Source organism: Nicotiana sylvestris, chromosome 10 (genome assembly GCF_000393655.2).
Source record: "Nicotiana sylvestris chromosome 10, ASM39365v2, whole genome shotgun sequence".
Classification (NCBI taxonomy): Eukaryota; Viridiplantae; Streptophyta; class Magnoliopsida; order Solanales; family Solanaceae; genus Nicotiana; species Nicotiana sylvestris.
Window position 1 is genome coordinate 6,561,174 of NC_091066.1, and position 72,089 is coordinate 6,633,262.

Sequence of the window (72,089 nt, forward strand, 5' to 3'; positions counted from 1 at the left end):
ATCATCACAAATGCTACCTCGCCCATAATGCCATGAGGCCTAAACTGAATCGTAATACGTGTGTAAAGAATCACGTAACACTTACAACCCGTCATATTATGAGAGAGAAATATATATCATAAACCAAGTGTTACATCTCGCATTTTCGTACGTTAAAAGTTTCGTCTTCAGTTAATTGACATAGACTCGGGGATGAGATCATCATGACGTTAAGGTATTTATGCTATTTATAACAAGCGATAAAGAAGTGTCATGAAGGATAAAGGGTACATGAATTAAAGAAAACGAGTTTTATTGAAAGTGGCCAATTTGGGATAAAATACGGGTCAAGCAAAAATACCCGATAATTATTGAGTAATACCATGCAAGATACAATATGACCACGGTAGTATAATGTATAAAGTATATATGAAGTAAGTAGAATTTTAAGTAATTTTTGGCAATTTTTAAATTATACGGGTAATTGGTTAATTACCGAATAATGAAACATTACCCAGTTAACTTATAAGTGGATAAAAATTAACAAAATTACACCCCAAATGAAACGTGGAAGCCAACCACTTTCCAAACAATGACTCATGGTCACGTTTGGAGTAGGTGGCTACCTAAGGATTAATTAACATTTAATAAGTAGCTTACTACTTCCTTTTTGACAAGAGAACAAAAGATGTTCTTAATTAAAAAGTAAGAAACGTTAGTTCTTTGTTCTTAGTTATCTCATTTTAGGATCAGAACACACCATGAATCATTGATTGATATATTAATCTTAGATCAAAAGAAACATTTGAAGCAGAAGCAAAATTTCGTTTCAAAAAAGCTTCATAGATCAGAAGCAATTTTCGTTCAAAAATTCAAAGAAGCACAAGCTTAGTTTCGTTCAAAGTATTTCAGCATAATTCCATCAAAATTTTGCGGTTACAAAAGAGTACGGTGCAATCTTCAAGAATATTATACGGAGTTTTCCTTACTCCAGGTATGTTTAGGTCATCCCTTCTTTCTTTTGGCATGGTCCAAATTATACAGAAGAAACAAGCAAACACACAGTTTCCATAAATTACTCTATTCATAGAAATAGTAGGGGTGTCTATATTCTTGATTTCCCTATGAGAATTATTATTATCTTCTGTTCATGGGTCTCAGAATAATACGCAGTTAAAAAAGTTTATCCGGAAGGGATATTGAGATTATTATGTGTTTTTCATGCATTTCACCCATTTATACATGTGTATTGACCCATGACCAGATGGTGTTATATACGCGTATATATGTAAATATATGTATATGGGATATGAGAAAAGGTTACGACGTTATATATGCACCACCACCTAATCAATTGGTATATGTTGATCATGTTGCCCATAGTGGCCGAAACTATATGATGGGATGCCCTCGGTGGCTTGATGATATTATGTACACTCATACCTATGCATGGCATGACATTTTTATGCACGTGCATACCATTATGAATGTTTCAGAATTTACAAAGTTATTCAGATTTAAAGACGTGTTTCTTTATTCCATGTTTCATCTATGTCTTTTACGTACTAATTTTTATGCCTTACATACTCAGTACATTTTTCATACTGACTCCCTATTTCATGGGGCTTGTATTTCATGCCCACAGGTTTAGGTAGGTAAGCTGACGGTCCCCCTTTTTAGGATCCCTGATCAGCAAGAGTTGGCGTGCTCCTCTTGATCTGGAGCTGCTTTTGCTTTTGGTACGATACGTTTTTATATATACATGGGTATGATATGGCTCAGTCCCGTCTTTGTACAGTTATTTTTCTATTAAAGATCTGTAGATAGTATGTCTAGTTGGGTTGTATGTGGCCTTGTCGGCTTTCAGTTTTGGATGTATAGTTGTCTATAGCAGCCTTGCTGGCTCGCCCATTGTAATTTGCATGTATATGTACATATGCCTTATTGGTAGGTTTCCTTCATGTATATTATTTTCATAATTCAGTAGATGTTATTCAGGTTCATGTCTTAGATGATTGCTTCGGGGTGTTTGATAGGTAGGACTCAAGCACCCGTCGCGGCCCATCGGTTTGGGTCGTGACGAAAGTGGTATCAGAGTAGTTCTGTCCTAGGATTGTCTACAGATCATGTCTAGTGGAGTCTTGGTTATGAGTGTGTTGTGCACCACACTTATAGACAGGAGGCTACATGACATATATGATGTTATCCTCTCTTTCTATATCAAATCATGCGATATAAGAATTCATGTTCCTAACGATATGTTATATTTCAGCGATGCCTCCAACGAGTACGGCCGCCCAGAAGGGAAAGTCCGTGATTGGTGAGACTACTAGTCAAGCGCCACGAGTTACCAAGTCTCGGGGAGAGTCTCATGGTGAAGTTCCATCTCAGACTTCACATATTTGCCATTTCCAGAAGAGCTCCGAGGGGCACCAGCTCCAGTGCCCGTCCTTGTACATTCAGCAACTCATCCAGATACACTGGGTCAGGAGATGAGAGATGTTATTCAGCTATTAACCCGATTAGTAGCCGTGCAGGCTCGACGCCAGGAAATAAGTATTGGTCATGCAAATAGGTTTGTCAGTGCGAGGGTTCTGACTTCATTAATTTAGACCCTCCGGTATTCACTGGGGCAGATCCGAATAAGGACCCTCAGGTATTTATTGACAGAGTGCAAAGGACATTACAGGTAATGAAGGCCACTGCGACTGAGTTAGTTGAGCTGGCTTGCTATAGACTCCGAGATGTTGCAGTTAATTAGTACGAGTCTTGGGAATTGTCTAGAGGCGAGGATGCCTCTCCAACAATATGGAAGGAGTTTACAGAAGCTTTTATTCGTCATTATCGCCACCAGAGCTTAGGCGGGCCAGAGTTGATAGGTTCTTGACCCTTCGACAAGGTAACATGAGTGTTCGGGAGTACATTCTTCAGTTTGATTCATTGTCTAGGTATGCTCCCACTATTATATCTAATATGGAGGATCGAATTCACCGGTTCGTGATGGGATTAGAGCCTCACTTGCTTAACGATTGTATGTCGGTCTCACTTCAGCCAGACATGGATATTTCTCGTATTTAGGCATACACTCAGGGTGTAGAGGAGCGTAAACAGAAACAGAGGGCCGATCATGGGCATGATAGATCCCAGAATAAGAGAGTGAGGTCTTCGCATCCTTCAGCTAGCGCACCCCCTCAGTTTGGTGGTAAGAGATTTTATCATTCCACATATTCAAGATCTGGTCAGAATTTCAGGGCCTCAGATTCTCAGTATAGGGGTGAGCCAAATTAGATGAGGCCACCTTTGCCACGATTTGCTCAATGTGGTAAGTAGCATATCGGGCAGTGCCATATGGGATTAGGTGTTTGTTATACTTGTGGTTATCCGGGCCTCGTTATGAGGGATTGTTCGATGAGAGATGATGCAAGCATAGCTCAGCCAGCGGGATCTGTAGCTGGTTTGTCATCATCAGTACGCCTCATGGTCAAGGTCCACAAGCACCAATGAGTCGTGGTTGAGGCAGAGGTGGAGCATCTAGCTCGAGCAGTCCTCAGAACCATATTTATGCGTTGGCAGGACGATAGGACCAGGAGTCATCACCTGATATTGTTACATGTATATTATCAGTCTCCTCATATGATGTATATGCACTGATTGACTCAGGTTCCACCTTATCATACGTTACCCCGTTGGTTGCTAGTAAGTTTGAAATAAAACATGAATTGGTTAAACCTTTTGAGGTGTCTACACATGTTGGAGACTCAGTGATAGCTAAGCAAGTATATATGGGTTGTATAATAATAGTTCATGGTCGATCTACTGTAGTAGACTTAATCTAGTTAGATATGGTAGAATTTGATGTTATAATGGGCATGGATTGGTTGGATTCTTATCATGCCAACGTTGATTGTAGAGAAAAGATAGTCCGATTTCAATTTCTAGGGGAGCCTGTTTTAGAGTGGGAAGGTAATACGGCGTCGCCGAGAGGTAGATTTATTTCCTATCTCAAGGTAAGGAAGATGATCGGAAAGGCTATATTTATCACTTAGTTCGAGTTCAGGATATGGAAGTGGAGTCACCAACCATTCGGTCCATTCCTGTGGTTAATGAATTTCCCGATGAGCTCCCAGGTCTCCGCCAGAGCGAGAAATTGAGTTTGCTATTAACCTACTACCAGATACTCACCCAATATCTATTCCTCCCTATAGAATAGCCCCCACAGAGCTAAAAGAGTTGAACGAACAACTAAACGACTTGCTTGAAAAAGGCTTTATCAGACTAAGTACATCACCGTGAGGAGCACCTATGTTATTTGTAAGGAAGAAAGATGGTTCCTTACGGACGTGTATTGATTATAGACAGTTGAATAAGGTGACGATCAAAAATAAGTACCCGCTCCCGAGGATTGATGATTTATTTGATCAATTGCAAGGTGCCAAGTGTTTTTCAAAGATAGACTTGAGGTCCGAGTACCATCAGGTAAGGGTTAAGGATGAAGATATTCCAAAGACAACATTCAGGACCAGAAACGGGCACTTTGAGTTTTGTGTTATGTCATCAGTTTGAACAATGCCCAGCTGTATTCATGGATTTGATGAACCGTGTGTTCGGGCCCTTTTTAGATCTGTTCGTAATTGTATTTATCGATGATATATCGGTGTATTCTTGTTCAGAGGCTAAGCATGCAGTTCATCTGCGTACTGTGCTCAGAGTTCTACAAAAAGGGAAGTTGTATGCCAAATTCTCTAAGTGTGAATTCTGTAGCTTTCCTTGGGCATTTCGTTTCGAGTGAAGGCATCCGGGTGGAAACACAAAAAATTGAGGCAATAAAGACTTGGCCTAGACCCACGACACCGACGGAGGTTCATAGCTTTCTTGGTTTGGCAGGTTATTATAGGAGATTTGTAGAGGGATTTTCTTCTCTTTCATCACCTTTGACAAAGTTGACTCAGAAGGGAGCAAAGTTTCAATGGACTGATGCTTGTGAACGGAGTTTCCAGACATTAAAGGACAAATTAACGTCAACACTAGTTCTAACGCTTCCAGAAGGGACCGATGGTTACGTTATCTATTGTGACACTTCAAGCTTTAGGTTGGGTTGTCTGCTAATGCAGTATGGTAAGGTTGTGTCTTATGTTTCTAGGCAACTAAGAAAGCACGAGAAGAACTACCCGACCCACGATTTAGAGTTAGCTACGGTGATTCATGCACTAAAGATGTGGAGGCACTACTTGTATGTCATTCATGTTGATATCTATACGGATCATAAGAGCCTCCAGTACATCTTCAAGCAAAAGGAATTGAATCTACGTCAAAGAAGATGGTTGGAGCTATATAAAGACTATGACGTTGATATTTTATACCATCCAGGGAAGGCGAACGTAGTATCCGACGCCCTCAGCTGTAGATCTATGGGTAGCCTATCATATTTACAGCCAAAAAAGAGGGGAATAGCCCATGAGGTTCATCAGCTAGCTAGTCTTGGAGTTTAGTTACTAGACTCAGGTGATATTGGAATTGCTGTTCAGGATACGACAACATCCTCTTTAGTAACTGAAGTAAAGCAACGCTAGTACGAGGATCCTGTGTTAGTTCATTATAGGGATACCACCCTTCAAAAGGAGAAAAATCCGTTTGAAATTATAGAAGATGGGGTTCTCAGATATCGAGGAAGATTATGTGTGCCTAATATTGCAGGGCTACGTCGGCAGGTTATGGGAGAAACTCACTATTCTCGTTGTTCTATCCATCCAGGAGCAACAAAGATGTATCATGAAATCAGGGAAGTGTATTGGTGGGACGGAATGAAAAAGGATATAGCAGAATTTGTTGCTCAGTGTCCTAACTATCAGCAGGTCAAGATTGAGCATCAAAAACCCGGTGGGTTATTGCAAGCTATGGAGATTCCGACTTGGAAATGGGAAGTAATCAATATGGACTTCATCGTAGGTTTACCTCGTACCCAGCGTAAGTTCGACTTGATATGGGTGATTGTTGATAGGCTTACAAAGTCAGCCCATTTTTTGCCCGTTAGGACTACATATTCCTCAAAGGATTATGCAAGGCTTTATATAAGGAGATAATACGACTGCATGGTGTCCCCATATCTATTATCTTGGATTAAGGAGCTCAATTTACAGCTAACTTCTGGAGGTCCTTCCAAAAAGGATTGGCGACTCAAGTAAGTCTTAGTACAACATTTCATCCCCAGACAGACGGATAGGCTGAGTGTATTATTCAGACATTGGAGGATATGTTACGAGCTTGTGTAATAGACTTCAAAGGTAGCTGGGATGATCATCTTCCGCTTATTGAGTTCGCGTATAATAATTACTACCATTCCAGCATTCAGATGGCTCCATACGAAGCTCTTTACGGATGAAAGTGTAGGTCGCCTATAGGGTGTTCGATGTTGGAGAATCTGAATTACATGGGCCAGACCTGGTTCAGCGAGCCATAGAAAAAGTAAAGTTGATCGGGGATCAGCTATTGACAGCTTAGAGTCGTCAGAAGTCATATTCTGATGTGCGGCGATGAGATTTAGAGTTCGGGGTTGATGATTGGGTATTCTTAAAGGTGTCACCTATGAAGGGTGTGATGAGATTTGGCAAAAAAGGGCAAACTTAGCCCACAACATGTTGGGCCTTATAGGATCATTCGGAGATTGGGCCAAGTATCTTATGAGTTAGAATTACCCTCAGAATTGGAGTTTGTCCATTTGGTTTTTCACGTATCTATGTTACAGAAGCACATTGCCAATCCTACCTGAGTGGTGCCCACGGATGATGTACAAATTACAAAGGACTTGTCATACGAGGAAATTCCAGTTGCCATCTTAGACCGACAAATCTGCAAGCTACGGAATAAGGAGGTAGCCTCTGTGAAAGTACTTTGGAGGAACAACAATGTGAAAGAAATAACTTGGGAAGCCGAGGAAGACATAAAGTCTAGATATCCCTACTTATTTCCTCCTCTAGAGAAGGGTCCGACTGAGACATCATAACCATAAGGTACATGTATAAATTCTTGTGTTGGTTATTGTCATTGGTCGTGTGAGGCCATTGCCGTTTTTCATTATTATGGTCCTGTGTGGTGTTGGATTATTAAGCTTTTACAGTGAGAGTTGGTAGTAGTGTTGTTACAAAGGCGAACCTGCCAAAGTTATATAAATCACGGGGAGTTGAACATTCGAGGACGAATGTTTTTAAGGGGGGAGGATGTTACATCTCACGTTTTCGTACGTTAAAAATTTCGTCTTCAGTTAATTGACATAGACTCGGGGATGAGATCATCTTTACGTTACGTATTTATGCTATTTATAACAAGCGATAAAGAAGTGTCAAGAAGGATAAAGGGTGCACGAATTAAAGAAAATGAGTTTCATTGAAAGTGGCCAATTTGGGATAAAATACGGGTCAAGCGAAAATACCCGATAATTATTGAGTAGTACCATGCAAGGTACCATATGACCACGGTAGTATAATGTATAAAGCATATATAAAGTATATTAAAAATAAGTAGAATTTTAAATAATTTATGGCAATTTTTTAATTATGCGGGTAATTGGTTAATTACCGAATAACGAAACATTACCTAGTTAACTAATAAGTGGATAAAAATTAATAAAATTACACCCCAAACGAAACGTGGCAGCCAACCACTTTCCAAACAATGACTCATGGTCACGTTTGGAGTAGGTGGCTACCTAAGGGTTAATTGACATTTAATAAGTAGCTTACTACTTCCTTTTTGACAAAAGAACAAAAGATGTTCTTAATTAAAAAGTGAGAAATGTTAGTTCTTAGTTTTCTCATTTTAGGATCAGAACACACCATGAATCATTGATTGATATATTAATCTTAGATCAAAAGACACATTTGAAGCAGAAGCAAAATTTCATTTAAAAAAAGCTTCATAGATCAGAAGCAATTTTCGTTCAAAAATTTAAAGAAGCAGAAGCTTAGTTTCGTTCAAAGTATTTCAGCATAATTCCATCAAAGTTTTGCGGTTACAAAAGAGTACGGTGCAATATTCAAGAATATTATATGGAGTTTTCCTTACTCCAGGTATGTTTTGGCCATCCCTTCTTTCTTTTGGCATGGTCCAAATTATACAGAAGAAACGAGCAAACACACAATTTCCATAAATTACTCTATTCATAGAAATAGTAGGGGTGTCTATATTCTTGATTTTCCCATGAGAATTATTATTATCTTCTGTTCATGGGTCTCAGAATAATACGCAGTTGAAAAAGTTTATCCGGAAGGAATATTGAGATTATTACGCATTTTTCATGCATTTCACCCATTTATACATATGCATTGACCCCTGACCAGATGGCGTTATATACGCGTATATATGTAAATATATGTATGTCGCGCCCCCTTTTTTTCCTTCTTGACGGGGAAGTCTGGGTTTCGACATTCATGGGGGAAATAACTCGTTTCCTTTTGAGAATTGGGTATTTGAAGAGTCGCTACCTAATGGATTATGGTGCGTTAGGGCACTTTGATCAATTAACTCATGGACTAGTTTGCATTACTAGAGATTTAGGGTAATGACTCAAAATAACCTTGAGGGGAAGGTGTTAGGCACCCCTCGCGGTCCACAACAGTGGGTCCCGTCCGAACTTAAACTATGTGAATTAGTCATTTTAGCAAATAAACAGTTTTAACATGTTCTTGCAAGTAAAGGCATGTTTTGACATCCTAAGTACATGTATGGTTCAAGTAATGAAAACAAGGGAAAAGGTTTGAACATATGTAAAGAGAAGTAAATTCATCTAAAACATATAGGAATTGGGAAAAGAGGGGTCCTAGGTTGGTTAGCTTATAGGATCATACCCACACAATGCCCGGTAAACACTCTTCAACGAGGAGCTACACGTGACATTAGCGCGTAGTCATCATATCGTTACTACCCAATTCCCTCCGCTTAGTCATAACCTAAAGTGTTCTAGCAACCTTTAAAGATATCCTATGAGTGCACTACCCATCCCTTTTTTATGGCCCTGGAGGTAGTCGTGACCTCTAATTTAGGTAGTTTCTAGACCATCCTAAGGTACTTAAAGGAAAAAAATCTAGGCGTCAATCAAAACAGTTAGGGATGCATTTAAAGAGGGAACAAATAAAGGCTCATATTTACCTCCATAAATATAACAAGTAAGTGGACGTCTCAAACAACAGTTTCAGGCACTTAAAAACCTTAGAACATGATATCTAGGTGAGCAGAAAGTATACAACATTGAATTAGGACCAGAGTGTCAAAGAATTGGATCCTACCGATTTTAGACCTGTTGATTATGAGCAATCACTGGTAACAGAACACAGTTTTGTAGTTTATAGAATTTTAATCGCCCTATAGGCTTGCCTAAGTGCGTAACAGTGATGTCCTAAGAGCATGATATCTATATTGATTAGGAATGCAGTAAAACAGTAAAACGATTTTTAAACGGCAATTTGGGATCCTATGGACACGTTTTCTAGCGGTATTAATTGAGGCAGCGTTTGAAAAACTTTTTAAGAAGCGACAGATTTATTTAATTAAACCACTTCAAAATATATAACCACGAATTGAATTGACTTTCTAACTAAACTGTTTAAGTCCTATAGGCATGATTTTTAGTTAAGCAAGGCAAAACAAATAACAGTCATTTAACCAAAGCGAAACCCCTATAGGCATGACTTCTATAGAGCTGATTTTTAACCCTATAGGCATGATCTCTATTATTAAAGCCATTTTAGATCCTATAGGCGTGGTTTCTAATTGTGTGGAAGTAAAGCAAACATAACAAACACGTTGAATCAGCATGGACCCTATAGGCATGGTATCTACCCAATTTACCCAATATATATAACTACCATCCCTTTTTCACTAATCACCCCACTATTTATTTACAATAATTATTACAGACCAATGAATTGAATAAAAATTAAAGAACAGAAATTAATCTATAGGGAGCCTGAAGTAGGCCCAAATGATTTCCATGCCTCCAATAGCCTAAAATGCCCAATGTTCATAGCCAATTCTATGTCTTGGTGTGTCAGAGTTCCCTAAGGACCTTAAGGATCCCGGGAAGTGCTCACACCTAGACCTTTCTCAAATAACAACTGATTTAAGTGCAGTGTGGAAATGCCAGCCCTGACATGCCAGAGTTCAGAGAGATCTTAAGGGTCTCAAGGCAATACACATATCAGTGGGACAAAACCTAGTATTTTAAGAGTAAGTGGAAGTGCATAGTAGTTTGAAAAAGTTTAATAGAAAGGTCTTAGGACTTAAAAAAACTTCTGAAAACCAATTAGTGCTAAAACAGTTTGAGGGGAAGTGTGAAGAAAACAATTCGCCATCAGAACACAAATCATAGAACAAGTTTTAGGAACCACTTTCACACAAGGGGATATGTCACGACCCCAAAACCGACCCGATCGTGATGACACCTATCGTAAAACTAGGCCAGCCGCCACAACTCCCGAATCAACCATTTTTCAATAAAAGTTATTTTTTTACCATTTATAAACAATAGTTCTCATAATGAAAATTTTTAAAGAAAAGTGCGGAATAATTACACAAGCCCGACATCGAGGTGTCACTAGTCATGAGCATCTACCAAGGTCTGAATACAACAAGAGTCTAAAAATGTAGTAAATACAGTAATGAAAAATGAGGGAGGAAAGTAGTGCTGCGAACGTCGTGCAGCCACCTAGCTAACTCCGACGACTCCGCCTCCGAGCAATCAACACCCGCTACCGGGTTCCAAAATACTTGAATCTGTACACGAGGTGCAGGGACTAATGTGAGTACTCAAACCCAGTAAGTAATAAGAGTAAATAAAGACTGAGCAGTAGGAAACGATGAATCCACATTTATGATAAACTCAATAAGCACAACAGGCTTTCAAATAGAATATGAGTCAATCGTCTCATTTAAAATCCATCTTTTGGTAAAAATCATTTAAAAATGCTTTACAATAGTTTCAGTAAGGGTTCAATACCATATATAATAAAAGAGATAAAAATCATAATCGGCCCCTCGGGCAAACCATAGTTCGTATACAGCCCCTCGGGCAAAACAGAAATCATAAACACCTCATATCATAAAAGTCTTAGTGGAAATAACAAAGCCAAAATCAATGATTAAATACCGAATATCTCATAAAAACTCCAGCTTAAATGAAAGTTGTTTGAAAGCATTTGTTCAACATTTTCAACAGAGGCTCAGTATAAAGAGGAGTGGAAACATCAATTTCATAAAAAAGCCCCTCGGGCAAAGCATAACTCATATATGTATACAGCCCCTCGGGCAAGCCTCTCAGTCATTTGAGACTCAACTCTCATCAATCAGCATTCAGACTCAGCACTCACACTCTATAAGTACCATATAGTAACATCTGCGGTGTGCAGCCCGATCCATATATCGCTGCGGCGTGCAGCCCGATCCATATATATATTCGACTGCGCTCACTAGGTGTATGTAGATTCCGGTGGGGCTCCTACAACCCAAGCGCTACGTGCAGCCCAATCCATATACATATACACACACACACACGCACACACACACACACACACACACACACACACACACACACACATATATATATATATATATATATATATATATATATATATATATATATATATATATATATATATATATATATATATATATAGGCGTGCAGCCCGATCCATAAATATATAATCCTCACAACCAGGCCCTCGGCCTCTCTCAATCATTAACCTTACCATCAGACCCTCGGTCTATCTCAGTAAATACCCTCACAATCAGACCCTCGGTCTATCTCAGTCAATACCCTCACAATCAGACCCTCGATCTATCTCAGTAATCAACCTCACAATCACTCGGACCATCAATAAAATAGGGAACTCAACCCAAATAGTTTTCACATTTTTTAAGAATTAAAGTGATAAAACCAGGTTTAAACAATATACAGGTAAATCATGATTGAGGATATGCTTTCAAACATGGCATACAGCCCAAAATAAAGACTGAGGTCGGCACAAGGCCCTAAACATGGCATACAGCCCAAAATATAATATCAATATCTAAAATATGGAATATCATAATATTTAAAATCAAATATGCGACTTAAGAGTCGTACGGGATGGACCAAGTCACAATCCCCAATGGTGCACGACTCCACGCTTGTCATCTAGCGTGTGCATCACCTCAAGTAGCACAACGACGTGAAATTCGGGGGTTTTAAACCCTCAAGACAACATTTACAATCATTACTTACCTCGATCCGGTCCAAACTCTAGCCCGCGATGCCTTTGCCCTCACGAATCAACCTCCGGATGCTCCAAATCCAGCCACAACCAGTACATAATTGTTAAAATATACTAAGGGAACAAAGCCCACTCAAAAATATCCAATTTACATCAAAAATCCCGAAAGTGCTCAAACTCGCCCCCAGGGCCCATGTCTCGGAATCCGATAAAAGTCACATCAATAGAATCCTCTTCCTCTCACGAGTCTATACATACAAGAACATCAAAATCGGACCTCAATTGCCCCTTCAAATTCCCAATTTACACTCTCCAAATCCAAGCCTTAATTCCCCAATCTTTTAGGCTTTAATTTCCACATTTTTCATGATTAAACAAGTAAGAATCAACATAGGATCGAGTATTGAGTTCAAAAATCTTACCTCCAAGTATTTCCCTTCGATTCCCTCTTCAATCTTTCTCAAAAGCTCCAAAAATTGCTCAACAATGGAGAAAATAGACCAAAAATCGCGAACTCACTTTTTAAACATTCTGCCTCAAGCCTGAAATCCTTCATCGCAATCACGGAGCTTCCTTCGCGATCACGAAGCACAATCTACCAGGCCCTCAAATTTACTCTACGCAAACGTGGTGAGGTCCTCGCGAACGCGATGCTCAAAACTTTAAACCTACACGAACGAGGATAGATCCACGCGAACGAGATGCACCACTTGCCCAACTCATGCGATCGCGACTCACACTACACGATCACGAAGAACAACCTGACCTGCCCTCATCACAGCCCTACGTGATCGTGAGACTCCCTACGCGATCGTGAAGGAGAAATCTCTGCAACAGCTGAAACTCAAAACCTACAACTCCAAACAACAAGGAATGGTTCGATTGACCACCCGAAACTCACCCGAGGCCCTCGGAACCTCAACCAAACATGAAAACATATCCCATAACATCATTCAAACATGTTCCAACCTTCGGAACTCTCAAAACAACATCAAAACACCAAATCACATTGGATTCAAGCCTAAGAATTTCAAGAACTTCCAAATTCCGCTTTTGATCAGAAACCCAACTAAACCACATCCGAACGACCTGAAATTTTGCACACACGTCATAAATGACATAACGGAGCTATTGCAACTTCCGGAATTCCATTCCGACCCCTATATCAAAATCTCATCTATCAACCGGAAAACGCCAAAATCTTAATTTCGCCAATTCTAGCCTAAACCTTCCACAGACTTCCAAAATGCATTTCGATCATGCTCCTAAGTCCCAAATCACCTAGCAGAGCTAACCAAATCATAAAAACTCCGATCCGAGATCATATACCGACAAGTCAAATATTGGTCAAACTTTTTCAAATTTCAAGCTTCAAATTGAGAACTGTTCTTCCAATTTTATTCTGATTACCCTGAAAATCAAAACCAACGACTTACATAAGTCATGATACATCACACGGAGCAAGTCATGCCCGAGAACTGGCCAGCAAAGTGTAAAAGCTCAAAATGACCGGTTGGGACATTACATCCTCCCCCACTTAAACATACGTTCGTCCTCGAACGTGCCCAGAGTTGTTCCAAAAGCCTATCAATCGCTGAATTACCTTACCATGAACATACCCGGGGGAAATCCCACGTCACCCTATCTCATATAGGTCCGATAACACAATGTAACTGAAATTTCACCATTCAACCTAGCTTATAAACCCTAGGACCACATTTCCAATTCTGAAATCATCCACAAGATCAAAATCTCACATTTATTCCCCGAATAGGCCCGAATAAGCTGTAATAACCCATAACTGCAACCTTAGTGCAATTACATGATATAACACATAACTCAAACGCTTGTAGCGATAACTTCTAGTCACAACAGCTGCGCACAACAACCGAATATCGATAGAAACCTCTTATCAACTAAAGTCTCATTCCAACACTTTCATATACTACCAATGATAAATGAAACACACAGTAAGCCATAACTGTTTTCTCAGATCAACCATTTATTAAGCCACTTCTCCTTTAGCAAGGACCATAGCAAATTTCCGCGTCGAACCTCGATGTTATCCTTTCAACATGCTAATATCAAATCCGTTTGCAGTCATTAAAGATCCCGACGATCTCATCTAATCCAACATAACTACGCTGGTGACATTGACACATCAATACAGACTAAAGCCATGACTTGTACAATCCATGCACCAATAAGCCACAATCCGAACTTACTCAAATCATGAAAATGACTCAAATGAAAGAGATGTGCCGCAAGCTCACTAGTACCACCACAATACAAGGCTGAGAATCCGCCACACATTGTAGAAACAAAACACACGAATCTAACCCACAGGATCATACTTCCACATAGCTTCACTCCAATGCGCGACCTCGTCCAAACACAGGTCCACATGAGACACCTTAAGTTACTATGCTCAAAATCGACAACCGTGAGCAATATGATGTCTAAAACCAAAGCAATCATCATAATCACCGCGAGGCAATTACATTACACCACACAACTCGAAATGACATAACCGATACGCCATCCACCGAGCAATACCCAGTGCTCTTCCCGCTCGAATTCCACTTAAAGGCCCTAATAACACCGCACTACATGAGCCTATAACCAACAAATCCTAACGTCTCGCATTCCAGAAAGATAATTCATAAATCCCCCTAATTACTAATGGCTCAATAACAACCGAATCAACATATCCCTCACCAATAGCAACCCGAAGTCAACAAAGCTGTCTCGATACAGAACACACATCCATACAGGTCTACCAATGAGCCACACCTCAACTCTAGTTACCCATAACAGATCCTCCGAAGCTTCACAATGACTGATTCATAGCATATACTGTCATCTGACTAACTTACCCACATCTTTGCCGTCCATAACCACGAGCTAACCTATATATGAGAACTTCCAATCTCCAAGTCTATAAAACACACGAATTACCATATCTGATCCCAATTTCGCCGCTCGCATATATAACACACCTCTAATACTCAATCATCTCATGAGAGGTACACCTATAATTCTTCTGAGCCACCAAGCAAGCTCGAATATCATCCGTCGATTAGACAATATAGTGCCGCAATACCAATAAAGCATCCGTAACTTAAACACATCGCCCTTTCTGAAATGTTACACCCTCATCAAACCACACCAATCAGTGATCTCATTTATCTAGTCACCTGAAGCTGCCTATGCTATCTAAGAATTTGTGACCTTCCTTTCAAATCTGAACCGTGTCCTTACACATGCAAATCTCAATCCTACACAACATACCACATAAACCGTACCATCCTAGGATAACCACGAGAACTTCATATCCCTTATGAGCCACAAGCAACTATGTACTCCACTTGCCAAAAACTTCCCATTGATCCCATCAAAATCACTATACATCCTACGCTCCTCATGCCAATAGGAAAAATATACCCCTTTAACTGTGGTGGAAACCATCTAAAACTCTCCGAATTCCTTTTGCACAACTCTAAATCGGTAGGGCTGAGTCCTTCTAACTCAATCGAGCTACACAGGTCACTAAAACACAAAAGAATTGCCGCGAAAACACCTATAGAAACTCATTACCTTGTAAGCATCCAAGAACTAATCATATCCTTACTATACCGACTCGGCCTACTACCAAGCTATCCCATTTATTCGAGTTCCATTCTAATTTACCTTCAACTTGATACTCCTTCTTGCTATAACATCACCATTCCTCAACCCAGACTCACCACATGAGACCCAAGCACAAAACCACACCGTCTAAGACTCATAAGCCGCTGAATACTCTCTTAAATATTCCCAAAAGCACCACATTCAAAATACTTTACTCTGAAGAGACTTCCTGCAAATCTAAATCCGTTAACTTTACCTTCCTGATACTGATATATAGAATCCCATAATTGATATATAAATGCCACGAATCTTGACATCTTCCAATGAAAACTCAGTTTCTAGCCACACATACAACTTGAAAATACCCTTGATCAGCTGAGCAAAACTCTGGCACAAATTTCTACCCTAGCTTTGCTGCAAAGTTCCGATGCACATAAGAATGCCTTGTTGAAGGTGCTGAGTGAGGCATATATACCAAGCAACATCACCAGAGGAGAAATGACAAACATGGTAGGGAAGGTATTGGAAAGTCACAAGATCACTTTTTATGAAGATGGGCTGCCACCAGAAGGGTTGAGTCACAACAAAGCATTGCACATAACCGTGCAATGCAAAGATTATTTTATCACTAGGATCCTGATTGATGGAGGGTCCAGTCTCAATATTTGTCCGTTGGTAGCACTCAGAACATTGGGAAAGGGGCTGCATGAGATCAAGGATGGGGCCATCAACGTCAAAGCTTTCAACGGTTCCCAAAGGTCCACTATTGGGTAAATTAGTTTGTGCTTGCAAATGGGACCTACTTGGTTTGATGTCGATTTCCAAGTAATAGATGTGACGACATCTTACAACTTGCTGTTGGGACGATCGTAGATTCATGCTGCTGGGGCTGTAGCGTCAACACTACATCAGGCAGTGACGTTTGAGGGGAATCACCAAGAGGTGATCATTCACGGCGACGGTAGCAATCCCATATATAGTCGCCAAACCATACCAACGATCGGAGGAAGAAGAAAGATAGGCGGGGAAACCTATCACCACATTGAGCGAGTCAACGCCGTTGACAAAGACAAATGGCGGGACAACAAAATTGAAAGCATATTGAACTGGAGAGGATATGAACCTGGCAAGGGACTTTGCAAGAACCTCCAAGGAATAGCCAAGCCTATCAAACTAAAGAAACATGGCACCACTTTCGGTCTAGGATACGAGTATACATGGGAGGAATTCAACAACTGGTCACTACCATGGCGTGGTCCATACTACCTACTGGAGCATCCAATACCACATTTGGAGCAGACTTTCTAGCCGGTCGATGTTATCTATGGGTCGAAAGAAGAGGAAGCACTGGCAGTAGTGAGGAATTTATGCCTAGAAGATGATAACATAGATTGTTGTGTCATCTTCGAGGAGGAGGGGAAGGAGGGCCCTTCCATACAGGCCGTAAGCCGAGGAGCATGCCTCAACATTTGGACCATCAGAACCACCAGAACCTGGAAAGCGTCGGGGTAGCAAGGCTAAACAAAGCATCATGCACTATCTTTTATTTTTACTAGTTGATTTTCCTTTCGCATTTTGAATTTTCGCAATAAGATCTTCCAATGTTCAAAATAGTTTATGAAATTTATCAAAGCATTTCGGTGTCCTTACAAATCTTACTCTTATTATTTTCTCTCATTACATTATTTATACAGCATTACTATTACCTATCTTGATGAACCAATGACTGTGACGTGCAACGAGATAATGCAACAAACGGACATAGATTCAGAGGAAGATGATATACCAGAAGAGATTGTTAAAGAAGTCGAGAATTTCGAAAATAGGCCTAAGTCCAACCTGGACGAAAAAGAAGTTGTCAACCTGGGAGATGCAAAAAACGTCAAAGAAACACGAATCAGCGTCCACTTATCACCATCAGAAAAAAGGAATACACAGAATTTCTAAGAGAATATGAGGACATCTTTGTGTGGTCGTATGATGACATGACTGGTCTAAGTACGTCTATTGTGGCTCACAAACTGCCAACTGATCCAACATGTCCACCGGTAAAGAAGAAGCTCAGAAAATTCAAACCTGATATGAGTTTGAAGATCAAGGAAGAAGTCACCAAGCAGGTCAAATCCAAAGTTCTTAGGGTAGTGGAATACCCAACGTGGTTATCCAACATTGTGCCAGTACCAAAGAAGGACGGAAAGGTCAGAGTTTGTGTCGACTACCGGGATCTCAACCGGGCCAGTCCGAAAGACGACTTCCCATTGTCGAACATACACATCCTGATCGATAATTGCGCCAAGCATGAGTTGAAATCATTTGTAGATTGTTTCACTAGATATCATCAGATCTGGATGGACGAAGAAGATGCTGATAAAACGGCTTTCATTTGCCGTGGGGAATATACTGCTACAAAATGATGCCATTCGAGTTAAATTGCAAATCCTACTCAGAAATGCACACTTCGGAGGTTGTCCAACAATTTCTTTTACAACGGAGGAATCCTGTATAGGAGGACTCTTGATTTAGGATTGCTAAGATGTGTCGACGCAAAAGAAGCATCTAAACTACTAGAAGAAATCCATGTTGGGACCTGCGGTCCACATATGAACCGACTTTGTCTTAGCCAATAAGATACTCCGGGCTGGTTACTTCTGGATGACTATGGCAACGGACTGCATCCAGTATGTCCAAAAATGCCACCACTGCCAGATACATACAGACATGATCAAGGTGCCCCCAAATGAGCTTACTACAACAAGCTCACCATGGCCGTTCACCACATGGGGAATGGATGTTATTGGACCAATCGAACCCGCCGCATCAAACGGGCACAGGTTTATCCTAGTAGCAATTGATTATTTCACCAAATGGGTTAAAGTAGCATCTTACAGGGCAGTGACTAAGAAAGTCATGGCGGATTTTGTCTGTGACCGTATCGTGTGTCGGTTCGGAATTCTAGAGTCAATCATTACTATAATGGCTCCAACCTCAACACTGATTTGATGAAATCCATGTGTGAAACCTTCAAGATCAAACAAAAGAATCTACAGCCTACAGACCTCAGATGAATGGAGCCGTAGAGGCCGCCAGCAATAATATCAAGAAGATACTATGGAAAATTATAGAGAAGCATAAGCAGTGGCACGAGAAGCTATCATTTGATTTATTGGGATACCGCACCACAGTCCGCACATCAACTGGGGCAACCCCCTACATGTTGGTATATGGTACGAAAGCAGTCATTCCCGCTGAAGTAAAAATTCCCTCCCTAAGGATCATACAGGAAGCTGAGCTCGATAATGCAGAATAGGTGAAGAGTCATTGCGAACAGCTAGCTCTTATAGACGGAAAGAGAATGAATGCAGTTTGCCATGGTTAGCTTTATCAGAACAGAATGTCCAGAGCCTTCAACAAAAGAGTCAAGCCAAGACAATTCATACCAGGGCAGCTAGTATTAAAGAAGATTTTCCCGCATCAAGATGAAGCCAAAGGGAAATTCTCTCCCAACTGGCAGGGTCCGTACATAGTTCACCGGGTTCTAATAGGAGGAGCCCTCATACTTGCAAAAATGGACAGGGAAGTTTGGCCAAAGCCGATCAATTTAGACGCAGTCAAGCGATACTATGTATAACCTTTATGCTTTCTTTTTATGATGTAATATGAACTATGCCTGACCTAATTCCTGTTTAAGAGGGGGTACATAGGCGGCCCTATGTCATGACCCAAACTGGAGGGCCATGACTAGCAACCGACCATACTTGCCGAGCACCAACATACATTTTATCTAACCTTCTTTATTATCTTTTAGGTTGACGAGATCAATATAAATGGTAGACATGGATCATGGACAACCAACAATAAAATATGATGGCATGAACATACATAACATGGTATGACCAGACAATCAAGAAACTACATATAAGGTACGAGCTACCACGCTACCATGAAAGACTATACAACAAAAACCAGCCGACAAGGCATACCAAACTATACATGAGTCGACACCTGTCTATGAGCCTCTAAATGAATATAAGTGCTACAACATAGCCGGAACAGGGCCCCGACATACCCATAATGTCAATAACAAAAATGCATACCAAGACCACGACAAGTCCGAAGAAGGGATCTCGCCAATCAATGCTGAACTGGACAACCTACTATGGTGGGGGAGCTGCACCTGCCTGTCTATCAGGGCCTGCAGCATGACATGTAGCGTCCACAATCAAAAGGACGTCAGTACGAATAAAGTACTGAGTATGTAAGGCAGGGAATCATAAATATGAACAGTAATGTAAGTAGGGATAGAGAATATACAACCTGTAACATCTTAGTACCTTTGAGGGCTACTTACATGAAATGCATGATACATATGTATAAATACATAAACCTTTAAAGCATTCGCCTCTGTGGGCATCATCATCATCATATCGTACCCGGCCATAATAGGCTCGGTAGAATCGTACCCGGCCACGTGGAGCTCGGTAAAACCCAACTGATCAGTGGTTGCACAATAGGTGCCGTACCCGGCCAACTATAGCGTGGCTCGGTAGAGTAAAATAGATACATATATATAATGCATGCTCGACTCATGGAATCACATTCTAAACCTTTCGGAGTGACGTAAGGTCGGTATCCTCTGTACACGTTATTAGGACTAACTCTTCACTATGAACCTTATAAGAATCAGGAAGTACCAATAACATTGATAACATAAGAATAAGAGAAGCAACATTAACATCAATCGTTCCATAAGAGGGAAAACAATGTAAGTACTGCTAGCTTCTAAGAGTAGAGTATCTTTGGAAGCTCGTTCATTACATTATGTACAATCGGAGTCGTGCAAAAGAAGGAAAGGGATAGCCTCACATACCTTGTATATACTGCCCCAATCTCAAGCTATGCAATTGTCAAAACTCCTTAGTCTACAATAAGAGAAACGATACTATCGTTATCATTTAAGCGTCATAACTATTATGTATCGACCACAACCTATTTTACGATGAAACGGACAGCACCTCCCCTATATATATGACCTCACACCATTCAAAACAGTCACCAAACAGCCCAAACAACATCAATAATAAACATATTGAGCCTCCCAAAATAGTCCACACACAGCCTAATCACTCCATACATACGACGACCACCGTAGTCGTGTCAAACAACCTGGAAATGTTACGAATAACTATCAGCCCATAACCCTACATATATATGGTGTTTCTCCACACCCTTCCTCCTCCAAAACTCCACAAGATAGTAGTAAAATACGCAGCCCAACAACAACGCAAAACAGTCCACAAAACAATAACATTACTACCAAGCCTTTCGATATATATCTCACAAGTTCTAGCTTCAATGGCTTAGCCGCAACTTGGATAATCTTAAATACATATAGAGTAAGAGGTTCCTTACCTTTATACAGAAAGAACAACTCCAATTTGACCTTAAATTTCCATGAAATATCCCTCCAATGCTGCCACAACAACAAAAAAGCGAAACTAGCGATCAATTAGTGTTTTTCGGCACTAGAATCACTTTAGAAGGCTTGAAATCACCTAGGATTGATATTAAGAACATGAGGGAGTATTTACAGAACATAAACCCTTTAAAACAACCTCCCACACGAGGACTTTTACTTTTGTCCTCTCCTTTTGGCAAGTAGGTGATGCACCTACTTGTCACCTACCAATCTGCGCAGACTTGCAAAAATACAAATATCTCTATACTTTGAGATCGTATTGACAAACGGTTTAATGCATTAAAAACTAGACTCATAGATCTTTAATTTGGTGGGTATCTCACCCCGTAATTCCTTGTAAATTGGGAGAAAAGCTTAGAAACATTTGACCTAATGTTTAAGTAAAATTATGAACCTAAGTTGCGACAATGTTTGTCGACTTTTGTTTTATAACTCGTTTGACTTCAAGACTTATGATACGGATATTATATGATTCAAATACCTTAATACATGACCTCTTGTGTGTATTAAGAACCTCTAGGTTTACCTGAAAATACGAGTTACAACATCCTTGATTCGTTTAACTTCTAATACTTGTTAATCACCCTACACCCTTGTATCACTTAAGACCAATAGGATTAACTTCTTATCATCTCAAAGGTTATTCCTTCTTGGATTTATGTTAACTAATATATGGCATGAACTAACGCATGTGGATATGGGTTGTAACACCCTTCCCCCTTAGAAACATTCGTCCTCGAATGTAAGGGTTCATGTGGAGTTTAAATCATCGTGGATTCCGGCCAAGTTTCTCCCATAAATAGAGGAAAAACTTGCAAGAAGTTAACTCAACGTATGGCCTTACAAGAGTATGCAAAGCATTATGGACATGTACATTATCTGCATATCACCATTTTGTATTAAGGAAGAGTATTCTCAAGTTATTGCTTACCTCATAGAGCCATTTCACCTTCCAATGTATCATGTGTTCCACCAACATCCTTGTTATCTTCATTCTGGATAGGTATGGGTATTTAGACTTCATCTCCTCTTCTGCTTCCTATGTCATTTCTTCCATATTCTTGTAACTCCACAATACTTTGACGGAAGCTAAATCTTTTGTTCTCAACTTGCGGACTTGTCGATCTAATATCGCCACTGGCACTTCTTCATATGATAGGTCCTCTGTAACTTGTACATCTTTGATAGGGACGACTCGAGAAGGGTCTCCAATACATTTCCTCAACATAGATACATGGAATACCGGGTGGACAAATTCCAATTCGGATGGCAATTCTAACTCATAAGCAACCTGTCCAATCCGTCGAAGAATTTTATACGGCCCGATATACCTTGGACTCAGCTTACCTTTCTTCCCAAAACGCATAATACCCTTCATTGGTGAGATCCTCAGGAAAACCCAATCACCAACCTCAAACTCTAGATCACGACGTCGGACATCAGAATAAGATTTTTGCCTGCTTTGTGCCGTCCTCAATCGCTCCTGTATCACTTTCACCTTCTCAATAGCTTGGTGAATCAAATCTGGCCCATATAATTCTGTTTCACCGACTTCGAACCATCCAACTGGTGATCTACATCTCCTCCCGTATAGTGCCTCGTATGGGGCCATTTTAATACTGGAATGGTAGCTATTGTTATAGGCGAATTCTATGAGTGGAAGATGATCATCCCAATTCCCCTTAAAATCTAGAACACATGCTCGTAGCATATCTTCCAGTGTCTGAATGGTACGTTCAGCCTGTCCGTCAGTCTGCGGATGAAATGCAGTGCTGAGATTTACTTGTGTGCCTAAACCCTTCTGGAAAGACCTCCAAAAGTTAGCCGTAAATTGAGCTCCTCGGTCTGATATAATAGATATGGGCACACCATGAAGCCTAACAATCTCCTTGATATACAACTTCGCATAATCTTCAGCCGTGTAAGTTGTCTTCACTGGCAGAAAATGGGCACATTTTGTAAGTCGATCAATTATCACCCAGATGGAGTCAAACTTATGATAAGAGCGAGGTAATCCAATAATGAAGTCCATATTAATCACCTCCCACTTCCAGGTCGGAATCTCTATATTTTGAAGCAATCCACCGGGTTTCTGATGTTCTATCTTTACTTGTTGACAATTGGGACACTGGGCTACAAATTCTGCAATAGACTTCTTCATATTATCCCACCAATACTGCTCCTTGACATCATGATACATCTTTGTCGAGCCGGGATGGATGGAATATCGGGATTGATGAATCTCATTCATAATCTTCTCTCGCAACCCTGCCACATTAGGCACACACAATCGGCTCTGGTATCTCAGTGCCCCATCTTTTCCGATCCCAAAAGCCATACTTTTACACTGTTGAATGCTTTCTCTTAATCGTACTAAGATAGGATCTTCATATTGTCGTGCTTTTACCTCGGCTACCAAAGATGATTCTGATGTATTCTGTACAGTAACACCTCCGTCATCAGAGTCTAACAATCTGATTCTCATATTGGCTAGCTGATGAAGCTCTTTAATCAACCCCCATCTACCTGCCTCAATATGTACTAAGCTTCCCATTGATTTACGGCTGAGAGCGTCTGCCACAACATTGGCTTTACCGGGATGATACAATATCTCGACGTCGTAGTCTTTCAATAATTCAAGCCACCTACGCTGCCTCAAATTCAACTCTTTCTGCTTGAAGATGTATTGTAAACTCTTGTGATCTGTGTAGATGTCAACATGGACGCCGTATAAGTAGTGCCGCCATATCTTCAAAGCATATATTACTGCAGCCAATTCCAAATCATGGGTTGGATAATTCTTTTCATGCTTCTTCAATTGTCTTGATGCATAAGCAATCACCTTCCCACGCTGCATCAATACGCACCCCAAACCTATACCTGAGGCATCACAATATACCACATAACCTTCTGTTCCTTCAGGAAGAGTGAGCACTGGTGCGGATGTCAATCGATTCTTCAGCTCCTGAAAACTACGTTCACAAGTGTCAGACCACTGGAACTTGGTAGCTTTCTGTGTTAACTTAGTCAATGGTGATGATATAGAGGAAAACCCTTCTACAAACCGCCTATAATATCCTGCTAGCCCTAGGAAGCTGCGGACTTCTGATGGTGTTGTAAGTCTCGGCCAATTCTTTACTGCATCGATCTTCTGAGTGTTGACACTAATACCCTCGTCAGATATCACATGGCCAAGGAACGCTACTGAGTTCAGCCAAAATTCACATTTGGAGAGCTTAGCATATAACTTACGATCTTGAAGTGTCTGTAATACTATCCGTAAGTGGCCAGCATGTTTTGCCTCCGATCAAGAATACACTAGAATGTCATCAATGAATACAATCACGAACACATCAAGATAGGGCCTAAATACAGTATTTATAAGATCTATAAAAGCTGCTGGGGCATTTGTTAGCCCGAACGACATCACCAAGAACTCAAAGTGCCCATATCTTGTCCGGAAGGCCGTCTTTGGAATATCCTTCTCCCTAACCCTCACCTGATGATACCCTGAACGTAAATCAATCTTAGAGAAATACTTGGCACCCTGGAGTTGGTCAAACAGGTCATCAATTCTTGGAAGTGGATACTTGTTCTTTATAGTAGACTTATTCAACTGTCGATAGTCGATACACATCCGTAACGACCCGTCTTTCTTCCGCACGAATAGGACTGGTGCACCCCAAGGTGAAGTGCTAGGCCTAATAAAGCCCTTATCCAGCAAGTCCTTCAACTGCACCTTCAACTCTCGCAACTCTGCCGGGGCCATTCTGTATGGAGGAATAGAGATCGGTTGAGTGTCAGGCAACACATCAATGCTAAACTCAATCTCCCTTTCAGGAGGAAGGCCTGGGAGTTCATCTGGGAAAACATCTGGGAATTCGTTGACCACAGGGATTGATTGTAAAGTAGGCGGTTTCGCCTCCGCATCCCTAACGCGAACGAGATGATAAATGTAACCTTTTGAGATCATTTTCCTTGCCTTAAGATAGGAAATAAACCTACCTTTCGGTGTAGCAATGTTCCCTTTCCATTCAATGACGGGTTCACCCGGAAATTGGAACCTAACCATCTTCGTACGACAGTCAACATTTGCATAGCATGAGGCCAACCAGTCCATTCCCATTATCACATCAAAATCAACCATTTCTAACTCAAATAAATTTGCCGAGGTTTGACGACTACAAATCATCACAGTGCAACCTCTATATACCCTTCTAGCAATCACAGAATCTCCTATCGGAGTAGATACCGCGAGGGGTTTACTTATCAATTCAGGTTCAATGCCAAACTTATTAGCCACAAAGGGTGTAACATATGATAATGTAGATCCCGGATCAATCAACGCATATACATCATAAGAAAACACAGATATAATACCTGTAACAACATCTGGAGACGACTCGAGATCCTGTCGACCTACTAGAGCATAGGTTCGATTTTGAGCACCACTCGAACTCGGCACTGCACCTCTACCCCTACCACGACCTGTCGACTGCTGAAAACCCCGTGCTGGAGGTCGAACTGATGAGGAAGAACCAGACACAGATCCAGTCGGCTGAGCCATACCATCACCTCCTCTATTAGGACAATCCCGCATCATATGGCCAGGCTGCCCGCACGAATAGCATGCATCAGAACCTCGACGACACAGTCCAAAGTGGGCCTTGCCGCACTGATCACAATGTGGTGTTGGGGGTCTCATCTGACTAGTATCCCTGTGATGTTGCGAGCCAGATGCCCGCGAACTCTGACCTGGACCAGAATAGGATCGATCATATCGAGGCCTCTGAAACTGTGGAGGAGCACTAGCTACAGGTGGCGCCGAACTCCTCGAAAACTGTGGCCTGATGCGGCCTCTGAAGTCATCAGAATACCCTGCAAATCTCGCCCTCTTATGCTGGCCCCTATCCTGCTCCCTAACTGCCCTCTGCTGGCGCTTACGATCCTCTAGGGTCTGGGCATAAGCTTGAATACGGGAAATATCCATGCCCTCCACCAAGGAGGCTGTCGTACACTCATTTATCAGATGTGGTCCCAACCCATTCACGAACATATGCACCCTATCACTCATCTCGGCCACCATATGGGGAGCATACCTTGCCAAAGAATCAAACTGCATACTATACTCTCGTACACTCATATTACCTTGTCGAAGGTTCAAGAACTTATCAGCTCTAGCTCGTTGTATCTCAACTGGCAAGTAGTGACGAAGAAAGGCCTCAGAAAATTCCTTCCACACAGCTGGAGGAGCATTCGGACCCCTGGATCTCTCCCAATTATTATACCAGAAAACCGCTAAATCTCGTAATCAATAAGAAGCCAACTCTACTGCCTCCGTATCGCTAGCATGCATTACCCGCAGTGTACGATGAACCTGGTCAATAAAAGTCTGCGGGTCCTCCTTAGGGTCTGATCCGGTAAACACTGGAGGGTCTAAATTAATAAAATTATGAACTCTCGTACTAACTATTTTATCAGCAACACCTGTATTCTGCCTCTGAGCCTGAACAGCTACCAAGCTAGTCAACAACTGCAAAGCACTCCGCATATCCTGGTCTGTAGTGCCAGACGGAGGAACTGGAGGTGGGTGCCCCCTAATATCCTCTGGAGGAGACGGAGTAGATGAGGTATGAGAGGGCATCTCACTCTGAGCCTCACTTTGTCCTGCTCTGGCTTGGGGCACCTGACTGGTACCCTCTCCCGCTGTTGTATCAAGTTGTCTACTAATCGTTTGTTTCCTAGTCGAAGGAATCACTGAAAGAAAACAAGGTGAATATTAGAGACGAACACTTACGACTCAACTATACGCACGATCTAGATTCATGAAGAAGGTAACAACCCTAGATGTCATGTAGCCTCCTGATTATAAATGTGGCGCGCTACACATTCATAATCAAGATTCTACTAGACACGGCTCATAGACAACCCCTAGGACACACTTGCTCTGATACCAAGTTTGTCACGACCCAAACTGGAGGGCCATGACTAGCACCCGACCATACTTGCCGAGCACCAACGTACATTTTATCTAACCTTCTTTATTATCTTGTAGGTTGACGAGATCAATATAAATAATAGACATGGATCATGAACAACCAACAATAAAATATGATGGCATGAACATACATAACATGGGATGACCAGACAATCAAGAAACTACATATAAGGTATGAGCTACCATGCTACCATGAAAGACTATACAAACAAAAACCAGTCGACAAGGCATACCAAACTATACATGAGTCGACATTTGTCTATGAGCCTCTAAATGAACATAAGTGCTGCAACATAGCCGGAATAGGGCTCCGACATACCCATAATGTCTATAACAAAAATGCATACCAAGACCACGACAAGTCCGAAGAAGGGATCTCGCCAATCACTGTTGAACTAAACAACCTACTGTGGTGGGGAAGCTGCACCTGCCTATCTATCAGGGCCTGCAACACGACATGCAGCTTCCATAATCAGAAAGACGTCAGTACGAATAAAGTACTGAGTATGTAAGGTAGGGAACCATAAATACGAACAGTAATGTAAGCAGGGATAGAGAATATACAACCTGTAATATCTGAGTACCTCTGAGGGATACTGACATGAAATGCATGATACATACACATAAATACATAAACTTTTAAAGCATACACCTCTGTGGGCATCATCATCATCATATCGTACCCGGCCGTAATAGGCTCGGTAAAAAAATGTCCCGGACATCATAAGACTCGGTAGTATCGTACCCGGCCATGTGGAACTCGGTAAAACCCAACTGATCAATGGTTACACAATAGGTGCCGTACCCGGCCGACTATAGCACGGCTCGGTAGAGTAAAATAGATACATATATAATGCATGCTCGACTCATGGAATCACATTCTAAACCTTTCGGAGTGACGTAAGGTCGGTATCCTCTGTACACGTTATTAGGACTAACTCTTCACTATGAACCTTATAAGAATCATGAAGTACCAACAACATTGATAACATAAGAATAAGAGAAGCAACATTAACATCAATCGTTCCATAAGAGGGAAAACAATGTAAGTACTGCTAGCTTCTAAGAGTAGAGTATCTTTGGAAGCTCGTTCATTACATAATGTACAAGTGGAGTCGTGCAAAATAAGGAAAGAGATAGCCTCACATACCTTGTATATACTGCCCCAATCTCAAGCTATGCAATTGTCACAACTCCTTAGTCTACAATAAGAGAAACGATACTATCATTATCATTAAGCATCATAACTATTATGTATCGACCACAACCTATTTTACGATGAAACGGACAGCACCTCCCCTATATATATGACTTCACACAATTCAAAACAATCACCAAACAGCCCAAACAACATCAATATTAATCATATTGAGCCTCCCAAAACAGTCCACGTACAACCTAATCACTTCATACATACGACGGCCACCGTAGTCGTGTCAAACGGCCCGGAAATGTTACGAAGAACTATCTGCCCACAACCCTACATATATATGGTGTTTCTCCACCCACTTCCACCTCCAAAACTCCACAAAATATTAGTAAACCATGCATCCCAACAGCAACACAAAACAGCCCACAAAACAGTCCGCTACAAGTGAATGACTCGAACTCACAGCTTCCGATCACCGTCCCGTGAGTTCTTACATGTATAGAACGAATTACCATGAATTCACAGCAGAAAAAATGTATGAAAGAGGGTAGTAACTTACCTTACTTGTTGGATAACTCAGCCCTTCCCTTGGTTCTTCAAACTCTAGGTTTTATCTTCAATTAGAACTTGAAAGAGAGGGAAAATCGATTAGGGTTTGTGCGGGATTTTTGGGGAGGAATTGCAAGGGTTTAATTTGGTATTGAAGGTCTGAAATAAAAGTGAAATAAATGAGTTTATAATCCCTTAAAAGTACTCTCTTGGCCTACTTTGGGACTTTTACTTTTGTCCTCTCATTTTGGCAAGTAGGTGATGCACCTACTTGTCACCTACCAATCTGCGCAGACTTGCAAAAATATGAATATCTCTATACTTAGAGATCGTATTGACAAACAGTTTAATGCGTTGAAAACCAGACTCATAGATCTTTAATTTGGTGGGTAGATCACCCCGTAATTCCTTGTAAATTGGGAGAAAATCTTAGAAACATTTGACCTAATGTTTAAGTAAAATTATGAACCTAAGTTGCGACAACATTTGTCGACTTTTGTTTCATAACTTGTTTGACTTCAAGACTTATGATACGGATATTATATGATTCAAATAACTTAATACATGACCTCTTGAGTGTATTAAGAACCTTTAGGTTTACCTGAAAATACGAGTTACAACATCCTTGATTCGTTTAACTTCTAATACTTGTTAATCACCCTTATACACCCTTATATCACTTAAGACCAATAAGATTAACTTCTTATCATCTCAAAGGTAATTACTTCTTGGATTTATGTTAACTAATATAGGGTATGAACTAACGCGTGTGGATATGGGTTGTAACACCCTATGTGTTCGGTCGCAATTCAATAAAATTTTCATTTCCCCCGCTATTGGAAACTGGGGCAGAATTTTGAGGAGGTCCCTCAAAATTCCGAAGTCGATTCCAGGCATTTATCATTAACAACCATCAGAAGCAGCAGTCAAGTAAACTAGGGCAGAATTTTGAGAAGGACCCTCAAAATTCCGGTGCAAGAGAAGTTGCAATGTCTTGAACCACATCGCAGTCGTCGGTTCATCTAAAGAAAATTATTCTTAATTATATACTTATGTTATGCTTTTACTAAAATTGTCTTGTTTAGCAACGCTACCCCAGTTATATATATAGTATCGCCGGATAAATGTCGAGCAGGTCAAGCAAAGCCAACGGGGATACGAACTAACCTTTCCCCCTTTACAAACTCGCGATTTTTTTGGATGCAGGCACTTGAGTTGCAAAATCATCAAATATACTATACGCTCACTCACAAAGTTCAGGAATACAACTCTCTAAACCGTTGCACTTTCTTGCAACTGCTATCCACACACAACAGTGTCCCCAGCAGGCATAATATCCCTAGCAATCACGATACCGCAATCCGCTATCAGCTAAAAAACTCTATTGCCATTTGCCATTTTTACTTCCTGTATAAGGCTACCATTCTGCCTTCCGAGATTAAGCTCTGTCTCCATCTGCATTCTCTGTATTGCATAAGGCTACCATTCTGCCTTCCGAGACTAAGCTCTGTCTCCACCTGCATTCTTTGCATTGGATAAGGCTACCATTCTGCCTTCCGAGACTAAGCTCTGGCTCCACCTACATTCTCTGCATTGCATAAGGCTACCATTGTGCCTTCCAAAACTAAGCTCTGTCTCCATCTGCATTCTCTGCATTGCATAAGTCTACCATTCTGCCTTCCGAGATGAAGCTCTCTCCCCATCTGCATTCTCTACATTGCATAAGGCTGATATTTTGCCTTCCGAGACTAAGCTCTGTCTCCATCTGCATTTCCTGCATTACATAAGGTTACCATTCTGCCTTCCGAGGTTAAGCTATACCTCCATCTGCATGGCTGAAAGATCGCCACTTTATTTACATTCTGCATGGCTGAAAGATCACCACTTCATTTACATCTTGCATCGGCTGAAAGATCGCCACTTCATCTACGTCTTGCATGGCTAAAATATCGCCACTTTATTTACATCTTGCATCGGCTGAAAGATTTTCACTTTATTTACATCTTGCATCGGCTGAAAGATCGCCACCTTCTGCATCTCATGGGTTGAAAGATCACCAATCTTTCCAAAGGCGTCATTGTTCGGAGGCACCATTTTCATAGCCCGAGAACGCCATGTCATGGCCTGAGGACCCCTTTATCTTTTGCATATCATTATTCAAAGGCGTCATAGTTCGGAGGCATCATTCTCACAGCTCGAGAGCATCATTTCATGGCCTGCGAATCCCTTATCATACGCTTCATGGCCCAAGACGTCATGGTATGAGGACGTCATCCTAACCGTCCAAAGACAACATTCATGGTCTGACGGAAACTTGCATCACGTTTAAATTTCCGCACAATATACACTTGTATTGCTTATTTGCAGGTAAACCGTTGAGAAATGACCGTCTCAGCAGGAGCAATCCCGCTCCAGTTCCCGCAGCCTTGTTAGACTTTAACCATCCATCCCAACCCAAATATCGCGTCCGTCTTGAAAAATCTCCATCGGCATATTCCGCCGACGGATCCTGAACTACATATGGCCTGATTCCTGTAAGACCAGGGATATGTAGGCAGCTCAGGAGCCAGTGCTCGGTCAAATTCTTCAAACCATTCCGTTCGGTCAAATTGGCCATCATATCTTTACCCGACAACTCTTTCATCCTTCTCGGGTAAAAAGGGACAGTTGTTGATACCCAATTTTTCCCTATACTTTTTATATGCAAAATTCCTTTCAAATAGCATGTATATGCCTATATAAGTATATCGTTTTTTAAAAAATAATTTAAATCAATTTACTACCCTATTTTATCAAGAAAAACCCAATAATTATCCCCAAAATTATCATTTTAGTAATTCATTTATTGGATTCTCATATTTATACTAAAAAATAGCTAGTATGATTTTGGTACATTTTTACAAATTTATTTAGTATTTATAAAGCCAAATTGCGTATAATTGCAATATTAGCCCATTTTAAGATTTAATTAGTTTATAATTACAAAATTGATTCCTGTATTATTAATTTAATATTTATATATTATTAATTAATTTACTACCTTTAATTTGTTTTCAGAAATTATTTTACTATTTATTATAAAATAAATAAGAAAAAGTGGCTATTTAAATACTAGCCCTACTTATTTCAATTTTAGCCTAATTTACCCCAATTAAACCCAGTTGAACCACAACCCAATTCCTAAAATTACCCTCCCCAGACACAATAAAATCTAACCCGCCCGGCTCCCCGTTTAATCCAGGTCGTTGATCAAAATGATCAATGGCGGCATTCTCTCCTTTCCTTTTTTAATTCACCAACCCCACTAACCCTAAGTCATTTTCACTTACCCGCCGCCTCTAAAACCCTCCACTCTCTCAAACTCTCTCTAGTCTTCTCAGAACCCTAGCCGCCTCTTACCGCTTCCACCCTGAAAACCACCAGAATCCATGGCTTCCAGGGCTATAGGAGTCTTATACCTACCTCATGTTGCTCTTACACACCTAATCTCTTAAGATTCAAGGCCTAACCTTGAAGGTTTGCCCAGACCTCTGTCGATTCGAGGTTCCACGGCCATCTCCGGCCTTGCTCCGGTGTGCCATGGGTGTTTGAGCCTGATCCTGACCTCTCCGACTCAGATCGGTGACTTTTCAAAACCTTTCTCATTTCTAGGGTTATTCTGAAACCCTAACCCTTCGAGGTTTTTTCGATTCCCTTAGATCTGTTCCAGATCCATGCTTTCCTTAAGGTCTTAAATGTTTTCCTGACTTTTCTTTCAAAAAACTACTTTCAAAATCTTTCTTTTCTGATCTAGGGTTTTCTGAAAGTATTTAAGTGTTTTCTAACTTTCTTTTTCCTTTTATGTGTATTTGTTTCTACTGGGTTCTTGTATTTTCTTCTACCATGTTCTTACGTGCTTCTTCTGCTGTATTTTCCTATACTATGTTCTCATATGCTTTTCTACTGTATGCTTTCTCTACTGTGTTCTGATATGTTTCTCCTACTATATTTTCTAACTAAGTTCTTAAGTTTTCTTATTAAGTTCCTTTTACTGAGCTCTGTTTAAAGTTTCTTCTAAAATTTCTTAGCATGCTTCTTCTATTGTTCTTATCAGTCTTCTCTATTATGTTTCATATTAGCTTCTTCTACTTTATTTTTCTTTGAATTCTGCTACTACGTTCTACGTGTTACTTGCTATCATTGTTTTAGAACCCCTAACTCTTTCAGACCAAATTCGAGTCTCTGAACCGAGTTTTTTTTGCGATCCTCTAGGCAAGTGCCTAAGGCTAGTTTTTTATATATAAATCAAAAGAGAAAATTACAACAATTACAAAATTTAGGAGGTCTTAAATGATGAAAGAAGTAAAATATGAGTGCTACATAAATCCTATTACCAATGTTTAGCAAAATACTCCACATTGATAGTACAATTTGCATACTAAAAGAGCACCTACTATGATGATGTATAATCTTATGAATTATACTTTTTAGGCTCAGTCCTGCTACATAGTACATGTACACGCTTATAGCTTTGGTCCAATTAGTTTTCTTCCAACCATTGCCATTAACATTCATTGCCCAAATCATCTTGCATTTGACAATATTTTTCTTTTGATCCTTGCTACCCATTGTACAGAACAGTTGTACTGCCCATATGATCCTTTTGTATCCCTGCTTGTTTGCATCTTCATTTTTGGTTGCTTCTGTCCAGATCTTTATTGGAATTACTTGTTGTTGCGTCCATTTCTAATGTTGTTTTGATATGCAAGCCCATGTGGATCCCCAGTTATCCTTTAGGTGTAGAAAAACTTGCCTTGTTATTTGCCTTTGCCATTCATGCCTCATTGCCTCAGTTTGAACGTTTAGCATGTTGTTGTTGCCTTCATTTTCGAGGAAAGAGGAAGGTTTAGAATTTATCATCAAAAGAACTATCATCGTACCCATTAAATTGCTGCACCTCCAGTTTTGCATTAAGATCCTGATGACAGCTCTCATGCTTGTGCATGCCTCTTTTCCTTCTTCAAGGGAATAAGCACATGGTGCTAATACCACCCTTTGAAGTCGTAGTAAGAGGCAAGGCATGAGTACAATAATATTTCCTGCAAAAAAATTACTTAGTCACATAATCACAACACAGATATCAGCAAGAAGGAGTCGCTAAGCGGTGCCATGGAATGAACCAGGCCACAATTCTCACGGTGCACGCCCATTCGCCCGTCACTTGGCATTTGCGTCACCTCAATATAAATCACATAACACATAGTTCGGGGTTTCGAACCCTCAGAACCAAGTTTGGAAGCGTTACTTACCCCAAACCAAGCCAAATCCTACTTCGCTACGCCTTTGCCTCTGGAATCGGCCTCCAAACGTCCCTAATCAAACCAAAAACAATAAAATGCAATCAATATAGGCCAAGGAATCAATTCCAAACAAAACTAGCAATTCAACCCAAAATCCTGAAAATTCACCCAAACCCGACCCCCAGGCCCACATCTCAGAATCCGACCAAAATTACAAAACTAGAAACTACTTTCACTCCCCGAGTCTATACATACTAAAATCATCAAAATACGACCTCAAATGGTCCTCAAATCCTCAATCAAAACTCTCCAAAACTCAAGCCCTAACCCCTTCAACTTCTCCCTAAATTCCCACTAATTTCATGATTAAACGGTGGAATATCATCACAAACACTAATAATAAAGCCAAACTGATAACCTTCGATTCCTCTTGAAAATCACTGCCCAAAGCTCCAAACTCGTCCAAAATGGTGAAGAATGGGAAAAATCCGCGAAGCATGGCTTTTATACTTTCTGCCCAGAAGTCTCACACCAGTGGTCCAAATTAGCGCACCTGCGCTATCGCATCTGCGGTCCATCAAGCGCACCTGCGGATTCCACTTATCCGCAAAACTACGCATATGCGGCTATAACCTCGCACCTACGTTCAAGCTTCAACTGGAAAAAACCGCATCTGCGGCCTCCCCTTTGCATCTACGACCTCGCACCTGCAGTCCCCAATCCACAGGTGCAGAAATGATAGAAGTAGGAAATCTCAACTGCACCAACTCAATTCCAAGTGTTCTATCAACCATCCAAATTTATCCCGAGGCCCTCGGGACCTCAACCAATGTACCAACAAGTCACATATCACCATTCAAACTTATTAAACCTTCGAAACACTAAAAACAACATCAAACACCAAATCACCCTCGGATTCAAACCTAAGAACCTCCAAACTTCCGAATTCTGCAAACAATGCCGAGATAGACCAAATTACCTCCGAATGACTTGAAATTTTTCACACACGTCAAAAATGACACTACAGACATATACCAATTTCCAAAATTTCATTTCAACCCCGATATCAAAATTTCCACTACCGATAGAGAAATGCCAAATTTCCAATTTCGCCAATTCAAGCCTAAATCTACCACAGACCTCCAAATCACATTCCGGACACGCTCCCAAGTCCAAAATTACCTAACAAAGCTAACCGAACCATCAAAATTCCTATCTGAGATCATTTACACATAAGTCAATATCCGGTTGACTTTTTCAACTTAAACTTCTAAATAAGAGACTAAGTGTCTCATTCCACCCCAAAACCACTCCGGACTCAAACCAACTAATATGATATGATACAATACAGCTGACAATAAATAAAGAAGTAGAAATAGGAGAAATGGGGCTACAATTCACGAAACGACTGATCGGGTCGTTACATATCTGCACTAGAAAGAGGACTTTATTAGTTTTTCAATGCACAAAAGGGGACCTCAAATTAATCATCTTGGCTATGCAGATGATTTGATTCACTTCACCTCTGGGGACAGAAGATCAATCAAACTTATCATGAGGCAACTCAATAGGAACCAACAAGCATCAAGTCAAGAGATTAAACAAAGATAAAAAGATATTCTTGACCCATGAGAACACCAATAGACGTTCCAATAGAAGAATAAGGAAATAGACAGGGTACAAAAACTCACCATTCACTTTCACTTATCTTGGTTGTCCCATCTACTCAGGCAGGAAGAAGATCTGCTATTTTGCAGACATTTCCAAAAAGTTCATTAACAAAATAGCAGGTTGGCAAGACATGTTTTTATCTCCAAGTGGAAAAGCTATTATTATTAATCATATCCTAGAGTCCCAGGCTCTTCATATATTTTCCGCTCTTCAACCTCCAAAAACTATCCTAAAAGAGTTAGAGGTGCACTTTTCCAACTTTTTTGGGGGCAAAGAGATAGAAAAAATAGCTATCACTAGAGTTCCTGGAGCAAGATGTGTTACCCTAAAGAGGAAGGAGGTTTAGGATTTAAGAGTTTACTTGATATATGTAACTCATTCTCTGCTAAGAGGTGGTGGAGATTGAGAACTGAGAACTCTCTTTGGTCTGAATTCTTTAAATCAAAATATTGTCAAATGAGCAATCTACTCTCTAAAGTGATCAGCTCTAAGTACTCCAGAAGTTGGAAAGATCTTCTCACCATTAGAAGAGGATTGAGCAAAACATAAGTTGGAAAATCAAAAAACGAAATAGTCTTTTTTGGTGGGATAATTGGACCTGTAAAGGCTCCCTTTTCCACTTACTAGAACTTACTCCTAAACCTGGCAATGAAAAAGTCTGCTCTTTTGTTCATGATAATCATTGGGACCTGGGCAACATCACATATGATATGCCAGGTTATCTTATAGATATTATTAGTGATATTAACATTGGGGTTCCTACTTTCAATGACAAGGCTATATGGAATCTCTCTCCAAATGGGACTTTCTCATGTTCCTCAGCCTTCTAATTTCTCAGAAAGAAAAAACAGCCCCTTCCTACAACTTCTTACATTTGGATTAAAGAAATTCCTTTCAAAATTTCATTCTTCATGTGGAAACTCCTCAAAAAGAAATTACCTCTTGATGATTTTATGCATAGGTTTACTTTTAACTTGGTTTCAAGATGATCTTATTGCAAGGTTCCCAAGAATGATACAACTGATCATGTTTTTTATTGGAAGCGACACTGCCAAATTAGTCCTGGAGGCAAATCTCTATTCCGTTAGGGATTATGTTTACCGGAGATAATGTCATAAATTGCTTTTGGCAATAGTGGAAGGCACCAACTAAAAACTATGTCTACAAGTATCTTCTCCATATCACCCCTAGCATTTTATGTTGGGAAATCTGAAAAATAAGGTGCAAGAGTAAGTATGAGCAAACACAAATATCTTCTAATAGCACTTATCACCATTTTCTATTTCAGGTAAAGGTGACAATGGGGAAGAATTCAGCAAAATAGAGTACACCTGGAACTGGAAAGATGTTTGCTTTATAACAGAAAATTACAAACCAAGAATTACTAGTATCATGGTGAACAGGAAAAAGCAGACTAGTAATTCGTGGAAACTCAATACAGATGGAAGCTATATGAAGTCTTAAAATAAGGCATGAGCTAGGGGAATTGTCAGAAATAGAAACGGGGACATGAATATGTCTTTTGTATATCCCACCCAATTCTACACTAACAATTTTACTGAAGCTCACACAACTTTAATTGGGATCTCAAGGTGTTGTGATCAACAAGTCAACAAGTTGGAGGTGGAGTTGGACTCCATGATAATTGTTAACATGATCAATGGACAGTCCAAACCACCATGAAGATTACAATCAATAATTGAAGGTATATATCCTGGAAAAGATAAAGCAGAGTGTAACGATCCGGCCGGTCGTTTCAAGAGTTATAGCCCCATTTCCCTATTTCTGCTTCTTTTCTTCTTCAACTATATTATGATATGTCAGCTCAACTGGTTTGGGTCTGGAGTGGTTTTTGAGAGGATTTGAGACACTTAGTCTCTTTGAGATGAGCTTGAGTTAGAAAGGTCAACAGGATGACTTATGTGTAACGATTTCGGATTTAAATTTTGATGATTCCGTTAGCCCCATTAGGTGATTTTGAACTGAGGAGTGCATCTGGAATGTGTTTTTGGAGGTCCATAGTAAAATTAGGCTTGAATTGGCGAAAGTTGAAAATTCGGCGATTTTGGTCGGTAGTGGAGAATTTGATATCAGGATCGAAATGGATTTTCGAAAGTTGGAATAGGTTTGTGGTGTCATTTATGATGTTTGTATAAAATTTGAGGTCATTCGGACATAGTTTAATAGGTTTCGACGTCGTTTGCATAATTCGAAAGTGTAGAAGGTCTTAGGCTTGAATCCGAGGATAATTTGGTATTTCGATGTTGTTTTGAGTGATTCAAAGGCTCGACTAAGTTTGCATGTTGATATATGACTTGTTGATATGTTTGGTTGAAGTCCCGATAGGCTCGGGGTGATTCCAGATGGTTAACGGGGAGTTTGGAACCAGAAAAATGCAGATGAAGCTGTTGCTGCTGGTGTTTCTGCACCTGTGGAGTGGGAGCCGCAGGTGCGCTTGGGGAGCTGCAGATGCAAAAATAGAGGAACTGGGCTGGAACCGCAGGTGTGCAAGAGCGGTCACATCTACGAGCCCGCAGATGCGAGGCTAAGTGGCAGATGCGGAAGTGAAGAGTTTGGTCTTTTCCGCAGAAGCGGAAGGTGATGCGTAGGTGCGCACCGCAGGTGAGAAAGGGTTGGCCGTAGATGCGGAACCTGGTGTATTAAGTGAGTTTTGTACCTGCGATGGAAATTTCGTAGGTGTGGTGTCGCAGAAGCGGGCAAATGGACCACAGGTACGATTTCACTGGGCAAAAGGTATAAATCGAAGACTTCACGAATTTTTGCTCATTTCCACCATTTTCAAGTCGGACCTTGGAGCTTTTGGGGTGATTTTTGAAGAGGATTCAAGGATATTTACTGAGGCAAGTTACTTGAGCCCTATTATCATTAACTATGGTGTTTTTCCTTTGATTTTCCACCTAATTAGTAGGATTTTTGAAGTGAAATGAGGGGTTAGTGCTTGGGATTTTGGAGAGAGTAATTTGGGTATTTGAGGGACCAAATAATATCAGATTTTGATAAAATTGGTATGGGTAGACTCGTGAGTGAATGAGATTTCTAGTTTTGTGACTTTTGTCGGATTCCAAGACGTGGGCCCGAGGGCCGGGTTTGAGTCGATTTCAGGATTTGGCTTATAATTTGGTAATTTTCTTGTGGAGTTGGTTCCTTTAGCCTATATTAATCGTATTGTATTGCTTGTGACTAGATTCGGGACATTTGGAGGCTGATTTGATAGGCAAAGGCGTCGCAGAGTAGGATTTTGTCTTGGTTTGAGGTAAGTAACGCTTCCAAACTCGGTTTTGAGAGTTCGAAACCCCGAACTATGTGTTATGTGATTAGTATTGAGGTGACGCACATGCCAAGTGATGGGCGTGTGGGCGTGCACAATGAAAAGTATGGCTAGGGTGATTTCATGGCACCGTTTAGTGACTCTATCCAGTTGATATCCATGTTTTCATCATGTGATAATGTAGTTGAGCTGTAAATCATGCTAGATATCATGTTTAGGCTTTGTGCTGGTATTCTTTGGACCCTTAGCGGTCGTTCCTTGCTTTCATCTCACTAGTTTTCACTTAATATTCCATACATAGTCATGATCATAAATTTTTATATCATATCTCAGTCTAAGTTAATTATTGACTTATCATATCATTGTTCTGGGTTGTTTTCATGACATTGTGAGCCGTGGTGAGACTGGAGAGGCTAATAACTGAGTGAGGCTGAGATCCTGGTTATGAGTGACAACTATGGGATAGGGTTGCACGTTGTAGCGGTTATATTGATGATTATGATAGCGCTTGGGCTGCAGGAGCCCCTCTGGAGTCTGTAACACACCCCTAGTGAGCGCAGTTGATACTATTGAGGGATGGATCTTCCCTGGACATGGATCTTGTCCAAAGCATTGATACCTGGAGATGGATCTTTTCCACAGGGCTAGAATGGCCTTCCTCGATATTGAGTGACTGTTATAAGTGATGTATATATTCCGGGATGGATCTTCCCTGGGTTGGATGGCCATATACAGTACCGAGTAGTTGAGCACTTGAGAGTGGAAGTACATGGTACATTTCATACATTCTGTGCATTGGCACGTAGAGATTAGCTGAGCTTTATACCTCACATTGTCCAGATCTGTATTTACTTTACTGCTTGAGTTGAATACTTGAATTGAAAGCATGCCTACTTTCTGCATAGTTTACTTCTGTTTACCTATTGAGATTAAGTTCATCACTACCTATCATTCCATAGCTTGTACTTGTTACATACTGAGTTGGTGTACTCACGTTACCCCCTACACCTTATGTGCAGATCCAGGTATCTCTGGCCACGGTAGCAGCTGCTGATTATTTTCTGTTGTTGATCATTGAAGATAGTAAAGTAGATGCCTGGCGACCGCAACTCTGCTTTCTTCTTCTCTATCTTCCCCGTAGTTGTATTTTGGATTTTTCCCAAACTATATTAGTCTTGTTTTCATTAGAACCGTTTGTAGTAGTGGCTTATGAAGCATTGACACCCTGATGTTTGGGGCTTTACTTTTCGTATTCTATTTTGAGTTCAACTCTTGTTCCTTTTATGAAATTTTGCTTTACAAGATGTCTTTTGGCATAGCTTTTAATGAATTATTTTAGTACTATGGAAGTCAACTGGCCTAGTACTATTGTTAGGCGCCATCACGACAGTTTGAGTTTAGGGTCGTGACACAGAAAACATCCAAGTGAGTCATTGTTATAGAGAAGGAAACGAGGTGGTAGATGCTCTGGCAAAGGCAGCCACTACTATACAGGAGAACAAGATATATTTATATGAGAACGATAATCTAAAAGACTTTTGAGAATGAACAAGTTGCAGCTTCCATCCTTCAGGAGAAGGGCAAAAAAACACTCCACTAGTGTTTTAACCCTCCTTGAAGTTCTGAGATATAGTACTAGTACTATGTTTTAATTTTTGTTGCTTGAATTTAAAATGTACTAGTACTTAGAACTCTCAGGTTCTTGACCATTAATCGTAAGTAGGAAACTGGTTCTAGTAACCTGTTCTCTTATATGGAGGTTGAAAGTACAAGGGGATGAATTGCAGTATTTTTAAATTTCTAGTCAACTACTCTTCAGACCTAGTCGACTTATGCGGAGACAGCCTGCACCAAAACTGTTAGTACTTCAATTTAATTAGAAACTACTCACAACAAATAGTAAGGTGTATTATAAAATATGAGCGCAGTAAAATAAATGATACCGGGAATTTTATACAGGTTCGAAACCAATGTGGTATCCTAATCTAGTCTCCTTGGGTTGCAAGGATGTTATCTCTTGAGCTCTTTGTAATTTGGGTTAAGTACAACTTGTGTGATTTTCAACTTTCACCACCAACGTTTACAGGGTTGGTTTTCAAGCGTTCACCAACAACGACCCTTTGATTTTCACTCTCTCACCAAAGAAACGAACAACGACACAACCTCTCGGACACACTACCTCTCCAATATTTTTCTGTCTCTTTTCTCTCTTTTGTGTAAACAGTAAATTTAAAAGTGAATTGCAATGCTTGTTAAGAGTAGAACAAAGAACTTGTTGTTGGGTAGACAATTGTATAGAAGGTGTCTTACTTTATTCCTTCATAGAACTTGTATATTTATAGCCCTTTTAACTTGTTCTGGCTATTGCATAACCCAAGGAAATTTGACCGTTGCTCTTTTATTTGTTTCCATAATTTGCAGCTCCAGCACTTGTATGAATATGGATAGTATGTTGACTTGGCACTCCTTTGAAGATGGATATACCGTAGGCATCTTTGCAATATTGATTTTCTTTCCTTGTTTGACTTCTTGTATTTGGACAGATCTTAATTGTCTCCACTTTTCTTTCTTGAATATGTAAAATCTTCATTGAGTACCATTATGAGAATCCTTGTGTAGAGGATTCTTTTCCTTTTATGGTAGTAGAATATTTTCTCATTATTTGGATGCAATATCTTGGTTGATCTTCTTTATAAAACCTTGCATTTCATAATTAATTTATGATGCATCTCCACGTGCATCGTTCTTCAACCTTCGATAGTCTTATTTAATATTCATGAGTTTCCATAAGAGCAATAGTCATTCTTTATATGGAACTCAAACGTACTTCCATACATTATTCTCTTTCCATACCAAAGAGGAAATGTAGTAAGAATATTTTTTCATAAACAATAGTGGCATCTTTGAACTCCTATTGGAGATATTCCTTTCTTGATCTTGGAAAATAATCTTCCATAATATAGATATTTGTTTTCATAGAAAATATATTCTTCTCCTATTATTGTTACACCCCATGTTTTCATATGTGAAAGTACACCATAAGTAAATTGATGGAAGCTAGAAAATAAGATGTTACATCCTGCATTTACGTACGTTAAAGTTTCATCGTAAGTTAATTCACGTAAGTTCGGGAATGAGATTATTTTGAGATTATAAACATTATGCTATTTCAAACAAGTGATAAGTAAATTCGTAAAGATGAGAGGGAAAGCGAATCAAAGAAAATGAGTTTCATCGAAGTTTGATATTTTGAGATAATATACGGTCCAAGGTATAATAACCGGTATTTATGGACTAGTGCCATACAAGGTACTACAAGACGATGATATTGAGGTGTATAAAGTATGTTAAAAGTGAATGGTATTTTAAGTAATTCAAGATAATTCTTAATTATGTGGATAATTGAGTAATTGTGGATTTTTAAGTGAGAGATTAACTTGTAAATTGAATTTTGAGGATAATTATTTAAATGAGGTTTGAATAACTGTTAGGGGGACAATATCCACGTGGGTTTATGGAAACATGGCAGCAAATTGCCAACTATCCTTATACATAAGGAGGTGGTGGCACAATCCATATGCACCTTATCAAATTTTTGGGAATGAAAGATTCTTTAAGAAGGCTTCTCTAAATTTCACAAAGTGAAAAGGCTAAGACTTTGTGAAATTATAGCAACAATACGGATGGAGATTAGGATCAAATTCACAAAGTGAGATAGATTGGCAATGTGATTTCGCTTCGACAAAATTTTATACGAAGTTATACTGCGTAATAGCAACGGGATTTGCAATTCTAAGAGAGCATGGTACAATTTTTTCTCAAGAATATCACACGAATTTTTCCCTACTTTGATCTGTCATTACGTATTTTTACAAAAGACACATGTTAGAGGGATTTTAAAGAGAATCGGTTCAGGTATGTTAAGGCTATCCCTTCTTTCTTTTGGCATGATCTATATGACATAACCGAAACGAGCAAATGCACAATTTCCATAAATGACTCTATTCATATAAATACTAGAGATTCTTATGTTCTTAATTCCCCATGTGTCATATTATTCTATCATCTGTTCATGGGTCTCAGAAAATACGTAAGTTGATAAAGTTTATTTCATGATATTACTCAAGGGCATAATAGTCTTATGACCTTCCGAGAGATTTTATTGACGTACTTCTCACGCATTGCATTTATTTGTACATGTACATTGACCCATGATCAGATGGCATTATATACACGTATATATGTATATTATATGTATATGGGATATGGAAAAAAGGTTATGGCATTATATACACACCACCACCTGATCAGCTGGTATACAATGATGATTTTGCCCACAGTGGCCGAGATGATATGATGGGATGCCCTCAGAGGCTTGATGATGTTATGAATACATGCATCTATGCACGACATGATATTTATAGACATATGCATGACATTATAATATTAAATGATTTACATAGCTAATCATACTTACATGTTGAGTCTTTTTACTCCATGTTACTCTCATGTCTATTGTTTACTGATTTTCATTCTTACATACTTGGTACATTATTTGTATTGACATCCCTTTTGCTTGGGCACGCTGCGTTTCATGCCCGCAGGTCCCGATAGACAGGTCGAGTGTACCTCAAGTAGGCTATCAGCTCAACGGAAGATGTTGGTGCGCTCCATTTGCTCCGGAGTTGCTTGTTTAGTCAGTATGATTTAGACGTGTATTGTTTGGTATGGCGGGGCCCTGTCCCGACTTTAATTGATAAGTATGTACTCTTAGAGGCTTATAGACAGATGTCATGTATAGGGATACTTGTATGTCCTTGTCGGCCTATATTTTAAGTATATAATGGATCATATAGGCCTTATAGGCCCATATGTCATAGGTATGAGTTTCTATATACGGATTGGGTCGTTCTATGTCAGGTATTCCCTCATGTTTATTCTGGTTATCCCATGATGACACTTTTTGGCCCATTTATCAATGACAGTACGATAAGAAAGATATGTTATGTTGGTACTCGGTTGAGTAAGGCACCGGGTGCCCGTCGCAGCCCTTCGGTTTGGGTCGTGACAATTATATTGAAAATATTCCTTTCTTGATCTTGGAAAATAATTTTGTAACGACCCAACCGGTCTTTTGAGATCTAGCACGTCGTTCGGCGGTTTGAGGCCACGAGCAGCTACACTTTAGGTATTACAACTTGTTTACATGGTCGCAATTGAAATTCGGGAAGTTCGGAGTTGATTTGGAAAGAGAATTCTCATTTCAGAAGCTTTAAGTTGGAAGATTCTGACTAAGGTTGGATTTTGAGTAAACAACCTCGGAATCAGAATTTGAAGGTTCCAATAGGTTCGTATTATGATTTTGGACTTGGGTGTATGTCTGTATCGAGTTTAGTATAACCCGGGAGCGTTTCGGCACCTATTGTGGAAGTTAGCATTTTGGAAGAATTTCATAAATTTGGGTTGAAGTGAATTTCAGTGTTATAGATGTCTGTTTGGGATTCCGAGTCTGGGAATAGCTCCATATGATGATTCTGTTGTTGGGAGCGCATCCAGAAGTGAACTCGGAGGTCCATAGGTCATTTTGGGGTCATTTGGCGAAAGTTAGAAATTTGAAGGTTTTTGAGGAGTTTGACCGAAAGTGGACTTTTTGATATAGGGGTCGGAATCTAATTTCGGAAGTTGAAGTACGTTCGTAATGTCAAATGTGACTTGTGTGCAAAATTTGAGATCAATCGAACGTGATTTAATAGGTTTTGACATCGAATGTGGAAGTTGGAAGTTCTAAAGTTCATTAAGCTTGAATTGGGGTGCGATTCATGATTTTGATATAGTTTGATATGATTTGAGGCCTCGAGCAAGTCCGTATTATGTTATGGGACTGGTTTGTGTGATTGGACGAGGTCCCGGGTGTCTCAGGTGAGTTTCAGAGGTTTTTGGGTTGTATCGCGCTCTTATTTGATATTTCGACGTCATTTTTTTAGGAATAAAGGGAACTATATTGAGAAAATAACCTTTTATTTGGGATTGAATTGAATCATTAGATCAGTATTGTAATTGCGGATCGAATATTGATGTCGTTTGAGAGAGTTATGCCCATTTCTGTGTCGGACAAAATTGTTGGTTTCTGGTGCGAAGATTTGTTCTTCGCGAACGCGAGAGAGGTTATGCAAATGAGAAGAAGGATTTCTGGGTTGGCCAGTTAATGCGAAAAATTTCTTTTCGCGAACGCGAAAGTCTCCCGCAAAGGCGATAAAGAAAAGTCGCCTAGACAGTGTTTTAAAATGAGAATTTTAGTATTTTGGGCATATCTTGAGTTCTAGAGCTCCGTTTGAGGTGATTTTCGGGGCGTTGTTCTCGTCTCAACAAGGGGGTAAATATCTTACCTTTATTTTGATGTTTCTCCATGATTATTTCTGTTGGTTTCTATTTTTATCCGTATTTGGATAGTAGAAATTGGGATTTTGAGCTCCAAAGTTGAAAATGGTAAATCCTTAATTTGAGGGTCGATTCATGGAAGAAATTGGATGAATTTCTGGAGATAGACCATATGAGTTATGGGAAATATTTATTTTCAATAAATTTTGAAATTCGGGCACGTGGGCTCGAGGGTGATTTATCAACTTTCCGAGCGGAGTTGGGAATTGTTGTAAATAAATTTTTTTATGAGTATTAGAGTATATTTTCATTGGTTTGCACATTTTTGGCTAGTTTTGAAGCGTTGGGTATCGATTTGAGGTGTTAGAGTGGCGTTGGAGCCGGTTATGGAACTTCAGAGCGAGGTAAGTCTCCTTTCTAACCTTGTAAGAGGGAATTAACCCCATAGGTAAACTAAATTGTTATGTGCTTCTATTTGTGGGAGCTACGTACGCACGAGGTGATGAGAGTCCATACGTAGCTACTAGCTATGCCTATGTCCGGGTAGTTTTAGGCTTACATCATGCCTTGTTGATATTGGTGTTAATTTATGTTTTTGTTTGTCTTGAGAAGAGGCAGACGTCCTGGCGCGTCCTGCGTCGTGCCATGGCCACGCCCTGCCATGTCCTGCGACGTCCTGAATGGAAATTAGACAAGGTTTTCACTATTACTGTGGACAATGCTTCTTCAAATGATGTCACTATCAAAGAATTGTCTAAACAGTTAGATATGTGGAAAACTAATATGATGAGTGGTAAACATCTTCATGCGAGATGCATGGCTCATATACTAAATCTAATTGTGCAAGATGGTTTGAAAGAACTTGATGCTTCTGTGACACGTGTTAGAAATATTGTGAGGTATGTGAGATCTTCGCCTGTAAGGACCTTAAAGTTTAAACAGTATTGTGCACATGTAAAGGTAGAATGTACCAAAACATTGTATTTGGATGTTCCTACCAGGTGAAATTCCACCTATTTGATGTTGGATACAGCATAACACTTTGAAAAGGCCTTTAACAAGTTGCATCTTTTTTATGATGGATTTTCTGCTTATCAATGTTCTCATCTTTGTGAAGATGGTGGTAATGCAAGTCCTCTTGAATCTGATGATTGAGTAAATGTGAGGAATGTGATAGAGTTTCTTGCAAGATTTCACGAGCTAACTAAAAAAGTTTCAGGTTCACGTTATGTCACTTGTAATTCTCATTTTGAGGATGTATCTGAACTTTATTGTCATTTGAAAATGTGTTTAGCTAGTGAGGATGAGCATTTGAGAAAAATGGCTCAGCAAATGCAAGAAAAGTTCAAGAAGTATTGGGGTGAGCCTGAAAAGATGAATAAAATGATTTTTATTGCTTCCGTCTTGGATCCACGTAACAAATTTGAATATGTTGAGGGAGCACTTGAAGAACTTTTTGGGGAGGAAAAAGGGAAGAAAATAAATGCTGAGGTGTATGCTTATATGAATTTCTTTGTTTGGAGAGTATCTAAAAAAGTATTCAACCGAATCTTGTCCTCAATCTCCATCTAGTTCTACTTCATCTAACAACACATCTAATACACCTAGTGGGAGTGTTATAAGTGCATCAAAAATAAGGACTAAGCTTAGCTTGAAGAAACAAAAGGAAGACAATGGAAGTGGGGGTGCTAAATCGGAGTTGGATAAATACATTAGTGAAGAACAAGAGCCTTTTAGTGAAGAATTTGATATCTTGAGTTGGTGGAAAACACATGCTCCTAGATTTCCTATTCTTTCGGAGTTGGCTCGTGATGTGTTGGCAATTCCAATTTCTAGTGTGGCGTCGGAATGCGCGTTTAGCACTGGTGGCCATATTCTTGATTCATTTAGGAGTTCATTGACTCCTAAATGTATGCAAGCTCTTATTTGTGTTCAAGATTGGCTTAGAGAAGAGAAGAATCCTATTAGTATTGAAGAAGACTTGAAGTATCTTTAGGAACTCGAGCTTGGTAAGCTTTAATATTTTGTGTGTATTTTAATTCAAAATAATATATCATGCTTTTTCATTTGTATGACATATTTGGTCGTATTATCTTTAGATATGGAAAATAATGGAAGCACTACTAGCATTGTTTGATGTATAGTTGCAACTTGCATCTTGAGTGGTAAGTTTAATACTCTATTTGTTTGGTGATAATGATATACTTAATATTTTGTAGTTTTGTTTTATTATCATCAAACTATAATATTCTAACTTATGATTTATATTTTTTTTAGGTTCAAGTGCAATCATGCCCCGTGCTACTGCTCAACGCTCCGATATTTGGGAATACTTTGTGGTGAAAGAAGATAACGGAGAAGTTCGCAAAGTAGAGTGCAAACATTGTGGTCAAGTATATAATGTTAATCCAAAGAGGAATGGAACAATTGGTTTAAGGAAGCATATTAAGCGTTGTCTTGCGCGTCTTCCTGGAATTCATGTTTAAGAATTAAGACTGTTTGTTGAGGGATGCCCTCTCTGTTTTTGTTGCACTATGTTTAACTGTTTAAGTGTTAAGACTGTTAAGACTATTGCAGTTGGTCAGTTGCACTGTGTTTAAGTGTTAAGACTGTTTTTGTTGCACTGTATTTTATTGCACTGTGTTTAAGTGTTAAGTTGTGTACATATTCAATTGTGTACTGTGTTAAGTGTTAAGTTGTGTAATGTGTTGTGTAGTTGTGTACAGATTCAATTGTATACTGTGTTAAGTGTTAAGTTGTGTAATGTGCAGTTGGCCAGTTGATTGCAGTATTGCACTGTGTTTAAGTTGTTTAATATAGTTGTATAATGTGCATTGTGCAGTTGGCCAGCTTTTGCTTTTCACTTGTATACTGGCGTGCAGAATGCAGATTGTAATATTGTATAATATGATATACTGGCGTGCAGATTGTAAAGAACTTGTTGTCTTGTTCAGCTTTTGCTTTTCACTTATTCAATTGTGCATGTGCCATCAGCCATGTGCATTGTTATATATCGGAAAACAGATTTTTTCAGAGTGAAAATTTCAATTGTGCATGTGCACTGTTAGCATTGATTATTCATTGATTGTTAAACCGAAACCGTACCGAACCAAAATAAGAAATACCGAACCGTACCGAAATATTTTGGTATGGTATTTGGTATACACAATTGATAAACCGAATACCGAAATACCGAACCGAAATTCTTAAATACCGAACCGAAATACCGAACGCCCACCCCTAATGACAACATCGAGTCTAGGTAGGTTTGAACTAAAAACAACTTCTGTTAATGGACTAATGCGTGACACGATTTTAGCAGTGTTTTTTTGGTTTTCCACCCGGTATTCGGTACCGGTATTGGAGCTCAATTATATTCAGATTCGCACCGCGTAGGGCCCCATTCGGGGGGAAGCACTCCCTACCAAGGATTTTTCCATACCCGGGACTCGAGCCAGAGACCTCTGATTAAGGGAGGAACAGTCTCATCCACAGCACCACATCTTTGGTGGTGATTTTAGCCGTGTTGAATGAATGATTGATTTAGAATCAGACCAAATAACTTTAAAAGTGGTTATGGCATTAAATTTTTAAGAACGAACAACCTAACCAGAGTTATTATTCGGTAAGCGAATCAAATATTCAAATATAGTAACTCCATAATAATTTATTTGCACCAAAAGACTTGTGACAGTGACATCCCAAGTAATTTGCTGAGTCTTTTTTTCTCAAAATTTTTTAGTACTAAAAAGAGAATCCACTTTGTAGTTGCATTTGATTGTCTAGCTGTTATAATCTCTGAAGTCTTGATTCTTGTTACTGTATAACCAAGAAAGAAGTTCAATGCTACAGTGAAAGGTCAACATGTCTCCGCCCTTAAGTAGTAGCAAACATCATGTAACTTCGTGTAGTAAAACGACAGAAAGATGTTTATTAGAGATTTTATTATGGATACAATTGACGTTTATCTATGAGCAGGGAGTTCTTCACCAGTTAAGAAGGAATGGATGAGGGTTAGAGCTTCACTTGGCTTGTATAGAGGTACTAGATGACCAGCTCCTCTTACTGTCACGAACGTTAGCCCTTCGTACTCCACTATCCGTCCTGCCACCTGCATATTTACATACATTAACGTCTCTCGTTGTCCTCATTTTACCACTTGTTAGCTGTTACTATACATACTGACAATGCAAATAAATTTTACACTCTCGGTATACTTTTACCATGTTGTAACAAGCAACCTGAAAAATATCTGCTTTAGTTTTCTGGTTGCACTCCAGTAACCAAAGATTCTTAGCTTTTCGTGTACATATCAGCAACTTTCAATCGGTTAAATAGAAATCATATTTGTCTTGCTCGTGTTGTAATATTTTGTCCCACATTTACCACGTTGTAACCTGCCTTATTTTTCAGGTTACACTCCAGCAACCAAAGATACTTGGCTAGTTAGCTTTTCGTTTACATATCAATAACTCGTGCTTTAATGTTTTGTTGAACATTGCATTGTTTAAATAGTTTATAAACAACACAGCAACTACACCTTAGTCCCAAATGGTTATAAGATTGAAATACTGTTGACTCAACGAGCACTAATTTTATCGAGACAACTATCTTTAGAAGGAGGATAAGTTACCTACATCCGTTAATGGACTCCGACTGCATGTTCTGGTTCAGGTGGGGGCAGGGGGTCGCGACTGGGAGGAAGAGGAAACATGAAAATTTACCTTTTTCATGTTATCGCATGGTTTTCTGTTTGATCATTATTTAACTGTTATGAGTCAACAATTACGACAAGAACTGACCTGATGATTGTGGAACCACGAATGCCATTCGGACTTCAGAGTCAGATTAAGAGCTTCAATGCAGTATCGCGTCCCAATTACTGGTACTCGCCCATCTGCATCCCCACTTTTTGATAATAAAAAATACACGGGGTCACATGAATGTAAGCTTATAGAAAATGAGTATTAAAAGAAAATCAGGATGCATTTCAAGGAATCGCAAGGCATGATCCAATTTTGGACAGTAAAGAGAACTTAATAGGCAGACAAACTATACTTTGTTCAGCCAACATAATAAATTGTAGTCCCTAAACCATTAGATGCTGAGAGTTATATGGAGAGAGCGAGTCCTTTATAACTTAAGAATGTGAACATTTTCTGGCATGCATATGAATTACAACTAGGATACATGCAACTATAACTATAACAAGAACAAGAACAAGGGAAAAAGCAAAATAAAGACAGATAAAAAACTCAAATACCTAAAAATCCAAATCTTCAGGCCCCCTTGGATAAGCTTTTTGTATATTGGCAGGACAGAGAACACATTATAGTTGTACTTCTGGAACACTGGATCACTAATAAAGTACGTAACAGAAACCAAGTTAGTAAATAATAAACAAATATTGCAGGAAATTCGGGCAAAAATAACCATGACATGATTCCAGAATGTGAAGGAGAATTAAGCTGAAACTTGAACTTACCTGCAACTTTGCCATTTTACTCTAGTATGACGCCCTTCACTGTTTGCGTGGAGGGCAATTTGAACATCTAACCGATTGAAATACTCTTCAGTAAACGCAGTATAGCAGGGGTCATAACCCCCCGGAATTCGTTTCATCCTCCTGAATCCATAATTAAGTGCCTGCAACTAAGTACATCGTCAAAATCAAGCATAGTTTCAGGTCATGTTTGCCAAGTTTCTATTTGATTCGTGAAGATTGCATGTTGATTTCGAGCTATAAAATGAATAAGCTTGTAACAGTCTTTTGAGAAAAAAAGGAATATACAGTGAACAGATATGTCAGACAAGAACACTAATTGCAATACGCAATATTGTTATGTCTTTAGGCATAAGGAATGGCCTGCTCAAGGCTCAAAGACTATCAAGTATTTTATGCATACCGACTAAAATGCACTCATGTGATACAAGATCATTCTGAAACTTCGGGGTAGAATAATCACCTTGAGTTTAGAAGATTCATGTCCACTGACAGCAAGACTAGCAGAAGAAGAGGAACTCGTGTTCCGGAGACATTTGGGAGCATAAATGTTGTAGATGTCGATTTCTTCATATTTATCCCATACTACTTTCATCGCGGCGTTACATGCATCCGACCAGTTGGAGAGATTGAAATCACATACTTGTTTGGCCTTTTCATACTGTGAATCATAAATTACTGCATGGCTCCAAGCATATTCTAATATCCCTTTATAATCGTAGTAATCATTCGTCTCAGGATTTCCAACCTGCAAGTCATTGTATTAGATTAAATAGTGAATTTTGCAGTGATGTGCCATTGGGATAAGAACAATGATAGAGTATGGCATAAGTATGAACGCGAACTTACTATGAGACCTTTGAGATTAATATATGGATACTTTTTGCTGTCTTTATTTCTGTTGTACACGAGCTCTGCCAGTTGGGGCACGTAGTGTCCTATGATTACAAAAGAAATGAACATTTTTACGCACATTGGCATAGTCTTAAATCATTAAAATGAACGTTTATCGAAAAATTTATGTCACCTGCATACATTTTTACGCACATTGGCATAGTCTTAAATCATTAAGACGAAAGTTTATCGAAAGATTTATGTCACCTGCATAGCTCTCTCCTGATATGAAAAACTCGCGGTTCTTGAACTCGGGGAACCTTTCCAACCAATTCACCAGGAAATTGTAAGCATCTTCAGCTGTATCAAGCCAATTATGTTACTAAGTTAGCATAAACACTATACATGCACACTCTTCTTGGAAACGTATTTGCATTTCTCAGGTTGTAATTACCAGCAAAGTCGTCATCTAAGTTGGTTAAATCGGAGGATGTATTGGTGTATGAGAATCCCACCCCAACTGGAGACTCCAAAAACAGCAAATTGGCTTCTGCAGTTGAGATAACCACAAGAAAAATACTATCACACTCTTGTAGTTTAGATATTACTCTTCAGCTACTAAGCCTTGCAAAGCTGAAACTTCTATCAATTTGTCATTCTCTACTTTTGATTCTGTCTCAACAACAGAATATATAGAGTCAATATATTGTATATCATGTGGGTTCATCATAAACTGATAAATAATATAAGGTCAAATAGAGCATACAACAATAACATCATCCACAAGTCGGGTCTGAGAAGAGTAGAGTGTACGCAGACCCTATCCCCTACCTTACGAGGGTAGAGAGGTTGCTTACGATAGACCCTCGACTCAAGGAAAGATGAAAAAGAAGCAATAGCAATAATAGCAAGCAGTAAACAAAGGCACATAAGGTCAAAGTAGACTATAAATGAAATGAAATAAGATATGACCTTTATTCCAAGAATAACTGTTGAAGTCAAGACCAGCCCCATTGTTTTTAACTAGCAAAGGTCCTAACTCCACAGCAGCACCATATCCAACTGAAGAGCAACCAGGGCCTAATAGAGAAATCACACAAGTGAATGCTAAGAAACTAAAGCAATAAGTTGACAATAGTAACTAACGGCAGCCCGGTGCACAAGGCATTCCGCATTCACGCAGGGTCCGGGAAAGGCCGCACCCAAGGGGTGTGATGTAGACAGTCTATCCTAATGCAAGCATTAGTGGTTACTTTCACAGCTCGAACCATGACCTATAGGTCATACAGAGACAACTTTACCGTTGCTCCAAGACTCCCCTCCGGTTGACAATAGTAACTAAAGACAAAAAACACCCTTAGAGTAATCAATTCTCACATAACAATTCTTGCATAATTATTCATTTTATAATAATCCCAGTATTATTTTCACATGCATAAAATACTCTTGCATTATAATCCCTACATAACTACTAAACAAAGGGCAACCCGCCGCACTAAACTCCCGCTATGTGCGGGGTCCCGGAAGGGCTGGGCCACAAGGTTCTATTGTACGCAGATTTACTGTGCATTTCTGCACGAGACAGTTTCCACGACACGAACCCTGACCTCGTAATCACATGTTAGCAACTTTATCATGTCAGCAACTTTACCAATTATGCAGGGGAACCAAGAATTATGGTCATAGAGCCACAAAATCCAAGTACAACAAGAACAGAATTAATATCCAAACTTTCATATAAAAAAAGAAAAGGAGAAAATTGGGTTCACTTTTTATTAAAAGATATGAGAATTTACCACCATTAAGCCAAAGTAGGAGGGGTTTCTTGAAAGATTCAGACTGAGAAGGAAAAAACCAGTAAAAAAGAGCCCTTCCATTAGTTTTATTGACTGTAATATAACCAGAAAATTGTGAGACTTGTGGTGTAGTTGGTTGCCCAGGCAATTTTGTTACTTTGTCATCTTCTTGAGTTCTTGCAAAAACTTTATTCCAACAAATAAGGAACAAAAATATTAGAACTATGTTTCTGAAATTCTTTGGAATTGAAGTTTCCATTTCAGTTCTACTTTTCCTAGTACTGTGTGTCTGTGTGTGTTTTCTGAACTTTTAAGATAAAGTGATCTAAGTCTTGACTATTGGGTTGACTTTAATAATTGAATAGTCATAGCACCGCTGACATATTTGGTTAAAGTTTTTTTTTAAAATAAAGAATTTGAGTTTTGCGAAAATATATATGTATTCGTTCTTGTGTTTGAATATAAATTTTACTTGGAGAAATATTAAAATATTTGAAATAAAATTCGTATAGGTAAAAACTGTATTGCCCTAGATGTTACAGTAGACCATACTAATTTTTCATGATTAAATAATAATTTAAGGTGTGATTGTTATTAATTAATCATGATTTAAATCTCGTATGCGAACACATGTATCATGTAAGTGATGTAACCATTGGGCTAGTGTGTAAAATCCACATGTATCATAAACAAGTTTGTTAACATTAACTAGTACTAGTATTAGTACTCGTGCGATGCACGGATAAACTCTTAAATATATTACTCATCAAACTTGTGAAATATTTTATTAAGGTACATTAGACATTTTTCTTAAATTTCAATTGTCAACGCAATGAACCTAATAACAACCTTTCTAATAAAAGGAAAAAAATCATTTAGTCACAAAATAACTTGTTTGTAATCTTCTCTTTTCTCCGGAGCTTCATGAATATTGCCATTTGCCATTTGCCCCCTTCTTCAATTGACATTTGGATATGAGCTATACTTCGCTTATTTTTCTTTATTATATTTTTTTTTATCAAAGTTGATGCAGTGTTCTATGAACTAATTGTTCACCTTTTTCATAATTGTCAAACTTGATACAAATTTTCTCTTCAATCTCGAAACCCTCTTGGCAAGCTAATTGACAACTCATATGTTCTTCATTTAATAAGTCACTCGCTCAAACTTATAAGAAAATAATATTTTATCCATTCTTATATTTGTCCAAACGGGTGGAAAAGGCCAGTATGGGTTAACTAAAGTCTAGGAAAATGAATCATATTCTAATGTGATTTCTATGAATTATTTTTTCATAAAAACAAATAAAAGAGATAAATTTGGATTTTGTGAAGAAAAGAGATAAAATTTATTACCTCACAGCAAAGGGGCAATATTCCTGAAGGCATTGATCGAAATTCTTTTATCATGATTCTTATTTAAATATAATTTGATAACCACCTTTACTGTCCAAATTGAAGAAAATATTAATAATACCGGAAATAACATATGTTTTTCTCTCTTTCTCTGACGTTGTTCCATAAATCAACTACTTTCTACTCCAAGTTCCTATAAGATTTGCAATATGGCAAACTAATTGGCGTTCATCTGTATCCCTATACTAATTTAGTGTTACAAAGGTACTAAATTAAGCAAGAAAAACATTGATGAGAAGGCAAGGGAAAAAAGCATCAATACTGCATTTTTTTCTCTCGAAACACTCTTATATGATTGTTTAATTATATTTGTTGAAAATGGGGATTCTAACTCACCATGCCACAGTGATCTTTTTCTTTTACTTATTATTATTGGACTTTTGGTCCAAAACACGTTCGGAAAGGATTTTCCCCTTCCATTTTTACCACAATGTCAATAAAATATTTCATACCTTTTCTCTTACCTATATTAACTCAAAGCATTAACTTAAAAATTTGGAACATCTGTCTAAAAGGAAAAGGTATTTGCATAGATTGTACTTAAAACAATAATAAAGAAGATAGATTATTTTAATATAATACAAATCTATATTATATTAGGTTTAATACTATTTGCTTATGTTCTTTTTTTTTTTAATTAATGCTTGCTTTATTTTCTCACTTTGAAGGAAACCATGAATATTCATTTCCTTATATTCTTTTCGCTAATTAATGGTTAATTTATTTATTTACTTTAAAGGAAATCGTGAATATTATTTGTCATATAATATTACTCTAAATATAGTCACGGACAACTCTAATATGCAATTCCTAAGGAAATATTTTCTTTTCAATTATTAATTAAATGCAAAAGAATATCAATTAGTAAATTTTTAATATTATACAAATATAATCCAACAAATAGATTCTTTAAAAATGCCCAAATATTTACGCCATTTGGCATAACCATATGCTTCATTACCCACCTTTTAATATAATATAGATATAAATTTTTATTATTTTTTATTTTTCATAAATAAAATTTCAATTTCGTGATATTATCCATAGTTTGAGCATTCTCATCATAGTTTTAAGAACTTTCTAATCTCAAACTCAAATAGTCTTTCCCTTTCATTTCTAATAGTAAATTTTTAATAATTGAACGTAATTTTGCTATTTTTATTAAATCTAATATATAGTCTTATTGCGTTTTGTGTGACTTTTCATTACTTGTAACTTTATTTAATATCATTATCAACTACTATTCTTTAATATAATATATAATTTCTCAATCATAAAATAAATATTTATTTGAAAAATATTGCTTGAAAATTTTAAATTATTTTAATTTTAATAATATTTAAGTATTGTATATTTACTTTATTTTATTTTCTAAATGTATGATTTATAAATATCCTCATATTATCTCTAATTTATTTTATTATTCAATATTTTTAGTTTTTAATTTTATCTATTAGACTTGAGTTACGTGAACTTATCTATATTATGCCTTTTCTTATCACAATATCAAAAAAACTTTCATCTCAAATTTAAATTAGTGTTACCTTTTTTCTCTATGATAAAAAATCTGAATTTTTATTTTTTCTCTATTTTTTTTTTTTGATATTATATTATTCAATTCCTAATATTATTACACTGTCATGTGGATCTTTATTAGCTTGTTTGAATTTAATACATATTTCTACCACACTCAATCTATATAATATATATAAAAATTGAATAACTTTCTCATCTCAAATTCAAGTAAGTTTTATTATTCTATTTTCTAAATTGGATCGTATTTTTCAAAAATATATGTCCTGCTTTCAAACTTAAACTAACTGCACTCAATTCAAATATTAATCATACAAAAAAAATCTTAATTGTTTGAACATATTATATCTTGATGTTGTCGTAATATTTACGTATAAAATATTTGTTTGCCCGGTTTATCAATATTAATATGACTTTATTATTCTTGTTATTAAAATAATTTTTGCTAATTATTTAATTTTTTCTTACTTTATAAATAATTTGCATACTTTATGTAAGATCTTATTTTGCTTCTTGAATTTATTTAATTTTAAACTTAATAAATCTTTAAAACTTTAAGTAAATTTTAGTTTTATTTTATATTTTAACTTACTCCAAAATATAAATAGTCATAGGTTATCTCAATTTACGTATATTTATATTTTTTATTATAGTTTTTAATTAATTTTTTACCTCGATATTTCTAACTAACATAGAAGAAAATCTATGATTGGATCAATATATAGATATAGATATAGATACATATAAATATAAATATAGATATAGATATATAAATTAGATTTGTCTAAGATATATTTAGATTATATATAAGATTCATTAAACTACTTCCATTAATTATGTTTCTATTTATAATTTCTAATTATTAATGTTGTCCTAAAATTGCCAAGTGGCTTTATTTTAGCTTGCCACTTGGCTTAACCAAAATGCATACTACTCTCCTTTTAATATAATACTAGTATTAGTACCTGCACGATGCGCGGACATAAATCATGTCGGATTGTGATTTGGATTATTTGAATTATGTATAAATAACTTTAAAATACAAACCTTCTAGATAAAATTTATAGATAATCATTAGATATTAATTAAGAAACAAGACATGAAACCATTTCGCAAATCTCATATTGGATAACCTGTTTTCTTTTTCTATATTTATATAATCCAATAGGTTAATTTTAGTACTTGAATTTCATTTCGTTATCAATATTAAAAATTACTAACTATGTCATGTGGTGATTTGTCTCGTTTAAACATATTAAATTATATTATTTTAATAAAATTCTCAGTATTAGTTTATTTTTTTTTGTCTAAAGCTTAAATAAGTCTTATTCTTTTAAATTTTACACAATTGTTTTTGTTCTTTGCTTATAATTATTAAATTATTTATTATTTAATATTATTATACTTTCATGTGAGTTTTTCGGCTTACTAATTGACTTAATATTTTTGCTTATTATCCTTTTAATAATTATCGATAAATATTATTTTTTTATTCTTGAAATTTAAAATATTTTACGCTTTTATCCTCTTACTCGAAACTATTTTACTATTTAAATCTATAAATAATATTTTGGAAAATTATTCAATTATTTAATTTATTTTATTTTAAGTTAATTTAATATATTCTCACATTATATCTATTTTATTTTCTTTATACAGTCTCTTCCCTACTAAGAAATTTTTAATTAATATTTTACCTGTAATCAAAATAATATCATATTTGACTTTAAGTTGTAACTTTGATTAGTATAAAATATTAATATATAAGTTCCTTGATTATTATATTCCAAATCTATTAAGTTTTTTATATTTATTTTTTGTATTACATGCAATAAAAAAAATCTCTTTTAGTTTCAAGATACAAAATTTGACTTTTAATTTTAGTCAATAAAATTACTTATATTAGATATTTATTTTATATTTTTTAAATTTTAATTCTTATCTAGTAAGACTTTAATTTTTGGTGGTCATATCCATAGTTTGAGCATTCTCATCATCAATTTAAGAACTTTCTAATATTAAGCAAAATAGTCTTTTCCTTTCATTTCTAATATTTAATTTTTAATTATTTTTTTACTTTTGCTATTATGTTATCAAATATATGATATTATCACAGTTTTATACGACTTTTAATTAATTTGCCACTTTATTTAGTATTATTATCAATTACTATCCTTTAATATAATATAGATAAATTTAGAAATATTTTAATCTTAAAATAAATATCTATTTTATTTTAAAAATATTGCTTGAATTCTTAATTTTTTAAAATTTATCAATAGTATTTTTAAGTATTTTATTTCACTTTATTTTATTTTCTAAACTAATTCTTAGCATAAATATTCTCACACTATTTTTAATATTTTTAAGTTCTTATTTTATCTGTTAGACATAAGTTGTGTGGTATTATCCACAATATCATCTTTCTTATCTTAATAGATAAATAACAACTTTCTCATCTCAAATTTAAATAATTTTTATCATTTTTCTTTATGATGAAAGTTTTGATTAATTTCTCTCTATTTATTCCTTATTTTTGCTATTCTATTATTCAATACATAATATTATTACATTGTTATGTGGCTTTCATTAGCTTGTTTAATTTAATATCTATTTCTACCACACTCATTTTACTTTTAATCAAAAAAGTTAATTTCTTATTTGTTTGAATACATTATATCCAATGATAATATTTTCACTATCATTTTATTTCTCCATGTACTATTTCTAAAAATAATAAAATTATGAAATGAAAGAAAGCAGATCAAGTGGTTAGTTAATAATTATATTTGGAAAGCTATCAAAATTTATTTAGTATATGAATGTGAGTCAATTTTAATTGATTTCCACCATAAATTAAATTTGATCAAATCTAAGTTGTTTTAATCGTTATTAAATTTGTCTAAAAATCTATTTAGATTATGTCTTAAAAATACTAAGTAAAAATATTTCTATTTAGATTATTTCTCTATGTACTATTTCTAAGTGACATTTTCTGAATATGCCACTTGGCTTAATGTCATGCCTCACTATATTCCTTTTAATATAATATATATATATATATATATATATATATATATATATATATATATATATATATATATATATATATATATAATATTTAAGTTTTTTCTTATCTTATAAATAATTTTATACTTTACGTAAGATCTTATTTTACTGCTAGAATTTTTTAAATTTTTGAAGTCAATAAATCTTTAATATCTTAAGTAAGTTTTATTTTATATTTAAACTTACTTCAAAGTATAAATAGTCATAGGTTATCTCAATTTACGTCTTTCTATATTTTTTATTTTTTTCTATTTTAGTTTTTTAATTAATTTTTTACCTCCATATTTCTAGCTAATTTAGAAGAAAATCTATGAGTGGATCAATATATATATGTATGTATGTATAAAGAGAGAGAGATTAGATTTGTCTAAGATATATTTGGATTATGTATAAGATTCATTAAACTACTTCCTTTAATTATGTTTCCATTTATAATTTCTAATAATTAATGTTGTCCTACAATTGCCAAGTGGCTTCATTTTAGCTTGTCACTTGGCTTAACCACAATGCATACTACTCTCCTTTTAATATAATATACTAGTATTAGTACTCGCACGGTGCGCGGACACAAATTATGTCAAATTGTAATCTATGTTGTTTGAATTAGGTGCAAATAATCTTAAAATATAAACCTTTCATATAAAAATTATATAACATTAGATATTAATTTTGAAGCAAGATATGAAATTATTATTCAAATCTCGTAGTAGACAACTTTTATTTTATTTGTAGCAACCTAATCCCTTGATTTTAGTACTTGTATTTCGTTTCGGTGTCAATATTAAAAAATACTAAATATGTCATGTTGTGATCTGTGTTGTTTGAGCACATTATATCATATTATTTTAAGAAAATTCTTATTATCATTTTGTTTTTGACTGACAGTCAAATATGTCTCATTCATCACATCATTTTATGCAAATTCTTTTTTATTTTTGTTCTTTTCTTATAGTTATTGTATTATTTATTATTTAATATTATTATACTATCATATAATTTTTTATTAGCTTAATAATTTAATTAATATCTTGCTTATTATCTTTTTAATAGTTTTTAATAAATATAAATAATTTATTCTTGAAATTTGGTATATTTTTATGCTTGTATCCTCTTATTCAGAATTTTTTAATCATTTAAATTTATCAGTAATATTTTTAAATATAATTTAATTATTTAATTTATTTATTTTTCAATTAATTTAAAGTATAAATCACACTACCTTTATTTTTTTATACATCTCTTCCCTACTATATTTTAAATAGTTTTTATATTAATATTTACCTATAACCAAAATAATATCATATTTTATTTTAAATTATAATTTTGAATTAGTCTAAAATATTAATACATAAGTTATTTGATTATTACGTTCCAAATATATTTAGTTCTCTTATAATTATTTTTGTATTAGATGCAGTTAAATTTTCTTTTCTTTTTAGCTTTAAGATACAAATTTTATTTTTAATTTTCATTAGTAAAATTACCTATATTAGAAATTAATTTATATTTTTAAAATTTTAATTTAATCATAGAAAAATATTTCTTAATTGTTTGAATACATTATATCTAAATGTTGTAGTAATATTTTTACTGTTTTATTTCTTTACATGACATTTCAAAAATAAAAAAAAAATCTCATCTTAAATTTAAATAATTCTTATCATTCTATGTTGTAAATTGGACCGCATTTTCAAAATATTATGCTATGCTTTCAAACTTAAACTATCTGCACTCAATTCAGATATTAATCATAGGAAAATATTTTCTTAATTGTTTGAACACATTATATCTAAATGTTGTAGTAATATTTTCACTGTCATTTTATTTCTTTATGTAAATTATTTTCTTTTTTAGTTTTAAGATTAAAATTTAATTTCTAATTTTCATTAGTACCTATATTATGTATTTTTAAATATGTATTTGTTTTTTTATTTTTCATAAATAAAACTTCAATTTCGTGGTATTCTCCATAGTTTGAGCATTCTCAACATAGTTTTAAGAACTTTCTAATCTCAAATTCAAATAGTCTTTCCCTTTCTTTCTAATAGTAAATTTGTAATAATTTAATATAATTTTTCTATTTTTTAATCTAATATATAGTTTTATTACATTTTATGTGGCTTTTCATTAATTTTTAACTTTATTTAACATCATTATCACTACTATTCTTTATATAATATAGATAAATATATATAAATTTTTGTAATCATAAAATAAATATTTATTTTGTTTTAAAAATATTTCTCGAAAATTTTAAATTTTTTAAGTTTTAATAATATTTTTAAGTATTGTATATATACATCTATTTTATTTTCTTAACTTATGATTTACAAATTTCCTCACATTATCTCTAATTTATTTTTATTATTCAATATTTTAGTTTTTGAATTTATCTATTAGACTTGAGTTATGTAGACTTATCCATATTATGACTTTTCTCATCATAATATAAAAAACTTTCTCATCTCAAATTTAAATAAATTTTACCCTTTTCTCCATGATAAAAAATCTGAATTTTTATTTTTTCTCTATTCATTAATATATATAAATATTTGTAATCATAAAATAAATATTTATTTTGTTTTTAAAACATTTCTCGAAAATTTTAAATTTTTTAAGTATTGTATATTTACATTTATTTTATTTTCTAAACTTATGATTTACAAATTTCCTCACATTATCTCTAATTTATTTTTATTATTCAATATTTTAGTTTTTGATTTTATCTATTAGACTTGAGTTATGTGGACTTATCCATATTATGACTTTTCTTATCATAATATAAAAAAATTTCTCATCTCAAATTTAAATAAGTTTTACCCTTTTCTCTATGATAAAAAATCTGAATTTTAATTTTTTTCTCTATTTATTCTTTATTTTTAATATTATATTATTCAATAACTAATATTATTACATTGTCATGTGAATTTTATTAGCTTGTTTGAATTTAATATCTATTTCTACCACACTCATTCTAATATAATATTGATAAAAATTTAAAAACTTTCTCATCTCAAATTTATTATTATTCTATTTTCTAATTTGGACCGTATTTTAAAAAAGTATGTTATGCTTTCAAATTTAAAATAACTGCACTCAATTCAAATATTAATCATAGAAAAATATTTTCTTAATTATTTGAACACATTATATCTAAATATTGCAGTAGTATTTACGTATAAAATATTCTTTTGCATGATTTATCAATATTAATATGACTTTGTTATTCTTGTTATTAAACTATTTTTTCTTGATTATTTAATTTTTTTACCTTATAAATAATTTGTATACTTTATGTAATATCTTAATTTGCTGCTTGACTTTGTTTAATTTTTAAAATCAATAAATTTTTAATATCGTAAGTAAATTTTAGTTTTATTTTATAGCTCCAAAGTACAAATATTCATAGCTTATCTCAATTTATGTCTTTCTATATTTTTTTTAATTTTTTATTCTAGTTTTTTAATTAATTTTTTACCTCCATATTTCTAGCTAATATAGAAGAAAATCTATGAGTGAATCAATATATATATATATATATATATATATATATATATATATATATATATATATATATATAAAGATTGGATTTGTCTAAAATCTATTTGGATTATGTATAAGATTTATAAAATTACTTTCATTAATTATGTTTCCATTTATAATTTTTAATTATTAATGTGGTCCTAAAATTGCCAAGTGACATCATGTTAGCTTGCCACTTGGCTTAACCACAATGCATACTACTCTCCTTTTAATATAATATAGATAGATTTTTTTAATTTTTGAAGTCAATAAATCTTTAATATCTTAAGTAAGTTTTATTTTATATTTAAACTTACTTCAAAGTATAAATAGTCATAAGTTATCTCAATTTACGTCTTTCTATATTTTTTATTTTTTTCTATTTCAGTTTTTAATTAATTTTTTACCTCCATATTTCTAGCTAATTTAGAAAAAAATCTATGAGTGGATATATATATATATATATATATATATATATATATATATATAGAGAGAGAGAGAGAGAGAGAGAGAGATTAGATTTGTCTAAGATATATTTGGATTATGTATAAGATTAAATTACTTCCTTTAATTATGTTTCCATTTATAATTTCTAATAATTAATGTTGTCCTACAATTGCCAAGTGATTTTATTTTAGCTTGCCACTTGGCTTAACCACAATGCATACTACTCTACTTTTAATATAATATATATATATATATATATATATATATATATATATATATATATATATATATATATATATAAGTTTTTTCTTATCTTATAAATAATTTTATACTTTACGTAAGATCTTATTTTACTGCTAGAAGTTTTTAAATTTTTGAAGTCAATAAATCTTTAATATCTTAAGTAAGTTTTATTTTATATTTAAACTTACTTCAAAGTATAAATAGTCATAGGTTATCTCAATTTACGTCTTTCTATATTTTTTATTTTTTTCTATTTTAGTTTTTTAATTAATTTTTTACCTCTATATTTCTAGCTAATTTAGAAGAAAATCTATGAGTGGATCAATATATATATATATATATATATATATATATATATATATATGTATGTATGTATATATATATATATATGTATGTATATATATATATATGTATGTATGTATATATATATATATGTATGTATATATATGTATAGAGATTAGATTTGTCTAAGATATATTTGGATTATGTATAAGATTCATTAAACTACTTCATTTAATTATGTTTCCATTTATAATTTCTAATAATTAATGTTGTCCTACAATTGCCAAGTGGCTTCATTTTAGCTTGCCACTTGGCTTAACCACAATGCATACTACTCTCCTTTTAATATAATATAGATTTTTTTAATTTTTGAAGTCAATAAATCTTTATATCTTAAGTAAGTTTTATTTTATATTTAAACTTACTTCAAAGTATAAATAGTCATAAGTTATCTCAATTTACGTCTTTCTATATTTTTTATTTTTTTCTATTTCAGTTTTTAATTAATTTTTTACCTCCATATTTCTAGCTAATTTAGAAGAAAATCTATGAGTGTATATATATATATATATATATATATATAAAGAGAGAGAGAGAGAGAGAGAGAGATTAGATTTGTCTAAGATATATTTGGATTATGTATAAGATTCATTAAACTACTTCCTTTAATTATGTTTTCATTTATCATTTCTAATAATTAATGTTGTCCTACAATTGCCAAGTAGCTTTATTTTAGCTTGCCACTTGACTTAACCACAATGCATACTACTCTCCTTTTAATATAATATAGATTTCCGAAACATTAAAGTTGAAATAATGTATAAAATTATAAAACAAGTATGAAATCTATATATAATAAAAGGAGAGACAGAAGCATCATATCAACACAAGTGGTTTGACCAGAAAAAGTCATATGGCATAATTAAGACAAAACAAACCAACTTTCTAATTAAAAAATCTTCTCAATTTTAAATTTTGAATTAATTGGTTAATGTAGAAGTTTAAATTAGTTTCAAACCTATTATCTAGAGTAACTAGAGTAATAGATTCCACTACTTACAACTGCTAATTGTGGTTTCTCCTACGAAAGGTAGTTGTTCCCACTACCTGCAGATAATCTAATCTAATAATTTTAAAAATTGAAAATCTAATATGTAAAATGTTTTAAAAGGTAGTTCCTATCTTAAAATTTTGGCCAAATATAGTAAAAAATATAAATTATTGAAGTGTTGTTATATAGGACATATCCTATAACATAACATAATAATCGGTTTCGAGAAAATTTGGCTTTTATAGTGAATGAATGTTATATACGAATGTTACTATAGAAAGGTTTGACTGTAACAAATGTTATGGGCGTTAGAATCAGACACACGCTTGACGATTACAATGACATTTGGAAGATATAACACACAAATTAGAAATATGAATGAGAAGAAAAACTTAAGAAGCTTTTGTTTCCTTTTTAACCGCCTAACACTGGTGGACAAAGTTGCTCCGTACCTGTGCTGGTATAAGATAGCGTACCTGTGCTGGTATAAGATAGCAGGTACGCGGTTGAATTAGTCGAGGTACGCCATACAATAAATGGAACAAACTAAAATTCGAACAGCACAATTCACAACCAATAAACTCGATAGTTATATTCCTCACCAAAAATTACAAGGAACTGAATGTTTGAAAGGGAAATTACTGGAAATTGACATAGAAGAAGGAGATGAGAAACTAGAAGAAGGGGATGAGAATTACAGACTTCACATAACAAAATTGCCTGCCTAATACACTATTCTTTCTGTTATTTATACTAACTTTGCACCAGTCCTCTTCACGCTTTTCCCCCCTTGCCTTGCACCACAAAAGTCGCTAACTTCTTTGAAGGCTGCCTTACGCGTTTGCTTCTCCTCAAAACAAACTGATATGGAATCACGTGGGCCTCTGCTGAGTCAGCATCCACGCCAGCATCCACGTTGGTTGTATCATTCACAACAATACTCCCCTCCTGGAAAAGAACCTTGTCCTCAAGGTTCTGTGACGAGGACTCAGCTGGTTGAGCAAAATCAGACAAGTCTAGGGGCGTAATCTGGGACTCAGGTGTGCCAATGCAGCGTTTGAGCATTGAGACATGGAACACAGGGTGTATACGGGCAGAGTCAGGAAGATGGAGCTTATAGGCCACCTCGCCAATGCGTTTGACCACTTTGTAGGGACCAAAATAACGACGGCCTAGCTTTGGATGTTGGTGATTGCGCACAGTATTTTGGCGATATGGTTTGAGTTTGACAAAGACCCAATCATCAGGAACAAAGGTGAGTTCCGTGCGATGTTTGTCATTCACCTTCTTCATACGAATTTGAGCCTTCATCAGATTATGCTTGAGAAGTTCAATGACCTCATCTCGGTCAACCATGCACGCCTCAACTAGATCATTAGTACTGCTCCCCAAAATATATCTTGCAATTGTAGGTGGTTTCCTGCCATAAAGGGCCTGCAATGGCGTCATACTAGCTGAAGACTGAAAAGAAGTGTTGTACCAATACTCAGCCCACGGGAGCATGGCCACCCACCGATGAGGAGCATCAGCTACGAAGCATCGTAGGTACTGCTCGACGCACTTGTTCAATGCCTCCGACTGCCTATCAGTCTGAGGGTGATAAGTCGTACTCATAGCAAGTGTTGTGCCCTGCTGCCTGTTAAGTTCCTTCCAGGATGAGTGAAGGAAGCGTGGATCTCGATTATATATAATTGTTCTAGGTGGTCCATGAAGGCGGATGACATCCACAATAAAGGCTTGCGCGACTGTATGAGTTGAAAATGTGGAACTTAGAGGAATGAGATGGCCATACTTCGTCAACCTATCCACCACAGTCATGATGGTGGACTTCCCCTTCACATGCGGAAGGCAGGTAATAAAATCCATGGCTATGTCATCAAAGGCTAAGTCCGGAATGGGAAGAGGCTGCAATAGGCCTGCTGGTGAGTGTGTGGTGTCCTTCATGTGCTGGCAAACCTGACAAGCAGCAACAAAACTTTGTACATCCTTGCGCATTTGTTTCCAGAAGAAGTTCGACGCTACACGATGGTATGTCCGGGCGATGCCGGCATATCCCCCAAGTGCAGTGTTGTGGAACTCAGCCAATAGAACTTGGCGTAGTGGAGAAGCAGAAGGTATCACTATTCTGCCTCGGTAGAACAAGATGTCATCACGAAAAGCATATCCACCAAGTGTCTCAGGTTGCTCTGCCGGTCCCTTTTGCAAGTGTAGTAGCTCAGGATCACTTCTATTCAAGGTCCGTAGTTCATGCTCAAGTTCATAACGTTGGGACGAGATAATGAATAGAGCAGCCTCTGGTGCGCGAGATAAAGAATCTGCAGCCTGCTTCAGTCGTCCAGGGCGATAAACAATCTGAAAATCATACCCCACTAACTTTGTAAGCCACTTCTGCTGCTCCGGGGTTTGAATGGTTTGATTAGTCAGGCTCCGCAAGGACTGCTGATCGGTATAAATGGTGAACCTCCTACCAAGCAAGTATTGTCGCCATTTTCCTACTGCTTGTGTAATGGCATACATTTCGCGATGATAAGTGGAGGCTCCTTATATTAGAGTGCTCAATTTTTGACTAAAATAAGCGATGGGGTGTCCATTTTGTGACAAGACAGCCCCTATGCCTTGGCCCGAAGCATCTGTTTCTAGCTCAAATTCCTTGGAGAAATCTGGCAAGGTCAGTACTGGCGTGGCACTAAGTTTGGCCTTTAATGTTTCAAAAGCAGCTTGCGGAGGTACTCCACACAAATGCATCCTTCCTTAATAAATCTGTCAGTGGCCCCGCTATAGCAGCATAGTGATGGATAAAGCGCCTGTAATACCCCGCAAGACCAAGGAAACTGCGCACCTCCTTGACATTCTTGGGCACGGGCCACTGCTGAATAATGATTATCTTATTGGGATCTACACTCAGTCCCCTACTAGACAGAACATGCCCAAGATATTCCACTGTGGTCTGTCCGAACATACACTTAGCTCGCTTGGTAACCAATTGGTGTAGACGGAGCAAGGATAAAACTGAACGCAGATGTTCCAAATGAGCCTCCCACGATGGACTGTAGATCAAGATGTCGTCGAAAAAGACTAGGACAAATTTGCGGAGGTGCGGACGAAAGATTTCATTCATCGTAGCTTGGAAAGTGGAGGGTGCATTAGAAAGGCCAAAAGGCATTACTAAGAACTCGTAATGGCCTTCATGTGTGCGAAACGCAGTCTTGGCCACATCTTCCTGTCGTACCCTGATCTGGTGATACCCAGATAGCAGATCCAGCTTGGAAAAATAAACCGCGCCATTCAATTCATCATAAAGCTCATCAATCGTCGGTATAGGGAACCTATCCCTTACAGTTACTGCATTAAGAGCTCGATAATCGACACAAAATCTCCAGGTTCCATCCTTCTTGCGTACTAGGAGAACTGGAGAAGAGAAAGGACTGGTACTCGCCCTTATTACTCCATCTTTGAGCATATCCGACACCAATTGTTCCATAACATGTTTCTGAAAGTATGGATACCTATATGGTTTAACATTTATCGGACCAGCCCCAGGATCCAAGTGTATCGCATGGTCCTATGGCCTGCTAGGAGGCAACCCATGAGGCTTCTAGAAGACTTCACAAAATGAATCTAAGAGCTGGTGCAGTTCAGGGGGCAACAGATTTGCTGGTGGCGGTGCTGGTGGAATTTGATTTACAGTGGAAGTAGGAACATCTGATGGTACCACTTGTAAACAAAAATATGAGGAAATGGCATCTGTAGCTGTGTACCGTCTCAAGCTATGCAATTGGACTGGTTGTGCTTCCACTGGCTCCCCACTCTTCCAACTGACAACGACTACATTGAGCGTGAATTCAAATAGACGATCAGCATAGTCAGTCACCACCCGCCCCAAGGTAGCTAGCCAAGAAACACCGAGGACCACGTCTGCTCCATGAACGGCCAGCAAATACAAGTCCAAGACGAAAACACTTCCTTGAACAAACAATGATACTTGGCATGCAACACTATTGCAGGGCAGTCGCTGGCCGCTTCCCACCACCACCGAGAAGGTGGGTACCTCGGTGATCGGTAACTGTAGGAATTTTGCGGCCCTTGCTTGAACAAAATTATGGGTGCTGCCACCATCGACTAACACCTTGACTGCTGATCCATTCACCTGTCCGGTAAAACGAAGAGTGGTACCCGAACTACCACCGGTGAGCATGGTAAGAAATAGCGGAATGCTCCTGTACCTCCAAACATTGCAGCTCCTCGGCCAAAAAATGATGCTGGAAACAAATATTTCCAGCATCATTGGATCAATATCGGATCCATCAGTGAGAAGCATCAATTGGGGAGGAACCTTGCACTTGTGGCCAGCAGTATACTTCTCATCACAATTGTAGCACAGACCCTGCTCACGTCAGCTCTGGAGTTCAGTATGAGTCAATCGTTTTAGGGGTGGCCGGTTGGGTGTTTGAGGAGTCAAAATGGTGGACACATGAGTCGTGGGTGTTCTGTGAAATGACGATGGGCTAGGGTTCGGTAATAATGAGGGTGTTTTGTTGGCAAACGCAGGTTGGGACGGTCCTTTTTCACTAAGAATCCGCTGCTCATGGATGTGGGCTAAATTTAATGCATCCTCATACGTAGTGGGCTGATGGGCCAAAACCGAGTTCTTAATGTCATCACGCAGCCCAGAGATAAACAGACGGGCCATGAGCCTATCAGAGATGTCATCAGTCTCGTTCGCCACCTTCTCAAAACGACTCTGCAACTCCGAAACAGTGGTTATTTGTCGGAGCTTAGCCAGCCGTCCCTCAGCCGATTCAAGCCCCTTTGGAAGGAAACGAATGTGTACCTTCTCTGCAAAATGTGCCCATCCTGCTAGCTGCTTATTCCGAAACAACCAGCAGTACCATTCTAAAGCTTCGCCGTCGAGGTGAAACGATGCTATAGTGAGCTTCTCATCTTCCGCAATTCCATATTGATCAAAATAGCGCTCCGCTTGAAACAACCAGGCTTCCGAATTCTCACCACAAAAGCGGCCGAATTCCATAGGCTTGTGGCGGAGGGTGGTTGTCGCCGGTTCTCGTCCTGCTGGCAGTCTGTTACCAACAACCTCCATGAGAAGACCACGAATTTCAGAGAGTTCCTTAAACACTGAGTCCTTGACTTCCTGAACCGAATTATCGACTAAAGCCTTGAGTAACTTTTGGTCCTCCATGAATGACCTCTGGATGAAAGGACCAATGGAACAAACTAAAATTCGAACAACACAATTCACAACCAATAAACTCGATAGTTATATTCCTCACCAAAAATTACAAGGAACTGAATGCTTGAAAGGGAAATTACTGGAAATTGACATAGAAGAAGGAGATGAGAAACTAGAAGAAGGGGATGAGAATTACAGACTTCACATAGCAAAATTGCCTGCCTAATACACTATTCTTTATGTTATTTATACTAACTTTGCACCAGTCCTCTTCACGCTTTTCCCCCTTGCCTTGCACCACAAAATCCGCTAACTTCTTTGAAGGCTGCCTCACGCGTTTGTTTCTCCTCAAAACAGACTGATGTGGAATCATGTGGGCCTCTGCTGAGTCAGCATCCACGCCATCATCCGTTGGTTGTATCATTCACAACAACAAATATATAAACAAAGAAGCACACGATATCCATATGTACAGGAAAGCTAGACCAAGAGAGAAGTTCAAATTGAAAGGAAGCAAAACAATACATGCATTGGTTTGTGCAGTATTCCACCTGTATTGTTCCCAAATATGTTAAAAATCAAGGCGATGTTAAGGCAAAGCGCCGTCAGGAAAAATATCTGGGTCGCTGTCGTTGACATCCATTTCATAAGAGCAATTCGTTGGTGGCTTAAACCCTAAGAGGAATCTAACTCCTTCTGCACATATTTGCTTAAATCTTCGCTTCATTTCCTCCGTTGACAACGTCGCGTTTCCTCCTCTTCCTCCTGGTTGCGACGGTGACGGTATAGATTCTACCATTTCTCAGATTGATTTTGACGCAATCACAAAATTAATTAGGCAAAATACCTTACAACTTGACATGGATTATTAATTATAGCTTTAAACTATTCGTAGTAAGTTACCTCTCAACTTGGTCTTTTGAGAGCGAGTAACCTGGACGCTGATGTGCCAAAAAGTGTGGGTGCATTCGCCTGCCATGTAGATTTTTCTGCACATGTGGAATTTTTTTTGAAAATTAAAATATATTTTTACCTTTTTAATTATGTTACTTTTTTAGATAATTTTTTTTCGAATACAATTTATAATAAAACTTGGATAGAACTACATTATTTAGGCTAAGTTTTTTTATTTGGCTAAATATAATAAAGTTTTAGTTAATCTTTTTTTGAATTTGACATGATAATAAAGATTTATACAATTAAAATAAATAGGCGAGGCATCTAAAAGGTTATAAAAATACATAGTTTGAAATTACTTATTTTGGCTATAATTTTTATATAGATCTAAATTATGGTGCTCTAAAAATATATTTTTTTACAGAAAAATCCACGTGGCAGGCGAGTGCACCCACACTTTTTGCCACATCAGAGCCTAAGGGGGTACTGGCTCTCAAAATATCAAGTTGAGGGGGGTAATTAAGACCACGAATAGTTTAATAATTCGTGTCAAGTTTAGGGGAATGGTAAGGTATCTTGCCAATTAATTAGGTAAAAGAGCTGGATTATATATATATATACCTTTGTGCCCTTTGCTTCGCTATTTATATCGTCTAACTTTATATTTTTCC

At 37.0% G+C, this 72,089-nt stretch overlaps 1 protein-coding gene and 1 long non-coding RNA gene across 3 annotated transcripts; one reads left to right on the forward strand and one right to left on the reverse strand.

The window, feature by feature from the left end:
• Nucleotides 1-47,626: 47,626 nt before the first annotated feature.
• On the forward strand, nucleotides 47,627-48,051 carry LOC138880497 (uncharacterized). The gene is made up of 3 exons (XR_011403197.1): nucleotides 47,627-47,647; nucleotides 47,738-47,803; nucleotides 47,916-48,051. It is a non-coding gene; the product is annotated as an uncharacterized lncRNA (long non-coding RNA).
• A 1,374-nt stretch (nucleotides 48,052-49,425) lies between these two features.
• On the reverse strand, nucleotides 49,426-54,087 carry LOC104217207 (serine carboxypeptidase-like 26). 2 transcript variants are annotated; one of them, XM_009767387.2, is made up of 10 exons: nucleotides 53,772-54,087; nucleotides 52,948-53,055; nucleotides 52,430-52,525; nucleotides 52,243-52,335; nucleotides 51,991-52,079; nucleotides 51,605-51,889; nucleotides 51,124-51,284; nucleotides 50,902-50,997; nucleotides 50,441-50,546; nucleotides 49,426-49,749 (listed from the first exon to the last, which is right to left on the reverse strand). In XM_009767387.2, exons 1-10 carry the CDS (start codon nucleotides 54,028-54,030, stop codon nucleotides 49,603-49,605), a joined length of 1,440 nt encoding a protein of 479 aa, XP_009765689.1. In that variant the 5' UTR covers nucleotides 54,031-54,087; the 3' UTR covers nucleotides 49,426-49,602. The 2 variants fall into 2 exon arrangements, with proteins under 2 accessions (XP_009765689.1, XP_009765688.1); XM_009767386.2 differs by having other exon boundaries at nucleotides 51,124-51,290; nucleotides 53,772-54,082.
• Between the last annotated feature and the right edge of the window lie 18,002 nt (nucleotides 54,088-72,089).

Excerpts from the sequence above, each read along its gene's own strand:
- LOC104217207 (XM_009767386.2), bottom strand. The coding sequence starts at position 54,030 with ATGGAAACTTCAATTCCAAAGAATTTCAGAAACATAGTTCTAATATTT. Across the intron at positions 53,056-53,771 it reads CCTACTTTGGCTTAATGGTG|GCCCTGGTTGCTCTTCAGTT; the intron begins GTAAATTCTCAT and ends TTTCTCTATTAG. Across the intron at positions 52,080-52,242 it reads ATCAGGAGAGAGCTATGCAG|GACACTACGTGCCCCAACTG; the intron begins GTGACATAAATC and ends TTGTAATCATAG.